Genomic DNA, 70805 nt, shown 5'->3' on the forward strand with positions numbered 1-70805 from the left:
TGACTTTCCCTTAAAACTCACAACCGGGCAGCATGTGTTTAGTGGTTAACCCAACTGCCTTACGGTCTTGGTGGAAATCAGCTTCGGCCTTCCGAATGTGGAGTTTGCATGTTTTCCCCATACTTACGTGGGTTTTCCCCCGGATATTCCGGTTTCCTCCCACATTCCAAATACATTGACAAAAGGTCAATTGATCACTCTTAAGTTGTTCCTGGGTGTGATTGTGATTCTTTAAGTGCTCTGTAATTGGCTGGCAACCATGGTTGAAATAGCTCTGTTTATTTTCCCATTCGTGATAGTTTTGTCAGCGCCCTGCAATAGACTGTCATTGAGTCTATTTGTTATTACCGGATCATCAAAGTTTACTGCTTTTATTTTAGTGAAGTCATACTGATGCCCACTAGGTGGAACTATTGTTCCAGTTGAATAGTCTGATCCCCTTGAAGGATAGGGAGTTAAAGAACCTCCCAGAGCGACTAATAATTCTCTTTGTGTTGCAATTACTGTAGGTGCCGATGTTCTTGACGGGATGGAGGTGGATCAAGCATGTGGATTCACTTCCAGGACTTTGATGGTCCTGAAAGGCAAAACAAGCCCAGAGACCAGGCTGTCCACTGAAGATCTCCAGGTAACACACTGTCTTCCCGTTGCACATTTCTTTGAACTTCCTTGAGCAATGACAAGCTTTATGTATTGCCATAGCACAACAATGTGTGTGTGGCTATAACTAAGCTCATTATTCTGTCTAGAATGTGCAAGGCACTCATTGTTTATAATTAAAGATTCTGTCCCTATGCAGTGCCATTTTAAGGAACCTAATCCACTTAGTTCCTCGTTTAAAATGTCCGTGATTCTAAACTTACGCAAGGGCGTTTTGAATACAATTAAGTTGTGTCACTAAACACAACTTGACTAAACTTTTTCTATCAACACGGGGGTGTGATTATAAAGGGTCGTTGCATTGTGTACAAAATGTCTTGATTATTTACACTAAATGTGCAATTCAGTCACGTGGAATCTTGTGCAACCTGGTTGAGGTTGAACACACACTTGTACTGGAATGGAAATGGAAAGAATCATTTAGACCACTGTTGTCAAAGTCAAGGCCTGGGGGCCAGATCCGGCCCCCCACGCCATTTTATGTGACCCGCAGGAACAAATCATGTGTGTCAACTTTCATGATTCTTGCTGAAATCTGTACCGAAATGTTGAATTGTCATGGGTAATAAATAACCTTGAGATTTTGCACCAGCCCTCCGAGGGAAGCCGTCACTCCGAAGTGGCCCGTGACAAAAAATGAGTTTGACACCCCTGATTTAGACAGTCAAATTGTTACCATCATCCATTCTCCGAACCGCTTAATCCTCACTAGGGTGGCGGGGGGTGCTGGAGCCTATCCCAACCGTCCTCGGGCAGTAGGCGGGGAACACCCTGAACCGCTTGCCAGCCAATCGCAGGGCACACAGAGACGAACAACCAAGCGCGCTCACACTCACACCTAGGGACAATTTAGTGTGTTCAATCAGCCTGCCACGCATGTTTTCGGAACGTGGGAGGAAACCGGAGTAGCCGGAGAAAACCCACACAGGCCGGGGGAGAACATCAAAACTCCACACAGGGAGGCCGCAGCTGGAATCGAACCCGGTACCTCTACACTGTGAAGTCGACGTGCTAACCACTGGACTACCGGGGCGCTTGTTACCATCATAAAATATGTTATTGTGTCCATTTTTGTTTTACCGATGTGAGCACTCAAGCCTTATACCTTCCAATTCTCAAAAACTGATGTGATACTGCGAGGTACAATTTGGAGTGGGTGCTCAGCTGTGATTCCAGGCAGGCTGCAGTGAAACTTTATGGGTATCCTACATCACTTCTCGTCGCTCACTGGGTGTGCAGGTTCATCAGTGCTGTGTCCGAAATGAGTTTTCAAAAGTTTAGCATTGGCAAAAAAAAAAAAAAAAAAAGTCCTCATTCCCTTCCTTTGCTGGGTTTTCTTAGCGTCTCTCCCAACGCAGCTTCAAACTCGTTACTTTAGAGCATTTTGATGTAAATCCAATTGTAGCAAAGCAAGAAGGTCCAGTGCAGCCAATAAAGGAGCTTTTGTTTCTTGAAAAGGCAAAACATGCACCAAATACATCCTTTCGCGGTGTGTTGGCCAATTTACAAATCGTACAACTTCAGGCACGTCCAACTTGAGAGGTTGCTTTGAGTTATTGCTGAGGACTTTCCATTAAAACGTGACGCTTTCTGTGTTAAGATGGTGGTGGCCAAAGGGGCGGAAGCTATGCAGCAGGTGCTCGGCTGGGACAAAGTCAGGACATCGACGCTGCTTCAAGAATGCGAGTCGGAGCTCAAACGACGGCTTCAGCAGATCCAGGCCGTGCAGTCTATGAGGGGCAACATGGCGCAGAGGGACAGCAGCCTGCCGCCTAATGACAAGAACGACGAGGAGAGCAAAGCCACACTGCCTCGAAGAGGAAAATAGTCTGTTACCTTACCAGAGCAGAGACTTCAAAGAGCTTTCGCTGACCGCTTCAGGGCCAGCAGAATGAATTCGCGCTGGGTTGCCGATACCATTTTTACCGCTGGATTTTGTATAAATGTCAACAAGGTTGGTGTTTGTAGCATTTGGTACAACTTTCAAATCACTTCAATGCTTTTGCCTCAAGCAGAAGCTGAGGGCTTTGCACAATTTGTTTTGGGGTTTTTTTTTAATCAAAGGTCTGCCGTTTGAATCACAGATATTCCTTATTTGGATGATAAACGAGCTGCTGCGAAACAAACCTCACGTGCATTTGTTTGAAGCTTAACGTCCAACTGTCGTCATCTGATATGAGCGGGTACATTTTGAATCGCTGCGGATCCACTTTATGACATGGATACAGTTACCTTGTTGGGTTTTAATGTGGAAAAAAAAGGAGCTCAGAGACTCAGACGGAGATGTAATGTTCTGGTTTTCTTGATTTCTTGACAGAAGCCAGTAATCCTTTAAGTATCAAGAGTCTTTGTTGTGATATTCTGGTAACTGGCCCTTTATTACCCCACTCGTCCGTAGAGAGCTCCATTCCAATCATCCGTTTTCTGTCCTCATTAAAGTCATGGGTGAGCTGGGGCTCTATTCCAGCAAGATTTGGTGTACAGCGTGGACTGTTCACCTGCCAGTCAGGGCCCGTAGACGAGCTCTGACACCCCCGTTCGCACCGATGGGCTTTTTAGTGTCTTCACTTCAGCTAACATTCAGAATTTTGTGATGTGGGAGGAAAACAGAGCGCCAAGAGAAAACCCATTCAAGCACCAGAATAACATTTGCACGCAGAAGGGCCTGAGCCAAGAGTCCAACTCCGAACTTAGACTGTGAGGCAAACGTTTGCAATTTTGTGGCAATAGAGGCAGATCATTTGTAACTTTTCTTGTCAGGTTTCTGTGCAAAGTAGTATGGCTGAACGACTGAGTGATAGCAATGTGGAACGAGATCCGTCGGTGGGCAAAATAACTTCTAAGATACAGTGTGCAAGTCGTGACAATATATTGAGATGGCGTTGTAGCGCACAGATTAATTGATCATTTTCCTAATAAAAAGTTAGACAAGATAAGATGTTCTTTATTCCATATATGCAAGCTTCATTGCACGCGCCCAGCCGCCAATCGTGGGTAACAAAGATGCCGCTTCATCTTTGACTTATGTCAAGCCAGCGTGAGGCTGCCGCTCTGTCCCCTGGTTATGAAACGTGGGTATCGGTTTGGGAGACATGTGATGCCGGTCCATGTGAGTCATGTCGGACATGATCTTCTCTCCAGTGAACACACATGACAGTGCATTAGATTTTTCACATGACTTACACATACCGAGGTCACTATGTGCTGCTTCATAAGGATTTAGACACGTGTGACGTTCGCAGTACGGTGTGTGAACATTGAGACTCTCACTCTTGACTTCCGCTCAAATGCACACAGCGAGAATTGCTCCTGTTCACATTTGTATTTGGTATGTTACTGCCAATAAGGAAAAACAATCAAGACGTTTGACCGAATTTGGATGGAAAAATATGCTAAGAAGTCAAATAATACGTAACAGTTCAAGGCATCGTGGGTGACGTGACAGGAGACCGCTGAAGCGTACCAGTGATTGTGAGGAAAAGTGTCAAGATTTAGCTGTTGCCACTGAACGGACATATAACTCGTTGCAAACATTGGAAAGATGTAAACGAATACCCGTCACAAATAGAATTAATTGCAGATAAATATCACTAGGGGGGCAGCACGGTGGACAACTGGTTAGCACGTCGGCCTCACAGTGCAACGGTGCAAGGTCCGGCCTTCCTGTGCGGAGTTTACATGTTCTCCCCATGCCTGTGTGGGTTTTGTCCGGGTACTCCGGTGTCCTCCCATATTCCCAAAACATGCATGGCAGGTTGATTGGGCACTCCAAATTATCCCAAGGTGCGATTGTGAGTACAAATGGTTGTTTGTCTTTGTTTGCTATGCGATTGGCTGGCAACCGGTTCAGGGTGTCCCCGGTCTACTGCCCGAAGATGGCTGGGAAAGGCTCCAGCGCCCCCCCGTGACCATTGTGAGGATAAAACAGAAAATGGATGGATGGATGAAAATATCCCGAGGCCTTATTCATTCCATAAATAGCTGTTAAACACCACAAGGTGAAAGTATAGCTCTGCAAATACTTGTTCCCTTTTTCATATTCATCTTAAAACACTTTTTTTATGATGCTGCCCCTTCACTTTTCACAATTATTTTACTACAATTCACTTTTGATTGTTTTATATGAGGCGAATCTTTTATTAATTAGAATGTCTTGAAAGTCAACCTGCAGTGTGTTTGTCTGGAATTAAAAAAAAAAAAAAGAATTACTGTCGAGGCCAGTCAGAAAAATGAAAAAGAAAAAGTCATTTTTAATCAGTGGAACCCTGCTTGTATTTTGTCAATACATTCACACATATGATGCAGACGAGAAGCAAGTTGTCAGCATGCTACCGCACCACATCTTAATGCGTGTCATGGTGGGCGTAATTCCTGTGGAATTAGATCCGACTGGGCTGCTGCGGGAGGAGCCCATTGTGTCGGGATTCGACTTTTCTATCGTATTGAATTCAGTGTTGTCTGAGGGTGCAAATGTGTTGTTCGCATTGTGGCCAACCATGGCAGAGGACTTTAAAGATATTTTTTGTTGTTCTTGTTTATTGTTGTGAAAGCAATCATTTTATCATGTGGGCCCACTGGAGGTTCTAAATAGTTCATGGGGTGTTGAAGGGGTGGCAGGAGGTTCAGTTGGGAGAGCAGAGGTTACAACCCCCTCATCGACACACACATACAATTGCACACATCCACATTGCCCACTTTTTTAAAACTTATTTTTAACTTGAGATTGATTGAGTTTTCTTATCTTATAAAAGATAAATACTTGCACGTCTCCGTTGTTTTGTCTTGTTAGAGCTTCTTTAACCATCGCATCAAATCTCATTATGATTTTTGTTTAAGTACAGTAACAATACCGTATATTCTAATTAACAAAATAATGAATGTTTTATTGTAACGTGTTGCCATGGATTGCAGGGTTTGTGGTTATTTTGAGTACCGTATTTTCCGCACTATAAGGCTTCAATGAATGCCCTATTTTAAAACTGTTTTCATATATAGGGTGCACAGCATTATAAGGCGCATAGAAAAGAAGCGACAATAGTGGCTGTGGTTGCGTTATGCATCCACAAGGTGGAGCAATGCTAAAGGGAATACAATACAATACAGCTTTATGTATATCGAGCTTACACAACCATTGCAGCTGCAACAACGTGCTTTACATTTAAAATACTACGTCCAAGAAATAACAATATTGATCCATATATATATACTGTATATAAGGCGCACTGTTGTTTTTTTTGAAAATACAATGCTTTTAAGTGCGCCTTATAGTGCGGAAAATACGGAAATTGTATTGACTTCTTCTCAGCCAAAATGACTCATAACATAACCAATTTGTCATCATGTCAGCCTAATTCTACGTGACTGTAGTCATGAAAAGAATTGAGTAAATCAACACAAGGGTGCTTCTTTGGCTCCTCACCACTCTAAAGTGTGCCCCTTTAACCACACTTGCTGGGCGGAGATGCATAAAATGCCAGCAAGCAATTACAAAAGTGCCAACTTAGAAGCAATTTCATGGTCGTGGAGCACCCTACAATAACCGTTTTGACAGAAAAGTACAGATGGAATTAGGTAGGAAGAAACTGCATACATATCAAGGTTAAAGGAGTAGCTTTGACAGATCCTTGGTTCCTCGACACTTTCTTTTTTTCACTGAACTGATTAGTCATTCAATACGTCTGTCTTTAGCGAAAGCGCTATTTGATCAGCTCATTCGTACTGAGGAATTACTATGGTACTGTTTATCAACAAAGCCTGTCCAATCACGGAACCTCATGAGACATTTTATTTTAACCAATTCAGGGACAGCGGTTACTACAGTGGACGGCTTGTCATTTTATGAGATTACAGGGTGCATGAAAGGGTTGAATGTGATCTCAGGATTGCATTCTTTATTCCCTTAAAATCAGGGAAATACTGTGCAACAAAAATGTCACTGTTCCAAAAATGGTTGTGTCTAAATTACATTAATAAGAAGACGTTTAGTGTAGGCTTTGCTATTTTTTATTCATCTACACACTTGAGTTTTGGTTTAAGCAAGGGTCGGAGACTTGATACTCGTGTACTTGATCATCCATCCTTTGTTTTTCCCACTCGAGTCTGACCTAAATGCAATGTGGACTTGGTGACTTCCGCTTTGGATGCTTTCTGGCCTTGCCGATCCGCAGTATGGTCCATACTCTCGTCCGGCCGTCGAAATCTACCAAATAACAAGTATTGAGGGTGATTTGGCCCAACAGCACATCACCTTAGCGGGGAGAAGGCAGCTACATACTGCCTACAAATGCATGAGGACGAATTCGTTGTTGGGTCACTGCTTACAAGTCTCATAACTGACCTTCAACATATCATATGGACAAGGGACATCTGGGTGTCCTTCTATGTCAAAAGGTTCCATAAAGTCCAGGATTATTTCGTTGCCCTCTGGAAGAGCGATGGTGTGGTTGCAGAGACTCATGGGTGGATACGGGCTCGGGTAGCCTGGACTTGCCAGATGTCCTGACAGGTTGGTCGACATCAAGCTGAGGCAAGGCACTGTTGAAATACACCATACAACATACTGCCACATCTGTTGCATTTGTGTTCACAATACTTCCATCCATCCGTTTTCTAATCCGCTTTATCCTCACAAGGGTCGCGGGTGTGCTGGGGCCTATCCCAGCTGTTTTAGGGCAGTAGGCGGGGGAAACCCTGAACCGTTTGCCAGCCAATCGCAGGGCACACATAGACAAACAACCATCCAGGCTCACAATCCCACCTAGGGACAATTTGGAGTGTTCAATCAGCCTGGCATGCATGTTTTTGGAATGTGGGAGGAAACTGGAGTACCCGGGAAAAACCCACGCAGATTCGGGGAAAACATGCAAACTCCTGATATATATACAGTATATGTATACACACACACACAAACACCAATTGTGACAACAATACCTGTACATCCAGAATGCCGCCACTTTTCTTGACGTTTGTGTGTTTTGAAAAATATGTGTATTCTGTTAGAAATGGTATGTTTTTATGTCAAAGACACTTGACAACAAGAATCAAGAAATACTGTTTATTTAGTATTTCTTGATTCTTGTTGTCAAGTGTCTTTGAGTACTATGTAAATCGCTTTCCGAAGAAATGTATTATATTTCCACATTTCCGGAACACCAAATAAAACAATTTGTCGATAGTACATTGGTGTTTTTATTGATTTGGTAACAACTGGATTAAAAATGAATTTGGCCATTCATGCTGTTAGGCTAATGATGTGCCTTTAGAAATCAGAGGAAAGCACAGTATATTAGACAGAAAGAGAGTAGCTCCGCTGTTGTTTTCTGAATAAGTAGCCAACCACTTGGTTAAAATAAAAAAAGATGACAGACCAACAGCGTTCCAGCCTTTAAAATAGAAACATCTCGTAATGTAGAAGCCTGGTTTCTTTGACTTATGTTGCTTTGAAAAACAAAAAATAAGTTGTTGCTTTTTTAAAAATAAATATATATATTTCAATTGGCTCCTCTTGGCGCCATAATTGATGGCATTCATTAAATTTAGTTAGTGACGCAGCTCGTGTGCAGATGTTGTCCCGAACAATACAAATGATTGTTGCAAAGAGGCAGTAATTGATATAATTCGTAAAATCTGTGGACAGATAATCTTTTTTGTTTTTTTTACCGATTCATTGCTTGATTTATTTTATCTCCCTTCTTTCTCCTCCAGCAAATAACGATCAAGTCAACGTACTCAAATCAGTAATTATGATGCATTACTTCATGTCAGCACACTATTAGTGTTGCACACAGGTATCAATTTTTAATATCGATTTAAAGTTGCCTCTTACGGGAGAGTCAACATTAATTAGCCGTGTCTTTTGGCAGTTTGGCAGAGATCAAATGCTTCATGCAATTTGACTGTCAAATCTATCAGCACCTGCCCGCTGGAATGGAAATCGAAATCTCTCACAAATAGACTGTGCAGTTATGATGAATTGGCAGAGTGCGAGGGGGCCATCTTTTCTGGACTGGTAGTGGCAGTTGTGATGTCTAGTAGTTTTTTTTTATGAGTATGTTAACTTGGTCGGTTTCCAGTCTCGATTTGTTGTGTTTAACTTAATTTTGAAGCGTTTCACACACGGGTGCATCCGGAATCTCTCTGTACATTTTCTTAAACTTACTCCCTGACGGAGTGTGTGCGACCCATCGCTGTGATTTTAAAAAAGAGCCAACCTGTTCATTAACACAATTGAAGAATTTGTTTTATTATATATGACAGCGGGCGGCCCGGTAGTCCAGTGGTTAGCACGTTGGCTTCACAGTGCAGAGGTACCGGGTTCGATTCCAGCTCCGGCCTCCCTGTGTGGAGTTTGCATGTTCTCCCCGGGCCTGCGTGGGTTTTCTCCTGGTGCTCCGGTTTCCTCCCACATTCCAAAAACATGCATGGCAGGTTGATTGGACGCTCTAAATTGTCCCTAGGTGTGAGTGTGGGCGTGGATGGTTGTTCATCTCTGTGTGCCCTGCGATTGACTGGCAACTGATTCAGGGTGTCCCCCGCCTACTGCCCGAAGACGCCTGGGATAGGCTCCAGCACCCCCCGCGACCCTAGTGAGGATCAAGCGGTTCGGAAAATGGATGGATGGATATATGACAGCATTACATTGATTGAATGACATCATCATTTTCAGCAGATTAGGAATCACATGTCCATGAAGACCAAGCGTAGGGAGAGAGAGATGCTTTTTCAAGATGTCAATCTGTCAAGATGTCAATATTTCGAGGTTGTGTCAGCTAAAAACAAAAATATGAATGTTTGTTGAGCACACTGTTCAGTTGACAGTGTTATCTACATCGCTTTGTTAACACTATGTTAAAAAAATGTGATTACATGCAGTTACATCACTTTGTGTGACTGCAGGTCGCAAAATGTAATTGTTTCATTTATTATCAATGTATATTATACATGTTGAGTTTTGATGTCACCGCATTCGAAGTGAGACTGCCTGTATTTCAGAAATTATTAAAACATGTATTACTGTTGAGTAAAATCCTGAAAATACTTTTTTTTCAAATGAAAATAATTATGTGAAGTCAAAAGGGTTGCTGTCTTTATTTTACTTTCAATAAAACCAAATGTTGTTCTTGAATGTCACTGTCAACCCCCCCCCCCCCCACTTCAATTAAGTGGCAAAACACACAGAATCAGATCACATGAAAAAGTTCAGACTAATCAAAATAAGCAACTAATGTCAACAAATGACATTTGTTTAAGTAATATACACTAATCTCTTTGAATTCAGCAGAAACCTGACGTTCCAGTGTACACCATCAGTGACACTACTACAGCAAAGTAAATGACTTAATTTTGTATGGTAATTAATTGCAAGATCATTTTTTTAGCGGCTTTTGTCAAATTAATGTCTCGTGATGACGTATAGAATGTGACTTCCTCTCGCTCACCTGTACATGATCTTTTGTTGAGATGGAGAAGATATCCTGGCCTGCATGTGCAGTAATAGCCACCAATGTAATTGTGGCAGAAATGGTCGCACATTCTGTCCTCGTGCATATTGGACCGACACTCATTGATGTCTGCAAAAGACAATCAGAGGGTAAAGGTCATGCTCCATGCTCCAATTGATTGTATGAGATTGGTGTTAAAGGGAGGTTGTGGGTCAAGGCTACAGCAAGTTGCCAGGTTGTCTTTTGGCATTTTTTTGTAATGTCCAATTCGAGGGAATTTAAATTGGACTCAAAACTTAGCTGAATAACAAGACAGGTCGTGATGGAGGTCATTTCCGCTTTGAGCCTGAACTAATGAGCACAGGTGGTTTGTGCGCCATCCTCATGAAACGATTAAATTGTCGTCATTGATTGTGATGTAAAGTCTGTTATACTGACATTACTGAGTTTAAATATCAAGGACGAGAGTGTATCATTATGGCTTTGGAGAACGTTGATTTATTTTAACAATCTATATGAATATGGTGGACCAGTCAGGATACTATTCCCAGTTGAGTGCAATCCTTTGACAAACTAATTTTAATGTAAAATCGCTGAATGTCACGGAAATATGTCAACACACAAGTGGAAACGGGCATAGCGGCTGGTAAATACATGCAATTAATGTGTTTCAAAGGATCTACCTCAATAAATATCGTGTAAGGAACAGAATTTGGACTCAGGAACGATTTCTCATCATGAACACGAGCACACAGCTCGCTAATCCAGTGGCTAACCGGCGGCTAGCTAAATAGCTAGCAGGTTACCGACATGGCTCCACTTACCTTTCCATCCAATAATTTTATTCATCAGAAGGTGTCTCTGAGCTTTGTCTGGTCCCTCACCTAGGACCTGTTTAGCGTGGGTGACCATAGCGGGGACATAAAGCCCCAGACAGTTTAGCCTTCGGATCATTGGGACACGTAAACCCTTCCACCACGGTAAAGTGACGGCTCATGGAGGGGAATTTTTGATTTGATGATATACATTTTTGCACACGCAGTTGTAATGTTCATGGTGTGTTTTTTAATGTACTCTGCACTTTAAAAGTTGAATATTTAAAAACAACTACATACGTGTATTTATAGACTGCTTTTGAGTATTGTATTTTCTTTAATCTGCTTAATTTACATAGAGCAGAGTTGTCATTTGAAATTATTTATTTTTTATTCCATATTGTTTCTGTAACGAATTAATAAAAGTGAAAATGTATGTGTTAAGACTCAAGCTCAATTTTAAAGGTAAGCTTTTATTTTTTGAAGAGGCTGTTTTATAATTGCTAATTTGACCCATGTCATAGGAAACAGCCAGATTCAGGCAAATCTGTGCCTTAAGCAAAAATAAATAAATAAAAGGAAAAAAAGTGTCACTATTTGACATCACCTTCCGAGGTGTAAAATGCTTGGAAGCCAGTGAATCGCTCCTCATTAGAGTAGTCACTCCTAAAGACCACTGACATGCGGTTGCCGGCTGACAGGATGACGGTGTTCCTTGGGGCGCTTTCATCGTTCTTCTCTTCTTCTCCACAGAACCTCACGGTATCATTCCCCTCTGCCAAAACCTGTTTAGACAGGGTCAAGGCACTTCTAGCCAACAATCAAATTGAGTAAGAGGACCGTACCTGAATGTAGTCGTATTCGCACAGGTTTGAGGGTTCAATGCTGAAGTGGGTGAAGTAGAGTTTGACCCTGTGGCCCTGTGGGACGGTGATGTTCCACACCATGTATGTGTTATCAGGGTATGGCTGGGGGAAGTTGGGGGTGGTAAAGTTGCCGTATAAGCCTGTCATTTCCACACTCAGCGACACATGGAAGAGGCAGAATAGGACAAATACGCAGCCACCGCTATCACGATTATGTGTGAGTGCAGCAGTTTTTTGGAATATATGTTTAAAAGAAAAATGACGCTCACCTGGTCATGTTGACATCGGTCTTCAAATATGTTCTCTCTCTTTGAATTGTGTTGTCCTCAGCTCGGTGCTCTGCGGGTAATTGAACCTGTGTGTCCTTCCTGGCTGACAGTTCGGTAAACAAAGTACGACAGACACATGATCCGCGTCATCATCACCCACCTCCCCTGGTCACAGATGTCAGAGGAGCTAGACATCAATAGTATGTTGAAACTTCTTCATCTTGCCATTTTACAAGTCTGAAGGAGCACTGACAGCTTATCACACCCCCTTATAAAAACATATAACACATTTATATAAAGAAATGATGCCAGAAGTTAAACGTCACTTTTTACACTGACTCAGCACTAGATAGAATACAATACAATACATGCTGATTTATATAGCGCTTTCATAACAGCGGCAGCTGTAACAAAGCACTTAACAAAACAGTTAAAAAAATAATAAACACAAAACATAACATAAAACACGGACAGTCATGCAGTCCTAACCACTTTTCCGTCACACGCTTTGTTGTTTGAAGCAGTTTGAGATGAAAGAGGAGAGAATCATAGTGTCCTTTAACCTGTGGATCAGAGACGTCATGCTCAAAATGTGCACACGTCGGTGACAAGCTAAGTTTCAAAGTCAACAAGAAGCTGTAGCATCCATTGACGAAAAAAGAGATTGGTTCACTTCTCATGTCCCATGGAAATCCATTTCAATTCCAAGCGGCGACTCTCGGTTCCAAATACGCATCGGCACTCTGCGCCGACGCTCCTCTCTCCTCATCCTCATTCAGCAGCCATCCATCCAGCCGCACCAGCGCCGACTGTCCAACAGCGCCAACTTCTCCACTGAACAAAACGGGGTTGTGAAAAATGCTGCCCATTACAGGCGCAAAAAACAAGCACCCCAGGTCTGTCCAGCACCGACAGTCAATGGCGCCGTCATTCCTCCCAATCAAAATCTGTGCTGGTACAGGCGTGCTGCCGAGAAGGCGCAACCACCAAGCACAGATACTTCTCCTTTGATGAATGTCGTGGCCAAAAAACGCTGAAAACAGTCCATATCAGTTCCACACGATGACGAGCCAGTTCACCTCCCACCAATATGTTTTCCAAGTAAATGCCAATGCAAACCAAATCAACTGCAGTTAAGTGTTCCCATCCCATTTTGGGCGGGGTGCTCGACCACCCCGAAATTAAATCTTAGCACCCCTAAAATTTGAGAGATTACTTATTTATTCTATTTTTTTTGTCTCGTCTTTTTTTTTAAACAAGCTAAGAATGTTGTACCGTATTTTCCGCACTATAAGGCGCACCTAAAAGCATTCAATTTCCTCAAAAGCCAACTGTGCACCTTATAAAACGATGTGCCTTATATATGGATCGATATTCTGATTTCTTGGACGTAGTATTCTAAATGTTGAGCAGAGCGCTTTGTAACAGCTGCAGCGGCTGTGAAAGCTCTATATAAATGACACTTTATGGTATTGTATTGTATTGTATTGTATTGTATTCACTTTAGCGTGGCTCCATCTTGTGGATGCAAACACAACTGCAGCCACTATTGCAGCTTCTATTCTATGTGCCTTATAATGTGGTGCGCCCTATACATGAAAACATTTAAGGTGCGCCTTATATTACGAAACGCCTTATAGTGCGGGAAATACGGTAAATAACCTGTTAAGAACAAAAATACAGCTCCGAGTGCGCCTCAAAAAAGATTTGCAGCCCCCAATGCCTCTTAACTCTTCTCAGCTACGCTGTGTGTGTGTTATCTACAAAGAGCAATGTGCTGTCTTCGAGTGTCATTCAGTTGCAGTGTAAGTAAATGCCTCAGGAAATATGTAACGTATCTTAACTTCAATCACTCAATACCAACACACTATTATCATGACCATTCCACATGTATGGTGCTTGTAGGTCGAATCAAAGCTTTGCGTTGATGTTTTTATGGATTTAGCTGACATTTCTTTTCTACCTATGAAATGTTTCTGGTGGTCAGAGACAGTAAACTCGTGAGAAGCTAGCTGCTGTGTCATGTGCATTTTTAGTACACGCTAAATTTTAGGGTCTGGTATATACCAGAAAAAAAGCATTTTGTTAAAATTTGTCGTTTACATCCAGAAAATTAGTAGGGTTACGATGTTTGTTGACATATACAATTCATTCCCCCTCTCCTGTGAGCTAGTCAAGAACAACCGTTATCATTTTTGATGGTTTACTCACAGACTGTGCCGAAAGGTGTACTGCATCTCTTTTATAATGAGGGAATATAATTGCTTTCAGATGTCCAGAATTTTCTGAAATACCATTACTCCGAAACCTCTGATCCTACAATTGCCCATTGTACAGGTATCTTTTATTTGGAAATGACATAAGAAGCTGAAGACTGTAAGAAGTTATGTTCAGCCTCATATTAATGCAAAACATATCACAGCGTTTATTTTTCTTTCAACAATATGTAGTTTATTATAATCCTCCAAACAAAAATCAACGATGACATCGGTTTGGAGGAGGCAACAAGATGCGTAAATTGTTATTCAGACGCGAAAAGACTGGTTGGACATTGATGCAAATCAGACAAGACTCACACAGATAATTATTTCAAAGCCTGCTCTCATGGCTATTAAGTGGTGAGGCGGTTAAATAAAAGCCCCAGAACAATGACGACACTTTTTTCCCTACTCCCATTGCTTTCAGTAGACAATCTCTTTTTGTTTGGAAATCATCACATCACAAACTTTCCAAGTGAACCTGCAAACATGCTGGATGTTTTGTTTGTTTGTGTGATTGATTTTATTTTATTTTATTGTCTGTGTCTGTCCAATGCTTATGTATGTCACGTTGCGAGGTGGTGGTGGACCCCAAAAAGCAGGCAGGAGGGAGGAGAAGGGTGTATTTGAAGAATTGTATTTAAAACAAAGAAAACTACATCCAAAACAAACAAAGTCCAAAGTATCAAACAAAAACCATGACTAAAGCTAAAACATAACAATGAACTAAACATGACAGAAACTAAGAGCAAACAGCAACACACATGACAGTAGCAAGAGCAACAATGACCCGACACAGTGTTCGGGCTGGGAGTCCTTTTAAAGCCTTAATTAGTTATGACCAACAGGTGTGCACTGCCGGGGGAGCCCTACAGTGCCACCTGTTGGTCCCTAAACCGAATCATGACAATGTAAGACTTGGTTCATGATAACTTATATAATTACAGAGTATGAAATGCAAATCTGTTTTGATAGAGTGCATATATTGACAATATTCAATTGGTGTAAGGCGCTTTCAAGCGGAACACATTTTGTTTTTAACATTTTGTTCAGCGTTTAATGCCCAAGCGCACATTTTCTGGCCAGCGGTGAATTACTATAATTATCCACATAAACATCATTGTTAACTCCTTTTTGCAAATGACCTCTCTGACGGTACGCTTTCAAATTGGTGCAATGGTGGTTTTTTTTGTTTGTTTTTTTCTATGACGGTGATGTGTGAGCTTGGGTGATGTTGTCGCAATGCAAGGCACGTTTTGATGGCAGATGTTCTCTTTTTTTTTTTGAATGCCATCCAGTTGCCACGCTGCCTTTAAAACTTCAGAATGTTACCCTTTGACAAATACTTTATGGAAAAATATGGACTAAAAACATAAATAACGTATTGATGCTTTATTATTATTAATTTTTTTGGCTCATTAGTCATTTCGGTTCTCATGTTCATTTCCTCTGGTAGGGAAAATACATGGTGGTTTCTCAATAGGTAGCATTTTGCCTATCACTAGGCACTTGTAACTCATTGCTTCCAATTATTTGCAGCTTTTCTCAACACTTGATTGAAAAGTTGCAAACCACTGCTGGGTGACATAATGTCCTAATTAGCACATTTGTGACATCGAGGCATTCTGTTAGATGTGTCAGCCCTTTCACACACGCACGCTTGCTTGTGACACGATCATCATCCATGCTTTCATACAGATACAGGTACTTTCACAAGTGAAGGAATTTACTTGAAGCCCCCCAACCCCCGTGTGTACCCAATGAAGGGTCTGCTGACTGTGTGTGTGCTTTCAATTCGCTAAAGTCAGAGCACATTTGTTTTCGAAAATGCGTCTTCATTAAAGTAGTCTGGTGTCAAATAACGTCTTAAGGCGATCTTTCAAGCTGAGACCTTTGCCAAGTGGCTCTGAATGTCACTCGAGGACTTGACACTCAAATGCCACAATGATTAGACGTTGCAGGGCGGAGAACCCCAACGTCAATGCTTGAATGTTTTATTGATGTGATTGTAAAGATTATTCGCTGACAGAAAGAACAAACTTGGGTGACCGGCGCTAGCCCCCGTTTAAAAAATAAAAATACTGACACAATGTGGCTCCACGAGCTATCCTTTTCACACACCTGAACTGAAAATATTTTAGGATTCCAAAAATGCAGGCTCAAAGCAAAGTGAGATTACAAAAATCTTGAAAGACAATCACACCGACAGAGTATAAACTGAAATCACTGGTCACATTGAGTGAACGCTGGCGCGTTTTGGCTGCCGCTGCTCAACCCGTATTGTTTTGTGTTTTTTGTTATTGTAAAGTGTCCTTGGGTGTCTTGAAAGGCGCTTATAAATAAAATCTACTACTACTACTACTACTACAAGGTGCCAGGAAAAACAACGCATGAAACCAAAAGCGCTTGCAAAGGCAAGGTTCAATAGAACACGGAGAATACACAAACGGAATATCCAAAAGTCCAATAAAACAAAGAGCATTACGAGAATAACAAAATCCTGACAAACAAGGACCTATGATCAATAAACGAGAGCGACTGTGAATGGTGTCGAGAGCTCTAGAAAAATCACACTGGAAGCACAACAGCAAGCAAGGTCGGGAATCTGACAAGGCATTGGAGAAGACAGAGAGTCTTTAAATACAAAGCTAGGCTTGATGAGGAAGCGAGGTGCAGGTTCACCTGCTGGAGGGAAACGCCCATCACTCCAGCTGGAGTTGGAACACAATCAAGACGTTCTGTCAATTCCTTTTTCGCGTTGTCTAATTCTTCAAATATTCTCAATTGTGTACCTTCCGTGTGAAAACTGCAACCACCATCAACCTATTGCTTATACACATCTCAAAATATATTTGACAAGACAACCTAGACGAATAGGAAACTGAACGTCTCCTGCATTTTGTCGGATAATCTCTTGATGGCAAACACGTAGTTTTCACCTGCGTCACAAGGGAGGCCCGTTTCCACGCGATTGGTGCAGCATGTGCTTGTGCATGGAGTATTCATAATTGAAACAACTCACACGCACACGAGCGTGAAGTCCAAACTTGCGGGGATGCGTAGAGGATGTCGGCTGTCTGTGTTCTGTGCTCGCGCTACCGTGCCTTTAACAAAGTGCTTTCTTCGAGGAAGTCCGCCAGTCATTAAATACGCAGCAACCAATTGAAGAGATGAAAGAGCGAGCAACTGGCACCGTGAGCCTCGGAAGAAGACGAAATCTGGTTTTGAAAGCCGTTTGCTTTATTATGCATGTTGTTCATTTCCTTCTGCTGGCGTCAATCTGACGTGTTAGTCATGACGTGGCGTCTGTTTGAATATCTTGAACAAGAAAGAAAAATAATATCCTGGATTTATCAGACCTTTTGTAAGCATACAGTATTTCTTTGGCGTTCTTCATCAACCGTTGCCTAACTCGTCTGCATTCCCGTTCACGGGCTGCAATCATGCTCCTGTCAGCCACCCACATGTTGTAAATTGTATGCATAATTATGGACTAGAGTAAGTGGGGCTGTCTCACCTGAGCCGAACACTGAGGAGATGTAGATTTAATCCACTGTAATTTGCTCATCCGCCGCGATTCTGCTGAAGTGGTAGAGAAGCGATGCTTTGGCACAGCACATACTCGATCCTGCTGCAAACGAAGGCAATGTTGGCAAGGTGTACCCTTTTTGAGTAGTAACGGCTTTGATTGATTCATTGATTGAAGTCGATTGACTGTCGGGGACAGCAAAGTGTCCTCTGCTCGACTAAATGCAATCAGAACAACCTCACCTTAATTACCGCATAAATTAATCAGGTCGTATTTTTTCCATGAAATTCTATAAACTGACTTCGAAAAAAAGTCTCTTCTCTTGGGGAGTATGGTGGACGGCAAACATTCAGGAATTCTTATTTAATATTGAACCATTCATTGAGCTGGTTATCCCATACAATGACAGAGACACAACGCCCCGCCCGTTTATAATTCTGCTGCTATCGCCCTAACACAACACCTCAAAGATCACCGACAAGATGAGATGTTGAGTGTTGTACGACTCCGCTGTTTGTCGAAGGCAGCACATCACATGATATTGCCGTGACACTGGCCAGTGACTGCAAGGGTCGCCTGTCTGGCCAACCACATAGCAGGCTTCCTCCTCCTGTTTTGGTCAAATTGAACCCAGATTCATGCATACAGGTAGTCACGTGGCTGTTCGAAGGAGTCCAGATGCACCGCTCGATGTGGCAAAATACATGCCGTTATATACTGTAAGTGGGAAAGAAAGACTTCAAGGGATCATTCGGTCCATTTTTCACCAACAAGCTCAATCTGTTTTTTTTGTTTGTTTGTTTGTTTTTTGGTCGACTGGTTAGCACATCCGCTTTCCGGTGGATAGATCGTGAGTTCTAATCTGCCTTCAACCTTCCTGTGTGGAGTTTGCATGTTTTTGCTCGTGCCTGCGTGGGTTTTCTGTGGGTACTCTGGATTCCTCCCACATTCCAAAAATATGCGCCGGAGGTTAATTGAACACTCGATATTGTCCCCAGATGTGATTGTGAGCGTTCGTCTGGCTTGGCCACCAGTTCAAGGTGTACCTCGCCTACTGCCCGAAGACATCTGGGATTGGCTCCAGCACACAGGCAACCCTCGTGAAGATAAGCGGTTCGGATAATGGATGGATGGTTCATCAAACGTGAGCTCATATGAACAAAAACCACTAGCACCTCCATAAAACCAAAAACATTGTGCTGATTCTTTCTTTTTGGGGGGAATGTTTTACGGTAGTTATGTGCATATGAATCTTTGTGACGACTGATCATAATTTTCAGACATTTAGCTATGCTAAAGTTTTGTTAAGTCTCAGGAGGCAGCCTGGCATGGATGTTTCCCCCAGGGCTGAGAGTCGTCACTGCTCAAGGCAAAAAAAAAAAAAAAAGGTCAGCCAATCGCAGGGCACACATAGACAAACAACCATTCACACCTAGGAACAATGAAGGGTTCAATTCACTTCCCATCTTTTTGGAATGTGGGTAAACCAGAGTACCCGGAGAAAACCCACACAGACGCAGGGAAAACATGCAAACTCTGCACAGGAAGGCCGAGGGCAGGTTCGAACCTCCAACCTCAGCACTGTGAAGCGAAAATGCAAAATGTAGAATACCAAGCTGTTGATTAGGGGAGCTGTCTAATTGTGATGGTTTTGGTTTTTGTCAAGCAAATTTGCCCTGGATCTTTTTTCTTTTTCTTTTGACGAGTCTGACTTAGAAGGAAGAAAATTAGCAAAAAAATGTGGCAAAATAGCAAGGTAAGACTGCATACATAAAGTTATAATCACAAGGGTAAATTGACAATAGAGGGAAAATTGGCAATAGATTAAATATACACTCACCAAGCCAGTGTACACACTTAAAATGATTTTAGAAGATTGCATGTTTTATTTATTTATTTATTTTTAATTACCATTTGTATGAGCGTGAGACTCACGGACAGTTTTTGCTGTGGGAAATATGAGCGACCACTTGATTATGATCTTGCTCAAGGAACATAGACTGTCTGAATAGGCCCTTTAAGAGAAAGATTTTTTAAAAAATGAACTTTGATATGAACAATAGTAGGTACTGTTTAGCTGTTAGCCATTGATGAAGCACAGACGCATTAATTCCTGTTCCAAAAGCCCCAACGAGTTAGACTTTATGATGTATTGCCCACCATGTTTCAGAGCATTCCCTGGTGCTATTGATCAAAAACGATTGCAGATGAATTAATGTTGCGGCCGTCTGTGCTGGATTCCGTTCCTGACGTCAGGCCCATTATTCTTTCAATTTAGTCCGCCACGGGTGCCTTTTGCCACACATAACAAATTCGGTCATTTCCTCGCCAATTCAAATCCAGCCTCGGGTTGAGCAATTCGGCCGGGTCACCATGAGACTCTAAAGCTGCGCCCCGTGACATTGATGCCAGAAAGCAATGATGAGAAATGGCACACAGGTGCGGCGCTTGTCACTGATTCCTTCATTACGTTAGTTTGCCGCCATTACACCGCAAATTGCTTACAATTCAGGGCCAACACAGGACTTTAAAAATAGCCAAGACCACAATGGATAAGCACTCCACACACCTTTGAGAGGTTGACTCAAAAAGCAAATATCATGGCCATAAAATGACAATACTGACGGAACATGACTCAATAACTCCGGGTGGGGTTATGAGTTATGGTTTATTTCGAGGATAATTGATGGGACATTTTCTGGTCCGCTCGGCTGAGGAAAAATCGTCTTTACGCGAAACATGGATTTCCAATACAAGCACCAATGTTGATGGCAGTGAGGAGTTCCCATGCAATTAATTCACAGCAGACGTTAACTGTCACCTATGGTGCACTGACATTTAGGATCCCAATGGTCACCCCGGTGCTTTATATGAATGTCTGTGTGTGTATGTGTGTGTGTGTGTGTGTGTGTGTGTGTGTGTGTGTGCGCGTGTTTGAGCACATGCTGGAGCGCATGTCTGCATGTCGGGGACCTAACCGTTTGACATAATAGGATTTTGCGTCGTTACAGCAACTTCAATCAGCCGTATTGCCATGCCACAAGGACCCAATTGTCCTGAAAATAGTCGAAAACAGCTCATTGCGAATCCTCATCTGCTACTGTGGCAACAAATCTATTATAGGTGCAAAGGCTACGCCAGACGAGGCCTGTTCTTGTCCTAGAAACTAATCACGGGAGTGTGATTAGGTAGCCGTATTGTACACATTGCACAGGACTTTGTAGTGCTTCAAAAGCAGATTCTATAGCATCTTGTGGCTCTTGCCTCCCTCTCTGCACTCTGATTCCTTTAATGACTCAGTTAACATGAGTGGCTCCCAGTCAGGAATGAAACAAAACAAGGCATTAAAAAATAAATTTTAAAAAACCTGTTCTGCGACCTGTGCTCCGACAGTTGTGCCGCTAGTGTTCATCCTGATAGGCTCAAGGCATTCAAAGTCCGGAATTGAACCCTGGACCTCTGTATTGTGAGGCGGACATGCTAACCAGTCGTCCACCGTCCATCTGGTTTTCATTAATAGAGTTGAACACAATAAATGAACAGAAACAATTTTAAATGGTTTGCTTAAATAATTTCTGATGTAAATTTGTGGTTGAAGCAGTTTTCCCAGTTATTTTTTGTTATTCCCCTCCCCCAGGAAAAGAAAATATTTTGTCCCCCACCCGACCTAAATCTCCGCCGTGACTTTAAAAAGTATCACTTGTCTATAAAATTGTTGTAAGTAAGCTAATATTCCTTGCACACTCTCTGGCAATGAGCGCGCCACTGCCACCTACTGTAGTGGATGTGCAGTTATTGTACACTTTATTCTAGTACAGCAAAATAAAACACACACACACACACACACACTATTTCTGGTGCAGCAAAAACTGAAGTCATTTGAAAAACTAGATTTTGAGTAGACACACATTGCATTTTATAAAATGTCATTATTAATTAAACATCTTAACATCCTGTGTTATAGTCTGTGTGCTTAAGGCCACAGACCCGCATATTGGCATCCAAATTTTGAAAAGGGTCACAACACATGCCTGGCATTTACAGTCCCAATTTCTCATGTGGGTGGCAGCTCATTTTCTGGGGCCCCTGTTTTAGCAGTGAAAGAGCACTCAGAGTCCCGTAATGATCAGTTGAGCTGAGCGAGGGCATTGTGCACTTGAATAAGCCATCAGCCGTCTTTTGCCTCCACTGGGAAAAACAAGCTCTCCATTCCCATCGCCAAAGGCAAACAAGAACAGAACTGTCAAAAGAGACATACATCATCTACACTTCAGCCTGGTGAAGAGAATGTGGAGAGCTTTCAATCCAAGATACTCTTGATGATAAGACCGTGAAACAGTAGCTTCTTAATGGAGGTAGAGGGTGATCATCAGCCAAAAGTCACCAATAACTGCTCCACTGTGATACAAAAATACAGAGCCTTGACTTGAACCAGTAATGGCCCTTCTTCAAAGTAACAAAAATTATGTCTTGCTATTTATGTCGTGCACTCCGCAATGACTCAGCGCTGTGCACACAAGCCATCCGAAATGTTGCAAATTAACTTAAGAGAGCCTGGCTGACAGAGAGGGACAATTCCTGTGGTCTAATTAGCACGCACGTATTTCATCTGACCGTTCCCGATCATTTGGAGCATTTCCGGAGCTGTGCAAGTTCACTCTAAACCAGGGGTGTCAAACTCATTTCACATTGTGGGCCACATACGGCCTCGGTAGATGTCAAGCGGGCCGGACCATTACAATTTTCCATACTCTGCTATTAATAACCAAAGTAACATGTCTTTCCTTTGTTTTGGTCTAAAGAAGCACAAGAATATTTGGAAAATGTTGAAATTTAATGAACATATTTTTTACAAAACATTTCATGTAGCACCTTAGATTTCCCAAGACAAATGTGCAATTTACTTTTATCATTTACATATATGGATTGCACCTGATCCCACTGATTGTACTAAGGCACAAAACTTTAACAAGTAATATGGCATTGGAAAATATAGCAATGCATTTTAAGATTAAACAAGATTTATAAAGAAAGGAATTTTTAAACCATTTTCACATGTGCATATAAAATCTAAATTTAATCCCTGCCTACACCTTAGAAACTAAGGAGATTGCTGTTAAATGTGTAAAGAATAAAGTATTCACATGTCCTTGATAGCGTCTTCTGTGTTGGGTCTGTCTCAGTGACAGACAGACTGCTGTTGTCTTCTTCTCTGATCAAAACAATGTTGTCTTCTACTCTGATCAAAACAGTGTGTCCCCTAGCGGATATTCCATGAATTGCACCTTATTAAAAATATTCATTGCGTCTCTATGCATTTTTTCACTTTTAAATGACCCTGTGGGCCTGATTGAACCTCCGGGGGGCCGGTTCCGGCCCGCGGGCCGTATGTTTGACATCGGTGCTCTAAACAAAACAATTTACACTCCAAAACAATGTCTCGATATTTTGCCTTACAATGTCAATATTTGGAGAAATAAAACTTTCTCCAGTCATTGTTTTGAAGATATTTTTCATTCTTCGTTAGGATCTGTAATGACACTTTTCAAGCTGGCCATTCCTTTCTGCCTCCTTCAGATCAAAAGGAAGGCAAACAAAATGCTTGGCTTGCAGGCATCTGCTTTGATGTTGCTCCTGTGCATGCTCATTTGCGCTCCGTAAAAGGAGGTCTGGAGTGACCAGCAGCTCAAATTGTGTCGCGTTTAGAATCAAATTCAGGTTGGTCTTCCGCAGCTTGGGCATTTTGAATGTCATTATGATCATTTTTATGACTTCCCGTTTTGTTCACATTGCATGGCCAGGCATATAGAGGGGTGAGTAGTGATCAATGTGCACAATGTGGTGTTGATATGCATTGATGCGGGTCTGTTTGCCAAGGATTTTCTAAATGTCTGGGTCCAAGGAGCCCCAAAATGACGTGTGTGTGTGTGTATCTATCTATATATAGATACAGACATACATACATACACACACACACACATTTTCTTTTCAATATAATGATAAAAAAAAAATGAGCTGGAAGGGTTAGTGGGCAAAGCCAGCCTCCCTGGCATCCATCCATTCATCCATCCATTTGCTGATCCACTTATCTTCACAAGGGTCGCGGGCATTCTATAGCCTATCCCAGCCATCTCCGGGCAATAGGCAGGGGACACCCTGAACTGGTTTCCCGATAATTGCAGGGTACACACAGACGAACAACTATCCGCGCTCGCACTCACACCTAGGGACAATTTAGAGTGTTCAATTAGTGTGCCATGCATATTTTTGGAATGTGGGAGGAAACCGGAGTACCCAGAGAAAACCCATGCAGGCACAGGGAGAACATGCAAACTCTACACAGGAAGGCCGGAACTGGAATCGAACCCTGCACCTCTGCACTGTGAGGCCGACATGCTAATCAGTTGACCACAGTGCCACCCTACATCTATAGCTATCTATCTATCTGTCGATCTCTCGCTCTCTCTTCACACACACATATATATATATATATATATATATATATATATATATCAAACTGACACATCCACCTCCTTGAATACAAATTCCATTTCCAAAGGAATCTCTACTTATTGCAACGTTATTGCCGCTTTGATTCAGTCCCATCGACACCCACATGTTCGCTATCCATTCATTTTGATACGATGTGATGCATGCCACGATGAAAGAATAATCATCCCGCAGATGCCTTGATCCACGCAACATCCAAAGGATGTAATTATATGGCTTTGAGCACTTACTCACCATCTTGCGACTGTCTCTTCAGAGTTTGCAAGATGGGTCATTAAAGCTTTTCTTGCAAGCCCACACGACAAGTAACAGAAGAATTAGATCATTGCAACCTTTAACGTTCCAGTCATGAATCAGTCAGTGCTGTGAACAATGTTAACTCAACCTTTGCACCTGTGAAACGAACACATTTCTGAGTCATTATCTCTTATTCATCCTGTTCCTGGCAGTGAGAAAGTGATCCAGTAGTGCAGTCAAAATACACTGCACTTCCCTCTCCTGCTTGGTCGCAAAAAAATAAAAAAATCTAGTGAGGACAATTGCAGGGTAGAGTGCATTTAGTGTTTCTGCCTAACCGTCAAGAGATTCTGCGTTCAAATCTTGGCTCAGACAGCGCAGTGGAGTTGCCATTCCAGTTTCCTCGCACATTCCCAAAATATTCAGTTTGGGTTATTGTTTGTTTGTTTATTGAACATAAAACATATATACAGTAATAATTTGACAGAAAATAAGGTAGATAAAAAAAGAAAGAAATCAATCTTCATACAACACCGTTATTATGTTCAAGGGAGTAGGAAGAAGTAAAGACACGAAAGAAGCGTGGACGTGATTGTGATTCATTATTTGTGTCGAGGTAGGATGTGATTGACTGGCAACTAGTCCAGAGTGGAGGAACCCTTGAGAGTAAGCTCAACCACCAATCTGAACACCAGTGGATCATTCTTGAGACAGAATAACAATTTTACCCAAAAAATAAAAGGATACTGGCGGTCCAGTGGTTAGCGCAGAGGTAGCGGGTTCAATTCCAGCTCCGGCCTCCCTGTGTGGAGTTTGCATGTTTTCCCCGGGCCTGCGTGGGTTTTCTCCGGGTACTCCGGTTTCCTCCCACATTCTAAAAACATGCATGGCAGGCTGCTTGAACACTCCAAATTGTCCCTAGGTATGAGTGTGAGCGTGAATGGTTGTTTGTCTCTGTGTGCGCTGCGATGGGCTGGCAACCGGTTCAGGGTGTCCCCCGCCTACTGCCCGAAGACGGCTGGGATAGACTCCAGCATCCCCCGCGACCCTCGTCTTTATTACCGATTTGTCTTACTGTTTATTGTGCATGTTAAATTGCTCCATGTACAGCACTTTGTATGCAGTGATGGCTGTTTGAAAGTGCTATATAAATACAGTTGACTTGACTTGTGAGGATAAAGCGGATCAGAAAATGGATGGATGGCATTCCAGATGTTTTTTTATTCTGCAGAATGATTCGACTGAAAGTGCTTGCATGTTTATTCAAAGTGAGCACGAGTAACAGGATTGGCCATTAACACAGGTAAGACTTTCAGTAACAAATCAACATCAAGATGTTTTGCCTCCAAATCCTGGACATTCACATGACATGAGAAAGGAACTCAGGAGGGAGTTTGTTTGATGGGGAAACTAACGGCATAGTGATGGGGCAGCAACTTTCCTCTTCTGATCTTTTTTGACAGTCGAATTACAAACGTGACGACATTCCATAAAAAAGAAAATGAGTTCTTTTCCCTCGGGCTTCACGGCCTGCAATAAGAAGTCACGAATAACGAAGGACCTGTGCCACGATTGGACAGTAGCATCGATGATCTAATGAAAATAGACTTCAAGATTCATTGACGAGTCCTAAAACATTATTATATTTAAAATCTATGATCTGAACACGTTGTTCTTAAATGACATTCATATTTGATAATGCACTTTATATATCACATTCGTAATGGCACAGCCTCACTGCCTTTTGCTTCAGTATTAAAATGCATCCCTGGAGAAAAAAAAATTATCTGTGAGAAAAATTAAGAGCCAATTGGCTTTTGTGTGTGGGTTGGCTCTATTTTGACCATTTTTCATTTTCTGCAAATAAATGCTCGAAATGATAAGATGCGAGTTTGGAATTTGGGAGTGTTAACAGTGAAACAAAAAAACAAATTCTTTTTACTGAAACATGTAAACTATAAATAGCTCATGATTGACAGAGCTGTATATGTTTTCTTGGATAGTACTAAATGCCATTAAGAACTACCACTTGTTTTTACGATAGCATCTTTGTTAGCCTAAAACATATCAACTGTAATTAAGTTGTGATGCATTTTGCCATCCGACGCTATTTTCAACACTTCTATTTTCTCAGCAGGTGGAAAAAAAAAAAACGACATTTATTTTACCGTCCAACTGGAAAGTGGTCAATGGAGTGCACTTATATCGCATCTACACCAAAGGAGATTTATTCTTTACCCTGAAAAGAAAGCTGTCATATCCATAAATACATCCAAAATACGGACAAATAAATAGGTACGTAAAGAAAGTACATGTGTTGATAAAGTGACACAGCGTGTCCTGCAAAGTCCATCAATGCTGCCTGGCTGACAGGTGGAGGTGACGTGCACATCTGGGGTCCACTACAGTTTATGAGGGGCCCCGGCGGCGGGGTTGGGCCGTTTCTTTTTTTTCTGTTAGCAGGAGGTGAAGGTTTTCCAGAAGAAGTTTTTACAAGGTGCCTTGCGGTCACGCTGAGGCAGCGATAGCCTGTTGTAGACGGCCCTTTCCTCCAGGCGCGACTGCAGCGGCTCCTCCGCCTCATCGGGTGACATCTCTGGAAGCAGGTTGGTGTCCGACGGCTCCTCTAGCAAGCTGGAGACCAGCTTCAGGATTAGCTCTTTGCGCAGTTTACTCAAGTCCTGTCCCTGAAGGAAAAGAGGAGCGCACTGCACATTGAGTACCTTTTTGTGCTCTTTGCATGGGACAATATATTGACTTCGGAACATTTCACGGAGGAATTAGAACAAGGAACTGTTATTCTCCATTTGTCGATCAATTGTTCTGTCACTACATTAGGTCCACCTGCTCGAAATAATACGCTTCCATTCATCATATGAGTCCAGGATTTTGTTTTGACAAAGATTTTTACTCTCTTTGGGTTGACAATTTCAGAAGTAGTTCGATATGAAAATGTATTTTCATAATTCCAGAGTACACGGTTATGGAACAATATATTCATTATTCTGGTTGAAAACGGCTTCTAAATATTAGGAGCAGCTCTCAGTATAATGCAGTGTAGTTGTATATTTGTTACACACAAATTTGCTGTATGCGTTTGAGTATGTTTATATACAAGTACATTTACTATATACACATATGCTACACATATGTAAAACACCTGTAAGGCTTAATTGTTTTGGTTTTTCATTTCTTTTTCAACGACTTTGACTTGTGTTTTCCTTGTATTAAATATAAAAAGGTGTATTTATGACTCTTTTTCCACCGCTCTGTAATGCACTTTGTGAGTCGTCTGCTACAAATGACAAAACAAAATCAACCTCTGCAAACCGCAATAAAAAACATCTTGTAAAATAAACATCTCTCTGACAGCGTCAATCAAAAACAGAACTTTTTTTTTGAAATCTCCATAAAGGCAGAATGTTGCAAGTGTTCCTCTTATGTGGTCTGCAGACCTGTTAACGCATCAAAAATGCCGAATAAAACTAAAGAAGTGCTTCATCCTCACCCTGTTCAGCCCCTGCACGAGGCTCCTGTCCTCCACAGGAAGCACGGCGGCTGCTCTGACACTGAGCAGAACCCCCATGAAAGCTGCTAACACCACCAGGATCTGCATGCTGTGACTTTGGAGAGAGCCGCTGGGACCAGCCAGAGATCCTGAGCAGGAGATGGAGCAGCGGGAGTGGAAGGAGTATCGGTAAGTAGCGTGGCTGGTGGTCACCAAGATTTGGAAGTCGGAGAGGTACTGCTTCGCCTCCGTGCCCCTCACTCTTTTTATACGGCTGTCTGACGCGGAAGGTGGTGGGAGTATGACGGAGTGGGTATGTGTGCATGAGTTTGGGGGTGGGGGGTGGTGCATGGAAGGGTCAAAGCAGAACAAATGGAAGGAGTGAACAGTTAACCTTCATGATCAGGTGGACGCATTCATGTGGTCCATCTGCAGCAGCGGATACGTCACCAAACCTCCCCACCTCCGCCCCACCGACCCCCAAAAAAGAAAAAAAATCTTAAAAGACTGCTTTACACAGCCAACCAAAGGTAAAAAAAAAAGAAAGCACCTTTCAAACATATAAATAACCAAGTGACCACAAGCTGACTTGTTGTCAATGCTATGGCGCCCGTGTCGAACAGCATCTGATGAGCTCGGTGACACCTTCAAATGACAATCGAGTGGTCTGACACGTGACCCAAAAGGACGAGAAAATCTGGCCCGAGGAAACGTTTCAAAAGAACGACGGAGACAATTTTCTTCAGTAAGGAGACGGGGCTGACGTTTAACCTAACGCATCAATCTAATGATCCAATTTTCATGGACTGCCATGAACAATGGCGCTCTGACGGGTGCTGACTGTGCTTTGGAAAGAACTTAAGATGTCATAGTCGGCCCGTCATATTGCAACTTTTGGTGAAATCAGTTGCAGTCGAACACAATTTAGTGTATTTTCATTGCAGTGTATCAGAAATCAGAAAAAGTTTCCTTTTTTTTTATTTTTACAACCAGGCTATCTTTGTGAGGCAGCCGTCCATCCGCCTTGCCTAGTTTAAGCTGTGAGAAACGGAATAGTGTACCGTGACCCTAGCCTGGCCACGAATGGAGAAAAAAAATGGATACCGTCATTGGAATTGCCAAAAGATGCCAGTAGACGGCGGCCAATGACTACTTTTGCCTAAATGAAAATCCTTCACAGCATAATTCCATGGCACCAAGATACCACTAGAGGGAGCACCAAAACAGCACATACTTGAGTTTTTTCAAGGGAAAAAAAAAAGACACAAATATGCCTGGGCTCCAAAACGTCAACAGTAACATTACATCTTCGGCTGGTGATTCTTAACTCCTATGCCGCAGCTGGTACAAATTGTCAATTTTGCCACAGATTTGCCATACATTGACACAAATTGTACATTGTACATCTACCCATGCCAGTGATGTATAGTGAAAGGCAGAACAATGAAATGCTCTTCCACGAGATAGCAGAAAGGAACATCATGAACCTGCAACCTGCTTGGTTGCCATGGCGAGCGTAGACAGGCTTAATTATAAGTGGGATCCCATCCAAATAACAGCTAAGTCACTGCATCGTTTTTTTTACAAAGCCGAACATAAACTCATAAACGCAACATTAGTATGATGTACTGATTATGATTCATAACTCTCCAGTAGGACGTATTAATGTTTTCTTTCCAAATGTTTGACGCAAAACCCTCACATCCTTAAATGCTGGCACATGAATTATCCGCCACATATTAACGACTAATTGCTGTCTATATTAGAATGAAATGCTTGTTTGTGGAAATAAAATATACTGCGGTATGTGGCGCTTGCACAACGTAAATGGCATCCCCCTCCCCACTCCCTTGCGGAGACAGATTGAGCGGCTTGAAATTATTTTTCAGCTCCTACCAAAGGTTCATGATGATGGTGAAAAGTGATTTACAATTGCTAATATTCACAGGAGCTAATGTGTGATACAGCACATTTCAGATGTGCTGTTGTGACGTGTGCAGACGAGGCCACTGGCAGGGATCAGAGCTTCCTTCCATTCCAGTCAGTACCTTGTGGTTGGTGTGTAGAAATTGATTGGCCGTGCTCTCAGATGTGCTTTTGAAATATTTGGCTCATTCGCCACTTGATCTCTCGATAGCCTCGAGCCAATCGGGAGATTAAACCAGAGTTGAAAAAGCTACAAATGATAGTTGGATATTTTGGAGAAAAAGGTCATGTGTTAAGGTGACTGGTTTGCACGTCCGCCTCACAGTGCAGAAGTTATAGGTTCAAATCTGGCCCCGGTCTTCCTGTGTGGAGTTTGCATGTTCTCCCCGTGCCTGTGTGGGTTTTCTTCGGGTGCTCCGGTTTCCTCCCAGATTGAGAAAAATGTTGCATATTTGAGGAATTTAAAAAAAAAAAATCTGATGGCAAATGTACAGTATATATTCAAGAAAAAATTTTTTTTGGGAGGGAAAGTTGTATATTTAGGGGGGAAAAATCATGAGTAATAAACTTTAATGTTGCTTCTTAATTGCAAAGCACATTCATGAGAATCAGCAGCTCAGAATATGGATAGACGTTCATCTGCTTTTATTTATTTTATTTTACTTATCATCATCTTTACTCATGCTCTTTTCTGAAGTTCTGTGCTATCCTCGACTTGTGTTACTTGTCTTGGTAATTTTGTCACAATTACGGAAGCGTAATGCTGCCACACCAGGAAAAAAAAAAGAAAAAAACCCCCGAAATTTATCACGTAAAACTGATGTGGAAACGTGAAAATTGTCACGTAAAAACGTGAAAATGATCATGTAAAAACGTAAACATGATCATATAAAAAGGTGAAAATCATCATGTGAAAAAACCTGAAACGTATCTGCAAAAACGTGAATACTGTAGTACAAAATATGACCAAGTTGGCCTCGCGGAGGTCAACTTCTGTTGCTACTTGCATGAAATGGAACGTCCGCAAATCATTTCAATGAGCCACGTTATCCATTCTGTTTCAACGTGACACGTTTTAACGTGATTAGTAGGCTGTCACATTGTTTACATGATAATTATCACGTTTTGCATGATGAGGTTTTTTTTCCTAGTGTTGCAGCAAATACGCTTCCGTACTAAAGTTTCGTGTGTGTTTTTTTCCCCAAATGTGGCAGCAATACGCTTTCGTACTACACAATAGCTTTTTCTGTTAATTTTATTTGGTTTAAAAACATATTTTTCCTCACAATCTCAAAGGACCTCTTCCGAGCTTTGTTTTCGTAACCCTGTACACCTCAGATGACTGCTGGCATAGATAGAAATACTGTACAATGCAAACATGCAACTACGTCTTGAAAAACAACAAAAGAAAGCAACAACTTACAGCACCGTCATTATCAAATGCATTTAGTCAGAAATTCATATTTGTCATGAATGTTAAATAGAGGAATCCTATCCAACATGCCAAAACATGTTGAAACATTATTTGGAACAACATCAAATTAAAGGCTGCCATCTAATGTCCAGAACGTGAAAGTACAACCGAGAGCAGCAATCGCACCATGGAAATTTTAAGTTTGCATTTTCTCCTTGTGTTAACTTCAGACTTCATGTCCCCTTCTATTCCAAGTATTAAAAAAATAGTGTTTATGAGTATTTATCCTGTCCAAATACATCCGAGCTCTCAAAGATGGCTGTACGTCCTATGTGGTCGATTTTTGTGACACCTCTTCACTTGAAGCTGAACGCAGCAAGTTGGTGGTTTTATTCCATAGCCACTGTGATGGTTCACGAAGGCAAAATTCATTCAAACTTCCATTATTAGAACACTTCGTGGACCCGAAATATGTACAAGGTTGGCTCAAGACGAATTCTGAGGTGTCTGTGTCTTTGTCAGTTCTGTGATTGACAGGTGATTCGTGAGAGGGAATGAACAAATGACGTTTAACATTAACCAAGCCACGAGTAGCTAAATATCCGGACTTCTTGATCGACACCTTGTCGGATATGCTGTGCCCTTTGAGTGTTTCCCCACTTTACTGAGCCAAGGCACCAGTGGCGGGCCGTGCATTTCAACCTTAGGCCTTCAGTGACGTCACATACATGAACACAATATAGGCTCGTCAGGCAGCACTTAATTTCAGGAGCATTTAAAACCATCAAGTATGCATTCACAATTAAGAGCAGGAAACTAAATTTACAGATATTGTCAAAAATAAAAATATTTAAAACATACTAAATAAAATACCACCCAAATTACGCTGTGTGATCATTAAACAACCTGTCCAATAAATTGCGCAATGTCGCAGTTTCATATAAGACACCAACCACACAATAATAAAACAAACTATTCTTTGAAAATAAAATTAACAGATCATTTGCATTTTGAGAATAGGCTATGCAACGGCAAATAACTGAAAATGTTGAGGAGCTGAGATTGAACGAATTTTACTGCACGAAGCTGACTACAATGCGCCATTATAAATTGCAGGTGAGCTGATTTATTTGATACATTTTTGTATCTTTGTCATTTTATTTCGTGACCATTAATACTAACGAAATAAAATAACAAGAAGAAATGTAAAATAAAATTCATTTACTCACCAATGTAGTGCCTGTTCACTGAGCTGCAGACCTACGCGAGTGTCCCCAAACGTTTTTAAACGCACCGTAGCTTGTAAGTGCCCAGCCGTGCGCTGATGTTTCCTTGCTGCCTTGGTAAAACAACTTTAATTGGTAAATCCAGTGCAAGGTCCGTCTTGAAAATTGTGTGGAAAGTAGTCCTGCAACCAGATCAACGTCTTCTCCTTCGGCCATTTTGGGTCAAAATGCAGCAACAGCTCCCTCTAGCAGGCGCTAATCCAATCACCGAACGCGCACGTCCAGTGTCGACGTAAACCCTTCCAGCTGGCCCTGGTACGCAGACTCGTGATCTGATTGGCTATTGCAAATTGACTGTGCCCGTTCACTTACAGCGCACAGGGGCCTGCTCTGTTTAATCTGAAGGCCACGAGCAAGTTTAATTTACCTGGCAACACAAGCTATCTGAAATATGATTGGTTAAAAACTCTACCATAAGTTATTTATCGAGTGGCTTTCAATGTTATTTAAAATAAGCCACTCGACTAAGTGGAAATAATATGACGTAAAGAATACAGAGAATAATTTTGTTGACATATTTATGAAAATAAAATAAATTAAATTTATGTTATTCTCAGAAAAGTAAATTTACTTTTCTGAGAATGTTTAGGCCAGCAGAGAAGGCCTTGCTGGCCCTGACGGAACGCCACTGCAAGGCACACATTTTATATCACAAAATCCTATGGAGAATGGATGCCAGAAAATATACTGTATATCCACACATGTGGTCTTGTTTGAATGAGCACAAAGATATTATTTTGTTAAAGAAACGGCAGAGTGGATTTAGGCCTACAACTCAATTCTACTGTCTGCCAATCGAGAGATGGCTGAACAAAGATGATCATTAACAATTTCATGCACCCAAGCGGATGGCTCATCGGCCGGGAATCGCTGATGGCTGTGAGACGCCCCGTTTCACAGACCAGTAAAAATAGAATGAGCGTATGTATCCAGAACTATTCACGTGTTGTACATTTCAGTCACAACAGATGTTTTTTTTGACAGATTTATTACAACGAATGAGTTTTCCTTTTTTTAAAATGTGTTTTTTCCTTAAAGATTCACAGCAACTGGTTTCTGATGTTAGCTAACAACCACACTGTTATATCGGCATCCCACAGTAAGGCTAAACACAGTACTGCACAAGCTTCCTACCTTTCGCCAAACCCCCAGTAATTGCATAATCACTTTTCATCAAATGTTGCAGCTTCCGTTCTAAATATGAAACGTATCATTCATACCAAAGCAGAGCATCAAGCAGTTGTTGGCTTTTTAAAGGGAGCGTTTTCGACCTGATCGTGAAAACGACACAGAACCAGATTCAACAAAGTACCCGCTAAAGGAGCGCTCATTTCCGAATTCACGAGAAAGTGTTTGTGTTCTCAACGTATGCAGACGGCACGCGGCGTTGCCGCGAGGAGCAAAGCACGTTTCCGCTGAAAAGTGCGACGATACATTGCAGTTACATGCAATCATACGATGCCATTTGAACAGTACGGTCCTTGAGCGTGAGGTCAGGGTTGGATGGCGTCATCATCGGTTGCTCATGAGACAAGCTCGGAATGAACGTGAATAACGAAACGCATGAGGAAATAAACACTGGTGTTGCTGAGGACTTGGAAGGTTGGAAAGAAACGTGAGGCAACGGCCCCCTCGCCCCACACACATCTTGAAATCTCGAGGAGGCTACACTTTAGAGGGGGGGCTGAACGGTGCTGAGGGGGAGGAGGAGGAGCTGTATTTGTCCATCTGTGGACCGAGGAGCAGGTGGAGGACACACACGCTGCTCTCCTGTGGCCAATCAAGCTTCTTTGAGGACCTGCCGGCCACCATGGAAAGAAAAATGGGGGTTAGACCAGTGTTCGATACCCATTAGGCAGCCGAGACATATTTGACTTGAAAGACCCCGAAAAGTAATGTCACTGATTTGTTTCTAGATGCTTTCCAAGATAATCAATTAAACAAGATGTTTAAATGTTTATTTATATTTTCGTATTACCGCCCATTCGTGAAGCACACTGACCTTTCGTGCAAACTCAGGAAGGACAAATGCCGCTTTGTGAATCTCCGTGTTATAATATTTCAGGTTCATGCTTTCCAGTTCTCCGTTTGACAATTCTTTCACCGGCTTTTGGAAATGTGTTTCCTGAAATAATGACTCCAATCAGTCACAAGGAAACAGCAAGCATGCGTGTATCTTTATCCCTTTTATTTGGTGGGGACCGCTTACAGGGTTCTTACTGCAGAGCATGAATCCAATTTGGCCACTGGGATAAGTTGGGATGGTGCCGTAGGCGTAGTCCACCACTGGGAATAAGGTTTTGCAGAAGGTTTGCATTTCCTTGATCAGGTCCAAATGCAGCCATTGACACTCTCCTGCGCACACGACAAGAACAGTCTGAAAAAATAAGAACCAGTGCTTGTGGCGTAGTTGAGTCAAATGTCACACGAAAGGCTGAAACACAGAAAGGTCAACTTTGACTTCTAATTGGCTTGGCAGTTAGTGAAACACGACGGGAGTTGGGGCCCAATGACTGTATTTGGAGGAGTTAGGGGGGAAAAAAGATACCTAAAAATATTTAGAACTGTACTTTATATTATTAGTAGTGTACTGTATACTTAAAAAAATAAATAAAAACAAAAAAAACACCACCAAACTATGATCCAAAACAATGATATCATTTAAAATCCAGCATACATTACATATAAAAAAAATGAAAAGAAGTTGACAGATCATTTCATTTAGAAAAATGCGCAAATGAAAAATGATGCTTGATTGGCACGAGCAGCATCATGCCCACCCTCTGGCTTCAGGCCCCCACCCCAAACCAGGGAATTCTTGAAACCAACCTGAACCAGTTTCACGTTCATGCTTTTATTGAAATTTGGTTAGGCATGACCATCATGACCACCCAAAAAGTCAAAAAAAAAATTAAAAAAGCAAATAACCAAGCACACAAAGACAGACAGTCAGCCATTCTAGCTTTCAGGATCATTTTGGCCATTTTTCACAACAAACTTAAAATGAAACTTGAACCAAGTACATCGCAGACCTGTGTGGCACAAAATTGCATGTTCTCCTCGTAGTGTGTGGGCGGAGCCTGGCAGCAAGGGTCGGTGACCCATCATTAAAAACAAATCTCAAATAACTCAACTGCATTTTGTAACGTGGCATGACGACTCCAGCCTTGAGGGTTTCCTACGCCCCCCCCCCCCCCCCCCCGCTGGCACAAACGTGCTGCGGCAGTTACGCGTCGGCCCCTCGCTGCTCTCACATGTCCACGTGGCAACATGATCTGTTTGAGCATGTGAGCGTGTGCAATGTACAGTATGTAGCATCGCAGGAGCAGTTCGCGCACACTTCTGAGAGGATTCAGGCTAGATTATTTCGATCCCTCAAAATTCGGACAATTTTTGGCATCAATCAGTGGGAGGAAAACTTAAAGGGAATATCTGTGCGAGAAGAAAAATAAATCTGTCATTTCATTAACAAACACAGAAATTAATCCCGGTAACGTAAAATAAATTGTAGTCAGGAAAGTGGCATTTAAATAAACAACCCTGAAAAGTTTGGCAACAGTGACAAGAAAAGCATATACCATTGGGTGTAAATGATGGCAGGTTGTTTATTTTATCGGTGGGATTTTCCACTATTCACAAAACGTGTTTTTGTGGTTGAATCATGCATCGGGTCACGAAAGGACACATGCCCACAATGTGGTGTACCACAGAAACATGAAAAAGAGGAAAATTAAGCAAGATGATTATGCACAATGATGCCTGCGCAATCGCGGTTCTTTGGCACCCGCAGACTATTTGAGTTTCTTATCGTCATGTGACAATATAAATGAAGTTGACACTGCTGTAAACGTAGCCTTCAAAGATACATCTCGCCAATAAAAAACAGTTCAATACGTATCTCAAAATATTTTTAAGTGGAATAATTCGATTTGATGCATTTACTTTTTTTTTTTAATTCAAAACTGATTTTCCGATTACACATCAGTTGGTTTTACGCCCCAAGAAAGAAAGCAATAAAAAGTACCCTGGGAGCAGAGAATTCCGCCTTTTGTCAATGCCGTCTTCATCAGCTGATAGTAACTCTCCTTGAATAAACTCTCAGCAGGGCCTGGAACATGAGCACATTAAAAATCAGGCAAGTCAAGTCTTGTTTATGTGTATAACGCTGAATGACTAAAGAGTCTAAAAGGGGCACGTAGTTGACAAACATTAGCGACATCCCGCTGATCTCAACCCCCCCAACTGGGCAATGATGAAGGGGCCGCATATGGGGGAATCCCGCTTATAGGATTACCAGGCTGCAATTAATGCAGGGTGTGGGGTGTATACTGTGGTGCCTCTACTTACGAAATTACTGCTTCCGGAAGAAATTTCATAACGAGAAAATGTTGTAAGTAGAGACGCATTTCCCATGTAAATGCCCTAATCCGTTCCAAGCCCCCCCAAAATTCAGACAGAATTGTTTTCTAAAGCATAAAAATGCTGCAAATGTTACAAATTCGATTATTGGACAATAAATGAGAGTAACGAGAGTGTATAATGTAAAAAACAAAGAATCGAGTAACGACTCAAAATGATGGTCATTTAACTTTTAACTGCCTCCTCATCGTTTTTTGCCCTCTTAAGTCCATCTTCTCTCTCAGAAGTGGTTTTTGCCTGGCGTTTTGTAAAGAACGTCTGCTTTTGTCCGCTTTTAACAATCCTTCGAAAATGTCCAAGGCAAACCTCTGCAGAGTGAGCCCCGCCCCCCTCCACCCCCCACCCCCCACCCCCTGACTCGTGAACACTTTTTCTGGGGATTCACATTTACGTAAAACCATCGGAACACCTCCTGGGCGAATGACGACGACGTTGCATCGACACCTATCTATCTATCTACACACATAGACACATACGGCAGAGGTCCTTCTTAGCCAATGAGATGCCAGGAAGATGCTCGGTAACAGCCAATGGCAGAACAGCTGTAAGTATGTTGCGTTCAGTAAACTCGGAGCTGCGAGCTGCAACCCGTACTGTATTTTTACCTTTTGTATGTTGAAATTTCTTTCATAGCTCGAGGCAATATTTTCCTGATGAGGTGTTTTGTTAACCTGAAAATTTCGTATGAAGAGACGTTCATAAGTAGAGGTACCACTGTACAATTTATACTCGGACAATGCGAGAGTACATATAGTCAGATGAGGCACTGCAGTAAGCGGATCCTGCCCCACAAACACATTATGAAGGGAGACGTTGATGCACTTACCGACAGGGTCCGATGAGTCGGTAATGATGACGTCAAAGGCATTTTGGTTTTGCTTCATAAACTCGAAGCCATCTCCAACGTGGAGGGTGAGCTTTGGACTGAAGAAACCTTTGGCCATGCCTGGGAGGAACTTCTTTGAGACATCAATGACGTCCTACGCACGCGACACAAACGTGGCAGTTGCAGTGAGCGTACACGACTCACAAAAAGTGGAGGATATTTGACTTTCGGGTGAAGTTTCAATGAGCATTTCCTTGTTAGATCATCCTGTTCAAAGCTTTGCAAATGTGAGGGTGATGTTGAGCAAATATTTGGTGTTGACATTGTCTCATCATGTGAGCACCAGGATGGAGAGGAGTTTTTAAATAACCGCTTGGAATTGAACGAGGAAACATATTGATTTATTCCACGGTAAAAACGTTTGTGCAATTTGCTGCTCAGCTTCCTATTGGAGAACAGCAACGTGTGCAAAAAGTACAAGTGACATACAGTCACAAGTTGAAAACATTTCCAAATAAGTTCACCTGTCAAGGTTACTTTGTATTTTAAGTTCAACCATAAATGTCACCTGAAAACCGGATATTCCTCTTTTTTTTTGTGAATCGCGTGTGTATGTGGTGAATGGATTTGAGCAAATATTTGCTGAATGTTATTTGCCCTCACCTCATCAATCTCACAGAGAACCACCGACTCTACCTGCGGATTCTTCACCACTTCCCTCAGCACGCCACCATCACCACCGCCAATAATGAGAACCTTTAAACACGTGACCACAGACTTTCTCTTAGTACTCAGTACAATGCTCAAGTATTGTCAAAGAACAAATAGATGCAATTACTGTTCACATGCATGTGCTACCTTCTTGGGGCAGGGGTGGCTGTACAGGGGAAGGTTGGCAATCATTTCCTGATATGCAAACTCATCCCTCTCCGTGCACTGGATCACTCCATCCAATACCAAGACGTTGCCGTACGTTTTACTGAAACGAGTATGTTACACAGCTAACGGGGTTGCTGGGGGGAAAGTGCCTTAGACCTTCAAAAACGTGGTTAACTACACATAGTTATTTGTACCTTAAACTGTTACAACATATATTTTGGAACGTACACACCCTGAAGTTGAATCTATCACAAAGTTTTTAACACGTATAAGAATACCGATCGTTGTTATTTTAAGAAAGTGCTGGTTTGTTGTTTTAGAATAGACAACCCATTGGCAGTGCAGCACACCAGGAGCTAGCAGCAGAGTTAGCAAAGTGCGGGAGCGGTAAAGAACGCACCTCTTGAACACCAACACGTCTTGAAATTTGGACTTCTTGTGATAGAGGACCTCGTCTACTTGGAGACTAGTGGCTTGACCGGGCCATAAGGTGCACGTCTCCTTAAACCAGCCGTCCGTGATATTGTCCATGCCGGTGCCCTCCGCGCTCAGGTAAACGTGTTTATGAACGAGCCAACGTGACACGCGACTACGTTTTGACACTTTTGATATGACTGACAGCCATACTTGCTGCTTCGCCTCGGAACGAATAGCAGACGTCTGACGTCACGCCTCACAGTTGAGCAAGCCAATGGGGTGCGACGAGACGAGGGTTCTTACCATAGTTTGCTTGACGTGTCACCCACCACCAGCACCTCCCCAAAGACCACGTGAGGCTCTAGGGGAGCCAGTGCGGCTGCGCGGTTTTGACCAGGGAGGTGTGGAAAAAATATTCGTGTTACTGTTTGACACACTCACTCACAAACGCATATCAATCAATCAAACTTTATTTATAGAACACTTTTCATACATAAAAATGCAACTCAAAGTGCTGTACGGTTAAAGCTTTTCAATTTTACAATATAAAAAAGGACCCAGCCCTCCCCTCAACATACACAAATCTATATCCACCACAAGCAAACCGATGCTTGCACACACGTTCACATGCACACAGACGCGCAGAACTTGCACATGTACTCTAATAGGATAGGATAGGATAGGATAAGACAAAACTTCATATTGACATTAAAAAAGACATGGCAAGACACAGAGAAATCACATGAGGAAAAAGGATTTAAATAAGTACATCAATCAGTGATTTAAAAGCCAAGCTATAAAGAGGCACAGTTCATAGCTTACTGGTTATACTTATACTGGTTGTGTTTACTTTTTTAATTTCTTGAATTTGTAAAAATAAAATAAAATAAAAAAATATTTTTCACTAATGAAGGGTTCAGTGAATGTGCATATGAACTGGTTGGGTTTGGTACCTCTAACAAGGTTAAGAAGTACTGAGTTAGACTGTTTATTCTCAATTGAATTATTTAAGTCATTCAGTGCCAGTTGTTTTCAGACCATTTTTTTTACCCCAAAAAAGTGGTGTGTGGGGTCTGAAAAGCCTTTTAAATACATCTTTGGGAGTGAATGGATTCCAAAAAGATCAAGTACACAATGGTGGAGCCTTTTTATGCCAGATGCAGGAAAACGGTCTGCAATGTCCAAAATCATTCCTGGTCTCATCTTAAACCGTGTTCACCCAGGGAGGCGACTTTGCCCAGCCCATGTCTTGAGGGCTATGTTCAAATTCACAGGCTGGGTCCTTCCAATGCTGCATTTTCTGCCACATGACGTCACTTCCATCGCAACTTGATCATTTGCGGTGTCCAAATTTAAAAAAAGGCTGTCCAAATTCGCCACGGTTTATGTGGTCCACGGACGCCACATGAGCAGCAGCCTTTGAAGGCGTCAAAGGACCGAGTCTTTCGAAATGTCTTTCGAGGATTTGGAAACCACGTGTGGTCGAGTCACGCCAGAAGTGATGTCATGCCGCCAAAACAACACATCCCAAAACGCAGCCTTTGGAGGCCGCAGCCTGTGAATTTGGACACAGCCAATGTGTGACTCCTCAGGCTGAACAGGATTAAACTTCTAAGTGTGCCAAAGATTGGGAAGGTCATGGCATGAGAAAAGGTCACAGCCAAACAACAACCCGGCTCAAGTCACCGACAGTGACTTGCCAAAGTATTTGGCCCAAACAAGGAGACTACTGACAAGAGATGCAGTTCATCACTCTGGATGAACGACAGGTACCCATAGCTGAGGTGGGGGAATCTCCCCATAGGACAACTATTGGCCTCACACAGCACCGTTTTGACATTTATGGAAGAGTAACAAGATGAAAGCCATTTCCCAAAGAAATCCATCCCAAAAAAAAGTCCAGTTTGAAGTTTGCTATATGTCACCTGCGAGACATCCCAAACGTGGAAGAAGGTGTGTTAGCCAGTCAATATTTGGCTTGGTGGTCCTTCATGCACACCTTGATCGGTCGAGCTATGTGGCGAGGAGCATCATCCTGCTGGTAACACCAGTCCTCCCAGTTTGGAAACATTGGTCACAACGTTTGAGTTCTCTCAGCAGGTTCTAAAAGTTACCGTAGTTGAAATATATTTTCATAACAAATTGACAACCAATCCATTTTTAATAACATCATCTTTAATTGTGCACTGCTGTTCACATAGATGAAAAAAAATAAGGTTGCATTTTTGAAATAAAACAAAGATAAAATCCCAGCGCTTGAAAATAAATAGTGTATCTATCTTTTGGGCCAGTTGTGGCGAAATCCTCTGTAAAGAATAAGATGAAATAATACTTAAGTGATGAGGGGAAAATATATAATATTTACAAAATCACATTTATTTACCTGTTTGAGGTTCCAGCTAGGTATGACATACTTCTATTTCCAGCCCCTGGATTACCCTTTTTCCCACCTGCTGTTTTCTGTAAGACGACAAAAAAAAATCCACTCAGCACTAAGAAACAAGTATACAATTTTATTTACATTTGTATTAAACAATTTAAAAAAAAACAATACCTTTTTCTTAGGGTCATAGGATTGTCTGTTTGGATCAAACTGTGACTTGTCCTTTGATTTCACATCTGTATTGAAAAACAAAAAACAAACAAACCAAAAAAAACGCAAGTATATATTGAATAGTACAAACTTGGCAGTAAAATTATTTTTCATATTTATATAAAGCAACATACCGGAAAATACTTTGAGGTCTGACTGACTGTAGTCAAACGGCGTGAAGCTCTCTTGAGGAGGAGCTTTGAGCTTTTTTTTCTCTGCAGACTTCAGTTTCTTACTCGGCTTGGGAGTCGACTCTCCAGGCTCACTGGAGACCCTCTCGCGTTTCTTTCCATCTGCTTTTGCACATTCCTGATCAAATGGGAAATCCAAGATTATCATCACTACACTATGTATGAGAGTCAAAAGTGCAGTGGAACCTCGACTTACTAACAATCACATTTACGAACAATTTCAGTTACATGCACAAAACTTTCGGAGAAAAAAAAGACCTCTATTCATGTATTCTTTTCGATACATGAATGGTTGTGTAAGCGTCAACATACATAAGGCATTGCTGTAAACTGAAAAGGCGGAAAGCCATTGCATATGTAGGCAGAAGTTCCACATCCTCATTCATCCAATCATCAATGATGATACTATCCTCCGTGTGTACGTTGTTTATTCAACTGTGACGTCTCTTTCAGTAACGAACTGTTAACGTCGGTGTCATCAAGCCAAAATAGACGTCCGTGTATGTTGTCGCCAGGTCGACGTTCTATCCACGTTGGATACGTTTACGCAATCACAGATGCCACAGGCAGCCGCGCCCACGCCACTGCCTTCTCTAAATGGAGTGTGCTTACTGATGACGTGAGCGAGATCAAATTTTAAAAAAAGACTAAAAGACGTGTAGTGAATTCAGAATCAGAATCATCTTTGTTGGCCAAGTATGTAGAACACACAAGGAATTTGTCTCCAGTAATTAATTAATCGTTTTAATAACAATGTGACCCCCCACTTTATTTATTTTAATTTTCTTTTCTGCAGAAAATAAGATCAACAAAATCAACCAATGAATTACAAAAGAAACAGACTCAATGAAAATAAGTGAATCACAGACTGAATAAGTGAATCAGAAAGTCTCCACGTTATTGTGGAAGACTTTTTCACTGTAGGAGGTGAAGAAGTCCTCCTCTTTTCCCTCTCCTTAAAGTTAATGAGCAATAAATATATTTTTAAGTGTTTTATTTCTTTTTAATTTTAGTTTTGGGATTGAAACGGACTAATTGCATCTCAACGGGAAACATACCTCAATTTATGACCGTTTCGGGTTACAAAGGGACTCGTGGAAGCAATTCAGTCTGTACTTATTAAACCAACGGGGCTTCACAGTGAGAGCAGTTTTTTTTTCAACCGCATCTCTTTTAGTGAATGTTTCTTCAGCAGGTAGAACATTTCCACCAATATTAAACCAGAACATGTGCATGTGTGTTTGCGCGCAAGTGGTTGATGGCTCAGTGCTCACACACTAATGGAGAAACTGTTCATTGCACTGCAGACTGAAGGTGGGCCAAAGGCCTTTCTAAAAGCATTTAAAAGGAGCCAAATAAAAACAACAAAACTTGACGGCATTAGCTCAGATGTTACAAATTGATGTAATTGTGAAATCTGGCCCTGTTTAATTGAACATAAAGCTAATATGCTCACAGGGAGCAGGGGCTTATTCTGTTCTCTGAATGGCAACAGGTGTATCGACAGGTTTGTTCTGCCCGAGGTGGAAGGGTGTCACATTCATTACGGTAGTTGGATGAACAATCATATATTTGGATTTGGAAAAAAAAAAGAAAAGAATTTTTGCACAAATGAAGGAACATTGGCTAATACCCTGCAGCACCCCCCGATGATCTCTTACGGCGCACTAGTGTGCCGTTTGCGTCTTAGTCGAAAATTACCGCTCTACTAAGACCTTCAGTGTGTCTCTTTGCTCCCATCTGAGCGTTCTTCTCCAAGCGCATCACGGCACAGGCACATAAATAGAAAAAAGTTCACCTTTGTGAGGCATCAAATGTATCAGTGGGCACTTAAGTAAACCATGTGTCAGGAAAATTGTGGGGAAGTTTAGAAAGTGTTTTCTAAAAGGGTCACCGAAAGTGCAAGGGTGTCCGTTTAGTGGAATTGAACAGATTTATAAAAATAAAAAAAAACGTGAAAAGTACTCACAGCGGCTTGCTGGCGCACGGTGGCCACATTCTGCAGGGACTCTTGGTAGCTTTTTTTAGCCTTCTGTCTTTCCTCTGATGAAAACAACAATAAAATGGCATTTGGATTAGAATGAGTGGTATTAAAGTGGAAGTAGGGAAAATGGACTTCTAAATTACTTGTACAGTGAAAGCCAGTGTATCCTTTGTTTTTGAATTCGCCAATTTGGGTTTTCCATGCAACCTCGCCTTAGCCATTTGCTGAAAAACTTGCCGATTTGTTTTTGTGCTCTTCATCGCTCTACGATGCCACAAGATGGCAGCAACGCCCTCAAAGTAGGAACTGGTGTGCAGCAAATTGAGGAGAGACGAAAGCTATTTTCACACTGCAGCTCCATTGAGATTTTTTTTTTGTTGCTTATATGTGACACATATCTGTTTTGTTCATGCAGTGTAAATAGCAAAATTCCGATTTTTCCAAATCTGATCTGGGACTCTTTTGAATGTGGATATAAATCGGATATGAATGCAATGCGTCTGCAGTATAAACAACTCATCCATACCATATGTGTATATATATATATATCTATATATCTATAGTGTCCGCCATCAGCAGCCCAATTTGCGCTCGGCACAGGAGGGTCAATGTTTTGAGGAACATTGTTGTCTTTATATTTGACTTGAATGTAATTCCACTTGAAACATGAAGCATAAAGTTGGCATATGTGGCGATAGTAGTAATTCAGCAGACGGTTCCTTTATTGTGCGCGGCAGTGACGTGACGTCGTCTTTTGTCGACAAGACGTCTTCGAGGAGTGAAGAGATCGAGGCACGTTTGCTTCATTTCCCCAAAATATTTCTACCTCCTCCCGCATTGTTCCTCTGTCAACAAGAGGTGATACAAAGATGAACCCCAACATGCCGGACCGTGTTTACTTCTGCAAACCCTGTTCCACATGATGCTTTTTTTGGGGGGGGTACCACTAACACTGTGTACAGTGGGGATGGGGCGCTGCTGACTTCGACTCGGGACGTTGTGAACCGGTGGGCAGAGTACTTCGAAGACCTCCTCAACTCCACCAACACGCCTTCCTTGGAGGAAGCAGAGCCTGGGGACTCTGAGGTGGGCTCTCCTATCTCTGTGGTTGAAGTCACCGATGTGGTTAAAAAGCTCCTCGGTGGCAAGGCCCCGGGGGTGGATGAGATCCGCCCAGAGTTCCTCAAGGCTCTGGATGTTGTGGGGCTGTCCTGGTTGACACGCCTCTGCAACATCGCGTGGTCAACAGGGAGAGTGCCTCTGGATTGGCAGACTGGGGTGGTAGTCCCTCTTTTTAAAAAGGGGGACCGGAGGGTGTGTTCCAACTACAGAGGGATCACACTCCTCAGCCTCCCTGGTAAGGTCTATTCAGGGGTGCTGGAGAGGAGGGTCCGTCAGGAAGTCGAGCCTCAGATTGAGGAGGAGCAGTGTGGTTTTTGTCCCGGCCGTGGAACAGTGGACCAGCTCTACACCCTTAGCAGGGTCCTCGAGGGTATGTGGGAATTCGCCCAACCAGTCTACATGTGTTTTGTGGACTTGGAGAAGGCGTTTGACCGTGTCCCGTGTTCTGTGGGGGGTGCTTCGTGGGTATGGGGTACCGAACCCCCTGATACGGGCTGTTCGGTCACTATACCACCGATGTCAGAGTTTGGTTCGCATTGCCGGCAGTAAGTCGGAATCCTTTCCAGTGGGGGTAGGACTCCGCCAAGGCTGCCCTTTGTCGCCGATTCTGTTCATAACCTTTATGGACAGAATTTCTAGGCGCAGCCGAAGCATTGAGGGGGTCCGTTTTGGGGGCCTCAGTATTGCATCCCTGCTTTTTGCAGATGATGTGGTGCTGTTGGCTCCTTCAAACAGGGCTCTCCAACTCTCACTGGAGCGTTTCGCAGCCGAGTGTGAAGCGGTTGAGATGAAAATCAGCACCTCCAAATCTGAAACCATGGTCCTCAGTCGGAAAAGGGTGGAGTGCCCCCTCCGGGTCAGGGAGGAGATCTTGCCCCAAGTGGAGGAGTTCAAGTATCTTGGGGTCTTGTTCACGAGTGGGGGCAGGAGGGAGCGGGAGATCGACAGGCGGATCGGTGCAGCGTCTGCTGTGACGCGGACGTTGTATCGGTCTGTCGTGGTGAAGAAGGAGCTGAGCCAAAGGGCGAAGCTCTCAATTTACCGGTCGATCTACGTTCCAACCCTCATCTATGGTCACGAGCTATGGGTCGTGACCGAAAGAACGAGATCCCGGATACAAGCGGCCGAAATGAGTTTTCTCCGCAGGGTGTCCGGGCTCTCCCTTAGAGATAAGGTGAGAAGCTCGGTCATCCGGGAGGGGCTCAGAGTCGAGCCGCTTCTCCTCCAAATCGAGAGGAGCCAGATGAGGTGGCTTGGGCATCTGATTCGGATGCCTCCTGAGCGCCTCCCTGGTGAGGTGTTCCGGGCATGTCCCACCGGGAGGAGACCCCGAGGAAGACCCAGGACACGCTGGAGAGACTATGTCACCCAGCTGGCCTTGGAACGTCTCGGGATCCCCCGGGGAGAGCTGGAAGAAGTAGCTAGGGAGAGGGAAGTCTGGGCTTCCCTGCTAAAGCTGTTGCCCCCGCAACCCGGCCCCGGATAAGCGGTAGATGATGGATGGATGGATGGATGGGGGGTGTACACCAACAATATGAACATCATCTAAGCTCTTTGTATGTTAGGGAGGAGCCTGGGTTGTTTGTGGAAGTTACTGAGTCTTCATTGCATGCTCATGTTCTTGTCTACTTTTGGTGCATATGTGAAAAAAAACACACTGCAGGTTATGCAGTCTTATTTACATTTGTTTCCATAGTGGGCCAACCGTTCACACTTTATCTGCAATTGAAGACCTTTCATCCACCCATTGAACCATCATATTCCATGACGTTACCTGCTGCCTTCTTTGCTTGCTGTTTGGCTTCCTCCTTTCTTTTCTTTGCTGACTCCAACTCCCTCTGCTGCTGTTCCATACTCCGCAGTTTCCATTTTTTACTGACCTGAAAAATAAGAGTTTGCTTAGGTTTGTGTGTTAATTTTTTTTGTTTCATTTTTTTTCAAAGTACAGCTGCATGTAAGAGCTGTGTGCAGTACCTCAAACATCTTTGAAGAAGGGTCTAACTTTGCATTCTCATTGACATGCACACCACTGGAAGGCAAGTACTGAAATCACACAAGAACAACAAAATATCGTGCTTTGGTTTAGATCAGGGGTGCCCAAGTCTAGTCCTCTAGAGCCCCAAAAACTTGCCTGTTTTACAAAAGTTTCTCTCCTGCAACACACCTGATCAAACTGATCAGAAGCCTGCTGCTATCCATTTTGATCATTTGAATCGGGTGTGTTGCGGGAGGAAAGGATGTAAAACAGGCCCGGTAGGGGCTCTCAAGGACAGGACTCGGGTACCCCTCGGGTACCATGGTATACAAATTGTTCTTTGGGGCTGGTGTATGGTCAACTCTTACCATTCTGAAAGGGTTTTCAAAGGACTCAATAATTCGCCGAGCTTTCACTTGAGCCACAGAAAGGGACTGTTGGATTTCTTTTGTTTCTGGCTTCTGCAAAAAAGGCAAACATCTGTCAAGCCAGCTGCCTTAGCTTCATCGTTAAAACATTTTGAGTAGAGCTTAAGGTTACCTCAAACAATGTAATTTTGGCAGGTGCCACAAGACCACGTATTTTCTCAACATCGTCGGATTTGTGGTCATCATCAGAGAAGAGCACTCCTTGTTTCACAGGCAGTTCTGAGGAGGGAAAAGAATTGACATATGAATGGTTGGAGTCAGTGATTCTCAAGGTTCTGTCAGCAGGGCCCCCTTTCTTACTGCCTGAGTACACTTCAGTTATATTTAACTTTTACATTCAATACATTTTGCTACTAAACGTTTGTTTTTCATCATTGATTGCGGTACAATGTCTATCAATGTAAATTTGTATGTGCAATACAACTAAATTGAATCATTATGTACATTTTTCTTTTCATTTCTCTATAGCGCAGTGGTGCGGCCCGGTGGTCGAGTGATGAGCGCATCGACCTCACAAGTGTAGAGGAACCGGGTTTGGTTCCAGCTCCGGCCTTCCTGTGTGGAGTTTGCATGTTAGTTTTGATGAAGACTTAGGCCTACTCTACAATTGTAAATTAATGTTATCATTGCAGTTACATTTGGCATGGCATTTTACTTTTTTTTTTTTACTTGACTTCCTTGTCTGACATCGGTGTCGTGCTCTCTCAAAAAGTTTAAAGTTTAACTTAAGTCAGCATGGGGCCAGTATGTCTGCCTAACGGTTTAGAGGCATAAGAATCGAATTTTAGCACAGGCTCTCTCCTGCAGAGTGATTTTTTTTTCCCCCCTGCGCTTCTTGTTTTCCACAGGAACGCTAGCATGTTCCCACACTCCCCCAAAAATCATGTCAAGATAGTTGAAAACTCTAAATGTGACACGCACGGATGCGTGATTGACTTGCAACCAGTCAGATGGTACAGGCTCCAACAAACTCGTAATCCGAATGTGGATAAGCAGGATGGAAAGATATATATTTTTAAATTAATCTTTATATTCAAGTGTGATATTGACTCATCAATATTTTAAACGTTTCACTTTTCCTTAATCTCCCTTTTTTTTTTTTTTTGTCTGCCTGTTCTGGTAATGACTTTTTTTCAGACCTCTTTTGGCTGACATGGCCTGAGGATGAGGACGGCTTTTTATGGCCATCTGTTGCTTCAACATGTGCATCGCAGTCTGCTAACGCCTAATAAACATCAACATTTATACTGTTCGGCTCACCATCAGCAGAAATGTGAGGTTCAGTGCACTCAGGGGCCCTGGATGTATCGTGAGGACCAAACAACGTAACCTGTGGCTGAAAAAAAAAAAAGAACAACAAAATCCTAATGGTAAACATTCAGCGTTTACTGCAGGAAAATAGCTGTTTTGACTGATGGGATTCTCACCTTCTTTACTGGCGTGAGTCCTTTTCTTTTTTGAATTGCAATTTCAGCCTGCGTGCAGAAACTCAAAGTGGTGAAAAATAACCCAAGGAGGGCAATAGTGGAAGAGGGTTAGAGCGCTTCTCACCTTGAGGAGAGGCATTTCTCGAGCCTCTTGCACTAACAAATGTAGCTCATTGACCTGCTGCCGTACCAGCGGGGGGACGGGGTTACAGCAGGCAATGATGCCCTGAGGCTCTCTGAGTAGGAAAATAACAAAATGCTGTGCTGAGTTTATAAATAAAACACAAAAGTCAGGCACGAAGTGGTGAGACTTGACTGAGCAGATGGACGATTGTTCAAGCGGGAGACTGAGTCAACTTACTTGGGCAGCTCCTCAGATATCTTGATCATCATGTGGGTGGGCAAGACATATCTAAAAAAAACCCAAAAAAACAAACATCAACCGTGTGGAGAACACTACACTGAGATTTTCGCTGAACACGTGGGCTGCGAAAACCTGTCTGAAGCAGTTGAGATCCCTTCCCAAACACCCTACCCGGTGCTTTCATCTTCCTGCCGAGCTAGCTTGTCCCTCCAGGCGTGGAGTAGTCTGAAGGCAGTGAGCTGTTGGGTGTTCAAAGACCTTTTCTGCTTCCTCTGCACCTCCAGATAGGATTCCTCTGTGAATATTGGCTTGGCATATTTCTGAGTGGGCGAAAGGAACACAGTGAGAATTAGGAGAAATATTACGAGAGAGAAGACAAGGAGTAAAGAAGACGACATCAGGGTGGCATTTCAATCTCTTGGGAGCAACAAGTCAAGAGTTGTACAAACTTTCAGCGAAACGTCTTTGCTCTTGTTCCAGACACTCTGCAGCAGACCAGTCTGGCCATTGTTGAAGTCCAAGAGCTGCGCCTTCATACGATCGTAGATGTAAAGGAGATAGTGGGTGTCACTGCGAGCATAGAGTGCCATCTCGTCTGGCAGGGGCCTATGGAGTCAAGTTCCCGGTTTGAGCATATTGCAACTGCAACATCCACAGAATCAGATCCGACTGAAAAATGGCATGATACCGGATCCTCCAATCGGCAAGCTGATAGCGTTTATCTGAATTCACGCTGCAGTAGTGCTTGAGCAGGTGGTCGAGCGAATGTCGGGCCAGGTTTAACACTCGACTGGCCTGGTGCGTGTCGAACAAGTTGACCACATACAAGCCGAAGTCCCTCTGGAGCCACTCGATGTCCGAGTCTGCTCCGTGAAACACCTGAGGGCCACACAGAGAATGAAATCAATTGAAGATCGGGTTGCATTCAATCAACACAAACATACACACACCTTTTACATTGTGACTCCTGGACACGACGCTCCGAGAAGAAAATAAACTAATAACTACTAACTGAAATAAGACGGTTCGCGCTTTGCCCTACCAATAGATCATTTTCAGGCTATTTTGGTCGTCAAAGTCTGTTGAGCTACTATGGCTGACATGTACACCGCCATAAGAAGGATGCAAGCATTGAAATGAAATAAAGTGGAACACAAAAATATACTCTGTACCGTCAGTTTCAAAAATAAAATTTGCCACATATGGAGAACTGAATCTCAAATAATGACAGAGGTAACCCTGAAATAGGTTGCCAGAAATCAGTAATATAATTATTATGATGTCATCTTGATGAATCTTCCCTCTTTGAAGAGTGAAGCTGCAAACATAACGCCATAAAAAAATTAAAAAAAAAAAGAACAAGTGAAGCAATTGCAATACTTTGACGATAGATGGGTTGGTGAAGGCCTCATTCAGGATATACATCTCAGTGCGGAGTGCCAAGGTGTCAATGATGAAGTCCTGCTCTCTGGTGGAGATCTGCATCAGACAGGTGACTCCCAGGAAGCTCCTGTATGAATGGTGCTGTCAAGGAGATCCGGATTAGTCAGTTGGCAAACTGGCACCGATGCCAGACCTGGACGATGAGTGGCATAGATTTTGTGGGAAATTGGAATCGTATGTACCTCGAGGTCCACTGCGAATTCAGACACCTCGATGAGCTTCTCATTCAGAGCCACCAGTTCCTCCAGTGTCTCAACGAAGGAGCAGTTTGTCTCTTCTATTGGTTTGTACATCTGCAAATGTAGGCAGCTGTCATTGAGACCACACTAGAAGTATGATTAAATGGAAACGCATATTTCCTCCATCCACACGAGTGGAATTAAACAGGTGTTTATTAGGGCTGTAACAATATCCAAACGTTATGATACGATATTGTCATGATATTTTGTCACGTCTTCTGTTTTGTTTTTTGCTCGTGGCCCAAAGTGCAGATTTTTTCATCAGAACATGGCCCAAAAGGCTTCGGGAGCCTACCTGAGGCTCCGTCTTGGACAGAAGGCTATCAGGCACTGTCAGGCGATCCAATTCAAACTGGTAAGGATGTACAAACCTATCAGGGAAAAAGTTTAAGAGGCTCAGAAAAAAAAGCAAGATATTCCATGACAGTAAAGTCCTTACATGTCTTCGATGTGTTCTTGCGTTCGCTGCTGGTAAATCAAGTCAGCCAGTGCTGGCGGGACATCCAGATCTTCCGGCTTCTCTTTACGGAATTGTTTCGTGGTGAAATCTGTCCACAATAAAATAGAAGAATCAAGAGAACTAGTCAGAAATGTTAAAGGTCTGAAAGACTGGAACAGAAGAAATGTCACCACACTTCAGCAGGTTGATAGGATCGCTTATGAAACATTTTTGTCCAAGTATCTCTCAAGGGATGACATCTATAATGTGAACAACATCTTACATGGCGGAAGTGGTTTGAGCGCGTTGGGCTTGATGAAAATCTTGGGAATAAATGGCGTATTGCTGTTGTCAATTTTTTCCTTGAATTTCAGCTGAGGCCTCGGGATATTCTTGGCTTGGAGCAGTCTGAACGTCTCGGAGCGACCTCCAGAGCCTGAACCCTGATCAATACAAGCATCGCTTTAGCTCAGATGAGCGGCAAAAGACACGGGATCTGGACGACGAGCGGCGAATCAGCCAACCTTGCGATTCCAGCTGGAAACGACAATCTTGTGAGGCTGAAAGCCTGCGGGCATGACGGGCTGCTGGCTCCTGTTCACGCCATCGGCCTCATCCAGAAGATTCCCCTGGGAAAATGGATTTCATTTCTCCAGTTGATTTGTATCAAGCTTTTTTGAAATCAATCCGCGGCACCGAAAATTTGTAGCAAATACCACTTTCTCCAGGATAACGTCGTTGGAGTCCACGACCAAGTCAAACCGCTCCTCCAACCCGGTGAGCTTATCACGGTCTCTCATGCGAGATCGGCAGCTGTGATGCCGCATGATCTGACTCATGCTAATGCAGAGATACATGTCAGGATTGAGACGCCTCTTCAAAAGTACTGAATTGTTTTTGACATCAATAAGAGACTATGAGGCAAGAAATCAACAGTCCCATTTTAATTTCATTTATTAGGTATGCAAAAGTATTGTAACAGATAGACTTAAATGGATTCAGGGGAATAAGACTTAAAATCCTTTACTATCAGTCACAGTACCAAACCCGTGACCCATCGACATCCACAATTTTCATCGTCATGCTTGATATTGTAAACTCACCAGAGCAAGAGCTGATCCCCTTGAACTTCACAGAATTCCTGGAAACCGGGGAAGCTGCGATAGAAATCAAAATCATCCCCAGCTTGAGGCAAGCTGCCAGATGCTTTGGTGGCCAACAACACTGAACCCAACCCATACTGCCAAGAGGAGACATAACAGACATTTAAAAAAACATGATCAGAATAATATCACTGAAGAAACTCAAGGATGTTTTTGCAAGAAGCTATAAAAGTAAGAGTGCAGCTACAACTCCAATGATGTAGCCAACAAAACTGTTTACCCGTGGCCAAATACCAAAACAGTCGATGACGATAAATGACAAGGGTTTCAAATCTGTTGTATATAAATAAAATGCATTGCAGCAATGATTTAATACTTTTCTTGATATTTGGAAATCTGTTGTATATAAATAAAATGCATTGCAGCAATGATTTAATATTTTTCTTGATATTTGGAGCACAAGTGATTTGGGAGAGGGCGGGGCTCCAAAACCATCCGCTCAAAACCATCAACTTCTACCAAAACAGTACAGTAGTAGTAACTGCAACTGTTCCTGTACACCAGGGATTCTCAAGTGATGTGTCTGGATGCAGAAGTGGGTTATTTTTAAAAAAAAGGCGTATTATGTGCAATTGTGGTTTTTCGTCGCACTATTTTCATTTATTTTCGATACAGTTGTCATGTTCATCCTCAGTTGTTGACAAGGCACCTTGAAAATGTATGTGTTGTGAGCTTTATAGGAATATCGTTTTCAATGGAAATTTTTGAATAACATATTTTCTTGATTACTTTATAATTCATTATTGTTAACTTCTTTAAAGAGTGGATCGCGACTTCGATGGATCGACGACAGCCGAAGTCGTAGTACTATTTCTGTTTTAAAATGTCTATGACTGAAATTGGACTGAACCAAAAAATGAGCTAACGGACATCCACGTTGCTACTATCGACTCGTACGTAACTCCTTGTTTCGCTAAACACACACACCACCACTTACTTTAACGAAAGCATCGACGTCTTGGTAACCAGGACAGAACTCTTTGCCCTCCCCTATTCGGGCATCAGGCGTAGTGTCTTGTAAACCCCTATTTTTGGCGTTGTTTTTATTTAATGAGTCCATCATATCGTGAAAAATGTGTACATGTGAAACACTCGCCAACTACTTCCGCGTTTTCTTCTTTTACGCCGCTAATAAATCGAACCTAAATCTCGACTGAGCGCTCTCTAGCGATTTGGCATGTAGCGGCAATAAAACGCATCTGCAGTCTCTACAGTAATCGTGAATAAAAAGTATTAAACAAATCATTCATGAGTATGTAATGTTTCCATTTTAATTGGTTCGACTGACTTGGAGGAAATTATGGTGATTGGTCCTGTTTTGCACTGGACCAATCACCAATCACTTGAACTTTAGACGTGTATTGACTGCACCAAGATCCTGGACTCGCAGGGAGGCAGTGTTGACATTTGCTGTCTGTTGCTATTCTCTCATGTCGTTGAAATGGTGGGAGCACGCCTACACAGTTTTGAGAATCTGGAGTTCAAATCTCAGCTCCCGTGTGGACTTTTCATATTTTCTCTCGTGGTTGTGGGCACTTAAAAGTCTCCAAATAGGCTTTTGGTGGTGTGAATGCTTCGCTGCTGAGTTTTAAAAAGATTGTTATGCAGCACATGAGGTTTTCATAATACTACCACTACTGTACTACTAATCAGAATAATAATAACAATTTGTGTAATACCGCAATTTTAAAATGTTTATGAATTGCAGTTAGGTTGAGCAAATGGTGGATTTTTTTTTCTGCAACACCACAGCTATAAATTACAACACACTGTAAAAGCTTTTCTAAATCAAACAAACCATTTTCTAATCTGCTTATCCTCACAAGAGTCGCGGGCGTGCTGGAGCCTATCCCAGCGATCTACGGGCAGTAGGTGGGGGACAACCTGAACTGGTTGCCAACCAATTGCAGGGCACACAGACGAACAACCATCCACGCTCACAATCGCACCACCGTGCCACCCTAACAAAACAAAAAAAAATAAAAAATTGAAAAAACGGGTGGGCTTTCGACATTTTTTTTATCTCAGATGCAACAATACATTAAAGAGCACATACTGCAATATCTGATTAAAATTTACTGTTGACCGAAGTATATATTTAGCACATTTACATGCTATTCTATTGGGGTTTTGTGCCGCGTTGACTCGAAATTTGTCACCCGATAGTGATCCCCACTGAAGGCCCAGGCACCAAATGGACCACTCACCAGTGTGTGAACGTGACTGTTTGTGGTTATTGTCGGGGCCCGGTTGGTGACAGCCCAGCGTCCACTCCACCTCTTGACCAAAGTCAGCTGTTGTAGGCTCCAGCTCAACTGCAACCAATAATCAGGATAATCGACATGGAAAATGGATGGAAACGATTCACTCCCAGCATCTTCACTGATGAGAGGCGATACACGGCCCATTCCGCTCGAAGAGTGAATCAACGCAAGTTGCAATTCAGCAATAGGCATCCGTAGAAAGTGGAGAACACTGAGTGTGGAGAAGTGACTTAACTATTTCCTGGTGTCTGCACCGCAAAAGAAAGTTTCAGTTTCCTGACGCGGTGATGCAGTGGTCAATATATGAAGGTGAAGAGCGATTGCAAAGTATCGACACCCCACCTTGTTATGGATGATCTGTGGTGTGTGGCGAGAAACCTCTCTTTTCCTTACTTTCTCTCCTCATTGATTTCTCTACAGGGTCCTCCACTCCTTATTATCTTAAAAGCATCTCTGCAACACTGCCTGGATCGATATTTCACAGCACCTTTTCATGTCATTCTGTTGTTTTAGTGCTAACGATGTGGACTCCAGCAATTCTGAACTTGAATGAAATTGTACACTTGCAAGTCTCTGCGATTGGCTGGCAACTGATTCAGGGTGTCCCCCGCCTACTGCCCGAAGACAGCTGGGATAGGCTCCAGCACCCCCCGCGACCCTAGTGAGGATCAAGCGGTTCGGAAAATGGATGGATGGATGGATGGACTTGCAAGTCTATGAGTTCAATGGAATGTACAATATTAGTGAAAATTGATTTTTTTTTAATGTCTTGTCTCCAAATAGTTATGTCTGGACTCTGGATTTTCTGTCCATCTATCAAGTGTGAAATTAAACAACAAAGTCCAAATCTTTCGTTTTCTGCTCATGACCGAAAATCAGTCTACGAGCGAGCCGTTCTGCTCTTCTATTACAAAACAGTGGGAGTTAAACTGCCTTTAAAAATAAAAGAAATACATTCATGAATAAAATCTAATAAAATCTACCCAATACGTCCAGGGTAACAATTTGCAGCCACTTTGTTTTGGGCAAAATGGTGTCTTGGGTAAGGTGTAACTTCATTAAATAGCAATGAAATACTTTCATAAAGTGAATAAAGTTTAGCTCACTGGTCTTTATTGATGATGTGACAGACCGGCGACAGAAGATTGATAAGACAGCAGTTTACCATGCAGATGGATAGGTAACACAAATGGAGCAGGGGTGCTCAAGTCCGGTCCCCCAGGGCCCTTATCCGGCATGTTTTCGATGTCTCTCTGTCTTTCAACATACCTGATTCAAATGCTCAGGATCATTATCAGGCTTCTCAGAGCTTGCTGATCAGGCTTGGCTCAGCATTTCCCGGGAGGGCAATTATGAACTGCAATCATGGCCGTTGACAATGACAATTTTTGTCAATTGTCCAAATACATTTGTATTCCTGAAAATGGAGTTACTCTCCACAAAATAACCATGATTATCAAATGTTGAATGCCATATTCTTTGTAAAAGGGGGTAATAGCCCAGAGCCTACGCTTCAATAATCAACAACTAGAAATCCATTGTGGTGTGTACAAAGGCTAAATCATAAAAATAAAAAAAACACTGCTAAAAGATTCTTCTTCTTTCTCCCTTTCATTGATCATGTTGATCACATTGTGTTTATTTTTAAATGGCATTTTCCCCACACGTTAAAAGAATGACATAATCCAGCCAATGTTAGATTCTCCTATGCAGAAGCATAAGATTCCATGTCATGAATCCCCTTATGAGATCAATTTATAAATGAACAAAAGCATTCAGGTTAATGTGCTTTTTTTTCCCCCTCAGCAATGAACAGGAGATTACAGCTACCATTTGATTAAAACGTTTGCAAAAATGTCGTTTTATTTAGCATTTTATAGCTTCCGTATCCCCTCAAGGCACCACTTATATTTAACCTGCAGTAAAAGACAATGAAGCTGCCGATGCTGAAAATGACACATTATAATGTACAGTGCCGTATAGCGTCTCGGACAGAACCAGTCAAAAATCTCGGTTGATTTTGTTTGTTTTTATTAACCGCCTCATTTAGAAAACACAAATGCACCAAACAATATGATACATGCACAGTTTCAGCATATCAAGATCAGCAAATGACTTTTCAATGTGAAAATGCTGCTGCCACGATCTCACAGAGATCACTCGCACGGCAAAATGCATACGAGAGTGAACAGAAAGGCCAAGCGTTGTCATGTTGGTCTGTACAACTTGTCATGCTGTCACACTGTAATCTGTTTGGCAGCTTTTTTGTCTCTGATCCAAAATGAAAGGCGTTGCCAGGCTGTCTGTGTTGGTATCAACTTAAGAAATGTTACTGTCCACTCATATATTTTTCAAGTTCCACACGTGAACGTCATTTTGCCACCGTGTCGTTCTTTCTTTCAAAGCAACACTTGACCTTTGTGCAGAATTTTCAATAAAAACAAAAATCCAAACAATCCAGGTCAAGAAAAACAAAATGTGAAAGAGCTTGACAGTGCTCACACTTATTTCATTAAAACATCGCCACAGTACTGCTACTTTACAAAAACAAAGATGTTGCCATTGCTTCGCTGAACCCAAAACGAATAAGAAATTATTTTCCCCCCCAACTATTCAGTATGTAATCCTAAAAATGAAAGATATGTTTCCCATGTAAACACTGGTAAAATTACATTCCTTAATGTAACAAATTTATACACAAAAGAACTGCATACAATGATGCAAAAACAACAAATGTTCAAATATGTCCTCAAATGCAGTGGGTCCCCAAACCTTTTTGCGCCACAGACCGATTCAATGTCAGACAATATTTTCAGGGATGGGCCAGAGAAATACAAGAAAATAATATGATATGACCTGCATGAAACTGCGGTATTTTCTAAATATAATGCTAAACACCAATCATGACATGAGGAATGTCCTATCTGGCCGCAACACTCTCTGGTCGCTATAGTAACGTTTAAACGTGCCTTCAAAATAAGATACACCGCAAATACAAAGTGCATGAAAAATACGGCTCACCATCGCCACATATTATGCAGCGTAGGCTTGGTGCGTGGGAATCTCCCGTTGAGATAAATCCGTACTTTAAGTAGGACTCCTGATACTGTCTATTAAATGTAGTCTTCTTTTTCTTGAAAGTCGTAGGCTCCTTTTCTGTCTCCTGACTGGGCCTTTTCCCCGTCCCAAAGAAACTTTCCAAAGATGTTTGTTTTTTTACTCATTTTGCCAACTTCTGGGTTTCATTTTAGCGGTAACCTATCTTGTGACCGAGAAGCGTTTGGTGACATACTGTAGACGGATGTAACATAGGATCTAGTAAATTTTCAAAATAAAACATCTTTCAGAGTCTGAAATAAATAAAACCGAAGTAATGTAAGTTATTTATTCTTTCTGTGCGGCTTGGAACCAAATGACCCACGGACCGGGGGTTGGGGACCACTGCTCTAATGCAAACATCGCGGCCTCCTTTGGACTCGAAGTTGTTTGAGAGAAACCTGCCATTCCAACATGTGTTTGGATATGTTACTTCCCTCCAAGCCTCTTCAAATTTATGAAGCTGTTTCAGTGTCTGCACAGTAACGGCCTTTGTCAGGAGTCTCCATTCATCAAGTCGGTATTCAAACAGAGCTACGTGGCACAAGTTGTCAGACATCTGATGAAATCACCTATCTGGCCATGAAAAGGACATTCAAAAGATTAAGTAGGTGAGGCTGGCTTGAATACAACGACGACAAATACCACACATAGTGTAAAGAAGCCAATCCAATACGCAACAACGGACAGATTCACAAAGTGATAAACACAGCTGAGCATACATTTTGCCAAAAGAAGCCGGTGGCGAGATTGCAATGATCAGACTGGCATGTATTTTTTGTTGTTGTTTTTTTTTATTTATTTATTTTTTGGCAGCTCTTGAAGCTTCTCCTGCTGACAGCAAACTGAGTCCCTGGGCAACAGCATCACCCAGATGGATTTCACTATTGATTAATTTGCTGAGTGTATGTCCTATTAATTGAACAAAAACGTCAGGAATGAAAACAGAGAACGCTTGTAACAGTTCTCCCGGAACTCAAAGTGACAATTTCAAATTGTCACTCGGCAGGAAAATGAAAGTCTTGCCATCACACCTGTGGCCGATAACTACTGTAATGTTAATGCTTGGAAAAATACTTAGTGGGTTATTTTTGCTGTTGTTGTTTTAAAAATTGGAATGAGAAATGTAACCTTCCCTTGTATCTGCTGTTAAAAGGCTTGGTACACATTCCTTAACAATGCAGGCACGTGTAACTCAAAAATGATATAATTATTTGTCAGGTGGGGCAGAAAGAGAATAGAAATATTGTGATGTGTTTGTACAAGAATTTAGTAGGACATTGAACTAAAATTTGAGCCCCATTATTATTATTATTATTATGATTATTATTCACCCTTTGCGCATTACGTCACAACTAAGTGGCTCCGTTTTGCGTCCACTTCGATTGGGCAGTCATTAACTTTTGCCGTCTGTCATGTTGTACTCACATGGCAGCTGGTGTTCCTCAAGGGGAACACGTCCCTATTGGGGTACCCCAGCTACAAGGTGAGGCAGTAGGAGGAGCACTCATAGTAAAAAAAAAAAAAGACATTTTAGTTATGTGAAGTGGCCCAAACTGTTTGGAAATGAATAAAATGGTGTTGCCCTTGCAAAAAGTTATTGACGGTCCTAAAATAGCCATGACCAACCGTTAACTTAGCTCTGACGGAAGCGCGGTTGAAATAACAGCGACGCAGTGGTCGACTGAATGATGGTGGTGATACGACATCTGAGACAGAATTGATTAATTGATACTTAAGCTGAACATATATACTGTATATCTTTTTGCCAGTATTGGAAAAAGAAAAAGAAAAACATGACTTCCAGATGCTTAAGTGCCTAATTTGTCTTTACCGTATTTTCCGCACTAAAAGGCGCACTGAAAAGCCTTCCATTTTCTTAAAAGCTCACAGCGTGCCTTAAAATCCGATGCGCCTTGTGTATGGTCATTGCGGTAATATTTCGACCGCAAAATGGCTCCTTGCTCGAGACATGCTGACAACGCAGAGTTCAAACTTAAGGCGATCGGTTACGCAGTTGGAAATAGAGCAGCGGCAAGAGAGTTCAACATTAACGAGAATGTTATAACTTGCTGTCGGTTAAGTGAACTGTGTCGCTGCTTTATTAAATAAGTTTACCTGACATCTGATTGTTCTGTTGGCGTTTCCTTGAGCGTAGCTCCATCTAGTGGATGTATTGTAGATTGCGTCTTATAATGCGGTGCGCCCAATGTATGAAAAACAATTACAAAATAGGCCATTCATTGAAGGTGCGCCTCATAATCCAGTGGGCCTTTTAATGTGGAAAATACGGTAATTCTTTTCTCTTTTGTTTATGTTGTATTCCGTATATGATATTGAATACCCACAGTAATACCAACAAGGCCTTTTATATGGTTACAATATACTGACCATTGTTTACTGGACAAAACAGACACTTAATGCTTAGAAAGTCTAGCAATGACCGTTTTGTTTTTTTGGCCTATCGTGTACACAAGCTGCGATTGGCTGGCAACTGATTCAGGGTGTCCCCCGCCTACTGCCCGAAGACGGCTGGGATAGGCTCCAGCACCCCCCGCGACCCTAGTGAGGATCAAGCGGTTCGGAAAATGGATGGATGGAATGTGTACACAAGCTCAAAAATACATCGGCACATGACCTAGTCATTATTTTGGTAATTATGTTTTAATGGTGATCTCTTAATATTTATCTATTAGGTGCTGTAATATAAAGTGCCATCTAGTTAGCTTGTGATGTATCGATCCTCACGCCACCGACCCGAAACCAAAGTAGAAGTCTGATTGATTTTGCACCGCCGCGGTACTTGAAGACCTCTCTGACTCAATCTCCACATAGATGCAGTCTTGGTAAATGCTCAGTAAAATCCGATTCATCAGTTTGCGGGAAACCACAAGGACTGCTCCCAAGCATAAAAAAACCTTGAAGAGCCCTCATGCTAAACGAAGCGCTCCGTCATCAAATCACAGAAGGTAAATTGACTTTTATGAGTCGGACTCTGGAACAGGACCGCCAACAAGCAAGTAAAGATGAAGATAGCTGTTAAGTGTCGCTTTCCTCTGTCAATGAGCTTGAAAGGCACGGATGCATGCGAAGTATTGTGCTCCTGCTTGCCAATTCGGAGGAAGAAAAAAAAACAAAAAACAAAAGACAACTTCTCACTCGGTCGCCCAGAATACGCAAAGATCTTCATTAATGAGAGTCTGTGTATGGGATCATAACAATAGGAATATGCGGCACATGAATGGAAGTAAGGCATCTGCATCATTCTCGAGTAGAGAGGAAACTAAAGGCCAATGCTTCCACTCCGCTTCTACCTCATACCCGCAAAATATCTCCAAACCAAAAGAGACACATGACAACATGTAAATAAAATCAAAGAAAATAGAGCAAAAGCATCACAGTGTCAACCTGAATGTCGATATTACAACGGGGAGGAGCAGGGTGGGCAGCGATGCGTCGGCATTCAAGGCTCTCGAGCCGCGAGCGCTCATACCTGTAGCACACACAGAAGACAGAGCGATTTCAAAAAAGCCATCTGAGCTAATCAGTTCTTGTCCAAATGTGATATCGCAGAGGTATAACCGGAAGATACAATAACAGATGGTTAAAACAACATCAAACTAGGTTTTCGAAGGGTTTGAATTGGGCTGGCCTGCATCCTGCTACTCCGTTCAAAGGCTCGATGTCATTCTACGGTGGCAGTTGGCATATGACGGAAACATGATCTGCTGACAGTTTGTGTGTCACATGAACACATTTTTTTGACAGGCAAATGTTTGGTGAGTTGGTTAGATCACACACAATTGAATCAGACCAATTTGAATCAGAAAATCGCGTGTCAAGGATTTGTCATCAAATCGTCTTTTAGGAGAGATGCACACCTAATGTAAATCGGTATAAATCGGTTTGATGTTGCTGCTTTTTTTTTTTGTTTGTTTGTTTCATTGAATCGAATCTCCTTGAATTGTTTGGCCTTTGGGGAGCTTTTACATGTTGTTACATATTATTAAACATGACAAAAGTTAGCATGGTACCATATCGAATAAAACTGAAATTCCACTGACTCCAGCCAAATCAAATCGTTCCACTTAAAAATCGACCGTTCTTGAATTGTATCATATTGCATGTTTCAAAATACATAACAAGTCGTCTTTCATTGGTGAGATGCACAGCCCTCATTTCCACGTCTTGAGAGACGATGCCGGGGCACATTCAAATTTTGTGCCAGTCCAGAGACTTCTTTACAGTTTTTGCCGGGACAGTGACACGCCAAAACCGGGTGCTGGACCGCGGTGGGCAACCCCAAAAAAAAAACTTTGTGTAGCATTTGGCAAAGAGCTTTGAGTGAGAAATATTGCAGGACTGGATCGGAAGGATCTGTTTAGTCTTGGTCGTCTGTGTACCCGTCTATAAGAGTCTTCAAGCCACATTAGGAGAAAAAAAAACGTAAACACTGGAGTTAAGTTGGAAAGTTGCAATAATAATATGGTGATAGAATAGGAAATTATCCATCCATCCATCCATTTTGCGATCCGATAGCTTTATATGCAAATGAGCAGCGCCACTTGAACACGAGCCCTCGCAGAGTCACACAGGGCCGTCATTGCATGTGGTAATGCGGGAAGTCAACCTGAGACAGGGATGAATTGCATACCTGTCAACTCATACGGTTTAGCCATAGTACATACGGATTTTGTGGTGAATCTTACGTATATGGCCGTATCGCACAAATCATACGGATTCTGAAAATTTCCCCCCCAGAATGGTGCTAGTCTACTCGAATGCTTTCATTTCCAAAGTAAATATGAATGGATGCTGTAACTTTGAGCCGATGGGTCAGCATTTGGAGTTGGTGAAAAAAGTAATGCAGGAATACAACTCTGAACACAGTAATGCCACTAAGTAGAATGATGATTAGACATTAACCAGACATTGTATTATGGAGATCTACAATAAATATCATTGAACATTTCGTGGGGTTTTTTCTGCCGTTATTTTGACATATAAAATGCTTTGGTATGTTATAAGGATTTTTTGCTCTTTATAAGGATTTTTTTGGTGGTTTATACAGGTTGGCGCTCCGAAAAGTTGACAGGTATGGAATTGTGTCGTAATATTTAGCCAAATCTCAGCCGGTTCCAGCCCGCCGAGCGGGATGGGGACTCAAGGAATGCGGTGTGTGAACTCCGGACCAAATTTGCGCCTGTTAAATGTGTGAAGTGTCTTCTTTTTGAGACCGTCTCAGTTCTCAGAAAATTGAGATCTTTCTAACCTCATGTCATGTTCAGCGTGCTCAGCGGTATGAAGAATCAAGCGTTGAAATAACACATTGCGTTTGAGGTGGGCAAATAAAAGTGTTGAAGTCAGTGTTTCCCTTTCATGCAAGCGCAAAAAGCTGTTTCCTTGAACCACTCAAAGGTGAACGAAGGTGCTTACTAAGCTGGTGGACTCGAATGGCATCTGAAGCGGGGCCCAGGCCTCCTTCACTCAGGGACTGAATATGAATGATGTATTCATCGTCGACCTCAGGGAGCTTCAACTCCGCTGTTGAATTGGTAGTTGTGAGCGTGTTTACATCTTTGAGTTGACTTCTCCTGTATGACAACTGAAAAGGAAAAAGATGGGTGAAATGAACACGGCCAGATAAGAAGCAAGCCCACACAGCCCGTGTTCAAAGGGGAAGCTTTTGTGATCCATCTCTCTCCCTCTCTCTCTTTCTCTCTCTCTGCTTCAAACAACAGAGTATGCAGAAAAGTGGTTAAGATCGAATGACTGTCTGTGTTGTATGTGTTGTGTTGTATTATTTTGTTATTACGTTATTATGACTGCAAAATGGTGTCACGAGAGTGGCTGCCTTCACAGCAGCTCCTATACTTTTGTTCTTCTTCTTTTTTCCTTTCATAACTTTGCTACTGTAAATTTCTCCATTGTGAGATGAATAAGGGTTTTCTTATTCTTAACTCGCTCTCTCACGGTCTAATCAGAGCTGCTATAGATTACCCGTCATCTGTCCATTTTGTTATCTGCTTATCTTGTTCCGTGTCGTACGGTGCTGCAGCAGCCTATTACAGCCGACTTCAGGCAAAAAGGCTGGCGACGGCCAGGACTGGTTGCCAGTCAAGGCACATTTCCAAGATCACTGAGAAGGAACTGAACCCATGCGGCCCGTACCAAGGTCAAGGGACTACATCAAAGTTTTGATTTGTGCAATTCAGTACCTTTGATGGTAATCGAATACGTTGGTTAAGCATTGCACATGGCGGTGTTAAAACACGAAATGACTCACTTGGTAACCTGTAACTTCTGACTCTGACTCCAGTGCCACCACAGGCTCCCAGTAGAGAGAAAGTTGGGAGCCAATTAGAGTCCATTCAATATCCAGTGGCGGTTGCGATGGCGCTGTGATGTCAGATAGTTGCAAAGTTAGGAACTGTCACAAAATGACGAGCAATACTGTCATCCCAGTCAGGCAAGGATCATAATAAGCGTGAGCAAAACAGGGATAGAGCAGGGATTTTCCTGTCAGTGCGATACGCAAGCTGTCTCGTGGTATGCAAAAGAATAACTATCGAAGCAAAGTTCACTTGTATTTAACTTATGAGTTCCAAAAACTTAAAACAGTTTGAGTTTTTATTACATTCAAGGTCCCCCCCCCCCCCATTTAACTTATATGAACAATATATTTTTAAAACAATTGATGTATTGATTTTTTTTTTTGCACTGTAAATGTTTGAATGGTGCATCATTTTCCAGTGGTTTACAATCATATTAAATATACTTTGTAGAAATAAAAGCACTGCTTTGATCCATTCCACTACTGGGTTTTAATTTCAGTATTTTCCGGACTATAAAACGCTTTGGAGTACAACATGCATCTTCAATGAATCTCCTATTTTATAACTGTTTTCATATATAGGGCGCACCGGATTATAAGGTGCGTAGAATAGAAGCTACAATAGTGGCTGTGGCTGCATTATGCATCCACGAGATGAAGCTACGCTAAAGGGAATACAATACAATACAGCTTTATTTATCCAGAGCTTTCACAACCGCTGCAGCTATAACAAAGCACTGTAAAGAACATTAAAAATACTACGTCCAAGGAATCAGAATATTGATCCATATATAAGGCCTATTGGAATATAAGGCGCACTGTCGGCTTTTGAGAAAATTGAGTGCTTTTAGGTGAGCCTTATATTGCGGAAAATACGGTTGTCATCATAGTAGTACTTGTAGAGTATTAGTGTTTTGTATTTGTAAAATTGTTTAATAAGTACTGTATAGAGAGAGAGAGACATACACTCTCCTATTAATACACAACAATCCACTTTTGGAATATGTGTATGCTATATAGTAATTACTTTGATGGCTACTCTCGCCAGTGATTCATGTTAAATGCCACCGTGCACAACAGAAATAAATTCAACCACGAGAAATATTCGCGTGTCAATAAAGTCCATGGAATTTAGATTGAGCATTGAAAATGAGCACATACCGTACAGATTTATGTCAAGTAATGAACGGACACGCCTAATGCACAAGCACATGCATATGTGTCGTGGGGCGTCATAAAGCATGTGACTGCCCCTCTCGTTATTCATGACTAACTTGCGCAATATAAATACACAGACTACCGCAAATAATTAATCCGCAGAATCAAGAAAACTGCAACAATGTAACTCTGCATAAGAAAGTCAAGGCAGATGTGAACAGGTGGAAACCTTACAGCGTGAGTGCAAGCCAACGGGGGACAGGAGAGCGGGGGGAAATTTTAGCCAAGTCTGACACTTTTCTAATGGCCGAATAGAGAGTTAGTCGTTCTTGCACTGGGAATAAGATGTACCGGCACTCGGTAATTGACTTTGTCTTCCCTGACATCGCAGAGAACATCAGAAACCTAAGACAGAGGGACAATGAACTCAGTACCCTCCATCGTTTGTACCTCGAGATAATCATCCTAGTGTAAACAAAATGAAGCAGTAGAGCAGCAGGGTGTCTGGAAGACTTACGAGGTTTTTTTGTGGTAACATTGATTGCAGGAAGGAAGGGGCCGGTGCCCGCTGTGTTGAAGGCGCTGACAGTCAGGAAATACTGCGTGTGCCCTGCCAAGCCGCTAACTGTCACCGAGGTGTGGTTCCACGGAACGCGAACCTTCCCCATGGTCTCTGGTTTTGTGTCGTCTTCCCAGTACATCACCTAGGCGGGACATCGATTGACGTTAACCGACTCTTGTGACTGTTACGACTTGAAGTTACGGGAAAGTGATGGACGAAAGCATCTCATTTCGCGCGTGGCACAAAACCATTAGGGCCGATTTGTTTGGGATCTGTCAGCATGTGGTCTTGTTAAATGATCACCTCCGACTGCATCCTCTGAAGAGAGATCACAGCATTCGAGCTATCCGCTGAGATGTGAGTCAGCCGGACTTTATTTTATTTTACTTGGAAGACATCTTATTATGCCAGCAAAGAGAAGAACAGCATGTCTGAGTCGAAAATGACTGCCAAAAATATCATAGATTTTCCGAGATATTAAACCATTATATACGATGGACGCAGTGGTGCAGTTTTATCTCACGTCGGATCCCAAAACCATAGCTCAGAAGGGCCAAAACTCTATCATCAATTTTTTTTTTTTTTTTATCAAAACAATATTTCAATTACACAATTTTTCCATTTGTAAAAACATGACTTTCTGGATATTTAATCTGGATCGACACAGTATTGTGTAATAGAAGTATTAACAATGAAAAATTGTTTCACAGATACAGACGCATCTAATTGCCTACATCCCAATACAAAAGGGTTTTAAATAAAACTCATATGGTATTGTGACATCTCACAAAGAACAATGTTTTTGCAAATTCGGTCAATAACACGGAAAGAAATAAAGCTACCGGTTGCCCCCTTGACACTCTCATCTCTTAGCACAAAAAAGAAACTTTATGAGATGGACAATTTTAAGCAAATATGTTTTGTTTTTTGTTTTTTTAGAAAGTCACATCATCATCAGAATCTGCCAAGTCAGCTCCAAAGCATCTCCGGAGAGTAATAACGCTGTGATAAAAATGAACTTTTTGCATCACCCAAAGAGTGAGTGACTTATTATCATTCATGGCAACAGCAGACTCTACATTTGGATTAAAAATCAAATTGTCATATTCCCTGTAAGGAATAATGTCTCCCAGCCAATGCTGTCCTTCTGTTTACCTACATTGAAACAACTCAACTTGATTTATATATCACTTTCAAACAACCATTGCATTGCTGCATACAAAGTGCTGTACGTGGAGGAAAAAATCAACCAGACAATAACAACAGGTTTATGAATTCAAGACGAGCTTTATGATTGTAGGCTGGAAATTAAGTTGCATATTTCAGGAACAAATTCTTTTTGATAATCCGGCGCCTATGCACTCAGCATAAAAATGGGTGTAACGTCTTGTTTGTGCCCACACACGTCTAGTCTAGCATGTTCGGAGCCATGTTACGCCTGTCTTGGAGTGCCGGCGCACAAAGCAGCCCTGCCACCCGACGCACCCGCTAATTTGGGAACAGAATGTAGTCAGCGATCAATGTAAAAAAAAATCGTGCCGGAGTCAAGGACTAATTCAGCATGTTTGTGAAGTGAGTTGACGTGCTCCGCCTCACTGGCATTCCTGCTGTGCCCCCCTCAGAGAATCTTGCAATTTGGTGAAAAAAAAAAAAAACAGACAAATTTTTCGACTGGCTAAAAAGTGGGTTTATTTTGCAGCGCACTTGGTCTAACGCAATTTTGGTGTATTTAATCGAGGCACAGGCAGATAGATTGGGGGATTTGTGGACGTACGTGGTCGGTATAAATCAATTCATTGAATGACTTGTAAACATTGTCATCTTAAAAATATTTGACTAGCACCTCAGTCACAACTGGAGTGGGGGGGGGGGGGGGGGTCACACTCGGACGGCGGGTGCAAGGCGGCCTCCAACTGCCCAGGTCACACATACGGCCGCCGACATAATCCGAAAGGGGGGTCATGTACGGAATCAAGTCTAATTTCTAGACGACCGTGAGGATTGGCCGGAAAAACGCAAGGTTTATCCACCAATGGCGCACAAAGGCGCAAATGCCCAGCTACGCCCAATTCGACTGGCCCATGTATGTTGTGTTTGGCCACTGCATTGAGGATGTTACCCTGCAATGATAGCCAGCGTGAAAAGTGCAGGCACATCGTTTTCTTTTGTTGCAGCGCAAAGCGTTTGTCATTGTCATGTTGCCTGTCGCAATGGTGCAAAGCGGGATATAATTTTCGGCATTAGCAGCAGCCAGTGTGAAGCAACCGTTTCCCCGGGCAACAAATGACCAAGTCGATGACGAATATCTGAATTGAATTGCGTGCAATTTCTGTTTCTCAACTGGAAAAAGTCAAAGGTACCTCATAGCCGAGAACCCTTTCAGGGGTGAACGAGAGAGCCTGCCAATTCACTTCGATCTCATAGGCTGAGACGCTTCTGGCCCAAACTCCCACAGGCAGCCCGCTTGGCTCTGAAGCAGACAATAGGAGGCGGACTTAGCATCACTGCCTTCTTACATCAGCACAAAGAATGAATCTGTTTCTCTCAACATGAATTCCATTGGTAGCCTTTCAAAATGATGGCAATAACAAAACCTTTTCAGAGGGCGTCAACGTAAATGTCAGTGCATTTTGAGTTTTCAAAATATGTGAAACCGTATTTCCAAGCAATCTTCTTGCTGTTTTGAATCCTCAATTTGAAGATTTATTTGCCCTGCTCAGAACGCCTCGTGCTTTTCTCGAGCGCTTTCGCCGAAAACACTTCTGCCACCTTTGTCCTCATTTGGCAATCACAAAGTTTTGCAGCCTGACAAACATTTTTTTCCCCCTGGTCCTCATTGGCTTACCTATCTCCGCGGAGTAGATGGTGACCACGGGGCTGAAGGGACCCTGCCCTTTGCTGTTATACGTGCCGACCTTGACGTGGAATGGGGAAAAGGGCGCAATGCTTTCATTGCGGTACACATAGCGGGATGCGCCAGGGGCAGAGGTGGCCACGTGGGTCCAGCTGACTTCTCCGAAGGCACGGAAAGCAATGATGTAACCAAAGCTTTCGCCATTCTGCAGTTCTTCAGGGACAGGCTGAGATTGAAACACAAAACTATAGTGATATTAAAACATATACAAACCACTCACGTTTATCCCGCCTTTGGGCCGACGCGATCGGTTTGTGTGTCCCTCAAATTGCTTTTGAGACCCACCTGACAATATGGAACGAAGAGAATGGCTTTAAAAGTGTCCAAGCTCACAACAGTGTATCGTTCCAATGAAAACGTTATTTCTCCTCATACGTGGTGCTTAACAAATTTATGAGCCCTCCTGTCATAAAAATTAAAATGAAGCTCCCGACATTTTAACAGCAATGAAGAATTCCTTTATAAACTGCATTCACCTTTTTATACAAGCACGTTCAGCTCACTGGGGTCTAGTAATTAAAACAAGAAAACTCTACTCGACCATTGTAGTCTTTTGTAGGTTCATTGGTACTTAGAGTTGTGGGGCTGCATACCAGGAAAATGAAAAACTGACACAAAAAAATAACTGTCCGTATAGCAAAGTAGATCGTCAGAATCTTTCTTTTTTTTTTTTTTTTTTTTTAGTATTAAGAATTAATCTCAATCACAATTGCCTCGAAAGAAAAACAATGGAAATGTTTCATGAGCAATGATTTTTGAAGGGCTGATGAAGTGGAGTGTATGGACAGAGAGTCAGTTGCGCTGTATGAAATGTACAAAAAGAGTGCAGACTGTTTGTGCACTGCTCTTAATGGGGTCATGTCGGAGATTTTCTCGGACAAAGTTAAAGAAATGACTCGGCACACAGGAAAATTGTCTTCAATATCGGCGGGAGCGGATCTCTGAGAGCGAACGACGGTTAGTTGCTCCGCGATCACACTCTCAGTCCCGCCACCGCGAGTTCGACATTTTATTGTAACATATGCAAAATACAAGAAAAACACTGCCCCCGATGTTTGCATGCCGCACCCCGGTCCGGCTCCTCGGTAGTGATTGGTTACCTGTTTTTCCAACTTGAACCACCAGTACATTGGCGCCTTTTCTGGCTGGTCTACATCGAATTAGCATGTTGTAGACTTTGCGGATGGTCAATGTCGTCTGGGCGCGACGGGTGTTCTCAACTCGTCTTTTGTTGCTCAACCGCTGTTCCCGAATTATTCATTCCCCTTTTGTGACCGAGTGTCGCCTTCTCCCCTGTGGTTGTCCACCTGTATTGACGTGCTAATTGTGGACTTCAACAGTCCCCCGGCCAGATGTGTGCAGGCATTTGGGGGTGCTGGATACGCACCCAAACGCTTCGATGTGCCCAAATTAAATGAAACTTTAAACATGATACAATTTTGCTCATAGATTCCTCTAACAGGTCAGCAGTGGACTCTCAAGCCATCCATCCATCCATCCATCCATCCATTTTCTGATCCGCTTTATCCTCACAAGGGTCGGCGGGGGTGCTGGAGCCTATCCCAGCTGTCTTCGGCAGTAGGCGGGGGACACCCTGAACCGGTTGCCAGCCAATCGCTGGGCACACAGAGACGTACAACCATCCGTGCTCACACTCAAACCTACGGACAATTTAGAGTGTTCAATCAGCTTGCCATGCATGTTTTTTGGAATGTGGGAGGAAACCGGAGTACCCGGAGAAAACCCACGCAGGCCCGAGGAGAACATGCAAACTCCACGCAGGAAGGCCGGAGCGGGGATCGAACCCACAACCTCTGCACTGTGAGGTCGACGCGATAACCAGTCGACCA

General features: G+C 42.4%; 6 protein-coding genes across 9 annotated transcripts in view; 1 reads left to right on the plus strand and 5 right to left on the minus strand.

Annotated features, from left to right (window-relative positions):
- The window catches only part of dffa (DNA fragmentation factor, alpha polypeptide), a 7370-nt gene extending 1949 nt beyond the window's left edge, over window positions 1-5421 (plus strand). The window contains exons 5-6 of the mRNA XM_086109408.1: window positions 510-628; window positions 2261-5421. Of these exons, the coding sequence (XP_085965534.1) occupies window positions 510-628; window positions 2261-2488 (347 nt within the window). The 3' untranslated portion in view covers window positions 2489-5421. The remainder of the gene's footprint in view (window positions 1-509; window positions 629-2260) is intronic.
- A 1010-nt stretch (window positions 5422-6431) lies between these two features.
- On the minus strand, window positions 6432-12157 carry masp2 (MBL associated serine protease 2). Of its 3 annotated transcripts, none has more exons than XM_086109421.1 (6): window positions 12051-12157; window positions 11761-11983; window positions 11523-11700; window positions 10098-10229; window positions 6998-7194; window positions 6432-6859 (listed from the first exon to the last, which is right to left on the minus strand). In XM_086109421.1, the coding sequence occupies exons 1-6, from the start codon at window positions 12056-12058 to the stop codon at window positions 6692-6694; spliced, it is 906 nt and encodes a 301-aa protein (XP_085965547.1). In that variant the 5' UTR covers window positions 12059-12157; the 3' UTR covers window positions 6432-6691. The 3 variants fall into 3 exon arrangements, with proteins under 3 accessions (XP_085965547.1, XP_085965564.1, XP_085965555.1); XM_086109438.1 differs by having other exon boundaries at window positions 11761-11883; window positions 12051-12147; XM_086109429.1 differs by having other exon boundaries at window positions 11761-11921; window positions 12051-12140.
- A 13626-nt stretch (window positions 12158-25783) lies between these two features.
- Window positions 25784-28336, minus strand: sst6.1 (somatostatin family member 6.1). The gene is made up of 2 exons (XM_086130215.1): window positions 28093-28336; window positions 25784-27271 (listed from the first exon to the last, which is right to left on the minus strand). Exons 1-2 carry the CDS (start codon window positions 28198-28200, stop codon window positions 27041-27043), a joined length of 339 nt encoding a protein of 112 aa, XP_085986341.1. The 5' UTR covers window positions 28201-28336; the 3' UTR covers window positions 25784-27040.
- A 5353-nt stretch (window positions 28337-33689) lies between these two features.
- srm (spermidine synthase) lies at window positions 33690-39481 on the minus strand. The gene is made up of 8 exons (XM_086109448.1): window positions 39243-39481; window positions 38822-38942; window positions 38627-38719; window positions 37964-38117; window positions 36743-36826; window positions 34928-35073; window positions 34721-34843; window positions 33690-34516 (listed from the first exon to the last, which is right to left on the minus strand). The coding sequence occupies exons 1-8, from the start codon at window positions 39371-39373 to the stop codon at window positions 34499-34501; spliced, it is 870 nt and encodes a 289-aa protein (XP_085965574.1). The 5' UTR covers window positions 39374-39481; the 3' UTR covers window positions 33690-34498.
- Window positions 39482-39713: 232 nt separating this feature from the next.
- exosc10 (exosome component 10) lies at window positions 39714-53737 on the minus strand. 2 transcript variants are annotated; one of them, XM_086109459.1, is made up of 25 exons: window positions 53565-53737; window positions 52568-52704; window positions 52181-52304; window positions 51989-52093; window positions 51748-51907; window positions 51465-51573; window positions 51321-51396; window positions 50969-51079; window positions 50724-50867; window positions 50032-50222; window positions 49793-49949; window positions 49515-49663; window positions 49341-49391; window positions 49104-49215; window positions 48980-49027; window positions 48813-48888; window positions 47665-47771; window positions 47493-47585; window positions 47124-47192; window positions 46924-47029; window positions 44013-44086; window positions 41987-42161; window positions 41814-41878; window positions 41643-41719; window positions 39714-41565 (listed from the first exon to the last, which is right to left on the minus strand). In XM_086109459.1, exons 1-25 carry the CDS (start codon window positions 53688-53690, stop codon window positions 41535-41537), a joined length of 2673 nt encoding a protein of 890 aa, XP_085965585.1. In that variant the 5' UTR covers window positions 53691-53737; the 3' UTR covers window positions 39714-41534. The 2 variants fall into 2 exon arrangements, with proteins under 2 accessions (XP_085965585.1, XP_085965593.1); XM_086109467.1 differs by having other exon boundaries at window positions 52568-52621; window positions 53565-53718.
- Window positions 53738-56905: 3168 nt separating this feature from the next.
- The window catches only part of LOC147210369 (contactin-3-like), a 64616-nt gene continuing 50716 nt past the window's right edge, over window positions 56906-70805 (minus strand). The window contains exons 18-23 of the mRNA XM_086109478.1: window positions 68887-69121; window positions 68402-68511; window positions 65997-66183; window positions 64274-64386; window positions 63424-63592; window positions 56906-61480 (exon numbers count right to left, since the gene is read on the minus strand). Coding sequence (XP_085965604.1) covers window positions 61383-61480; window positions 63424-63592; window positions 64274-64386; window positions 65997-66183; window positions 68402-68511; window positions 68887-69121 — 912 coding nt within the window. The 3' untranslated portion in view covers window positions 56906-61382. The remainder of the gene's footprint in view (window positions 61481-63423; window positions 63593-64273; window positions 64387-65996; window positions 66184-68401; window positions 68512-68886; window positions 69122-70805) is intronic.

Source organism: Hippocampus guttulatus, chromosome 1, assembly GCF_054856545.1.
Source record: "Hippocampus guttulatus isolate MCC_2025c chromosome 1, RoL_Hgut_1.0, whole genome shotgun sequence".
NCBI classification, from domain to species: Eukaryota; Metazoa; Chordata; class Actinopteri; order Syngnathiformes; family Syngnathidae; genus Hippocampus; species Hippocampus guttulatus.

Excerpts from the sequence above, each read along its gene's own strand:
- masp2 (XM_086109421.1), bottom strand. Across the intron at positions 11,701-11,760 it reads GCGAATACGACTACATTCAG|GTTTTGGCAGAGGGGAATGA; the intron begins GTACGGTCCTCT and ends CTGTCTAAACAG. Across the intron at positions 7,195-10,097 it reads CAACAAAAGATCATGTACAG|TGCCTTGCCTCAGCTTGATG; the intron begins GTGAGCGAGAGG and ends GTATTTCAACAG.
- sst6.1 (XM_086130215.1), bottom strand. The coding sequence starts at position 28,200 with ATGCAGATCCTGGTGGTGTTAGCAGCTTTCATGGGGGTTCTGCTCAGT. Across the intron at positions 27,272-28,092 it reads TCGTGCAGGGGCTGAACAGG|GGACAGGACTTGAGTAAACT; the intron begins GTGAGGATGAAG and ends CTTTTCCTTCAG.
- srm (XM_086109448.1), bottom strand. The coding sequence starts at position 39,373 with ATGGACAATATCACGGACGGCTGGTTTAAGGAGACGTGCACCTTATGG. Across the intron at positions 38,118-38,626 it reads TTCTCTGTGAGATTGATGAG|GACGTCATTGATGTCTCAAA; the intron begins GTGAGGGCAAAT and ends TCGCGTGCGTAG. Across the intron at positions 36,827-37,963 it reads CGACTCATCGGACCCTGTCG|GCCCTGCTGAGAGTTTATTC; the intron begins GTAAGTGCATCA and ends CTCATGTTCCAG.
- exosc10 (XM_086109459.1), bottom strand. The coding sequence starts at position 53,690 with ATGATGGACTCATTAAATAAAAACAACGCCAAAAATAGGGGTTTACAA. Across the intron at positions 49,664-49,792 it reads GCAAAGACGTTTCGCTGAAA|AAATATGCCAAGCCAATATT; the intron begins GTTTGTACAACT and ends TCGCCCACTCAG. Across the intron at positions 47,193-47,492 it reads TTGAAAACCCTTTCAGAATG|TACTTGCCTTCCAGTGGTGT; the intron begins GTAAGAGTTGAC and ends GTGTGATTTCAG.